Source organism: Octopus bimaculoides, chromosome 14 (assembly GCF_046866305.1).
Source record: "Octopus bimaculoides isolate indiv1 chromosome 14, ASM4686630v1, whole genome shotgun sequence".
Classification (NCBI taxonomy): domain Eukaryota; kingdom Metazoa; phylum Mollusca; class Cephalopoda; order Octopoda; family Octopodidae; genus Octopus; species Octopus bimaculoides.
The window spans coordinates 23441603-23513691 of NC_142941.1; the positions used below are offsets into that span (position 1 = coordinate 23441603).

Sequence of the window (72089 nt, forward strand, 5' to 3'; positions counted from 1 at the left end):
CATGGTTGTTCGTACGCATGCGTCATACAGTCTGCCTTTTACTCTGAGTGAGAGTCCCTTTGTTGCCAGCAGGGGTAAGAGCTCTCTAAACTTTGCCCAGGCTATTCTTATACTAGCAGCTAAACTTTCAGCGCACCCACCCCCACTACTAACTTGGTCGCCCAGATAGCGGAAGCTATCGACTACCTCTAGTTTTTCACCCTGGAATGAGATAGAAGTTGTTTCCTGTTTGTTTGCAGTCTTTATTGCACCTAAACATCTGCCACATACAAAAACTAACTTGCTAGTTAACCTGCCTTTGATGTTGCTGCACCTCTTATGTGTCCATAGCTTGCACCGGGTACATCTTATAGAGTTACTACCTACTCCTTTTCTACATACTGAGCAGGGCCATCTACCTGAAGGGGTTTGTGTTTTATCTACCTTCCTACTTATTAGGATTTTGGTTTTTGCTAGGTTGACTCTAAGGCCCTTCAATTCTAGACCTTGCTTCCACACCTGAAACTTCTCCTCTAGTTCTGATAGTGACTCCGCAATTAGGGCAAGGTCATCAGCATAGAGGAGCTCCCAGGGGCAACCTGTCTTGAACTCCTCTGTGATTGCCTGGAGGACTATGGTAAATAAGAGGGGGCTGAGGACGGAACCTTGGTGGACCCCTACCTCTACCCGGAATTCATTGCTGTACTCATTTCCAACCCTCACCTTACTGGCAGCATCTCTGTACATGGCTCGCACAGCTCTCACTAACCATTCTTCTATCCCAAGTTTCCTCATTGACCACCAGATAAGGGATCGGGGGACCCTGTCAAAGGCTTTCTCCATGTCAACGAAAGCCAGGTACAGAGGTTTATCCTTAGCTAGGTATTTCTCCTGCAACTGTCTCACTAGAAATAAGGCATCAGTAGTGCTTTTACCTGGCACGAACCCAAACTGCATCTCATCTAAATTGATTCGCTCCCTAATTAGTTGGGCTATGACCCTCTCTGTAACTTTCATAACCTGATCTAACAGCTTGATGCCTCTGTAATTATTTGTATCTAAAGCGTCACCTTTACCTTTGTAGCAGTTGACTATGATGCTGCTACACCAGTCATTGGGTATGACTCCTTCGTGTATCACCTGGTTCGTAATACGGGTGACTAGGCTATAGCCAACACTGCCAGATATTTTGAGCATCTCTGCAGTGATTCCTGATGGGCCGGGGGCTTTCCCGGTCTTCATACTCTTAATTGCTTTATCTACCTTGGTACTATCAACTCGGATAGCTGGTCCCTCTATTGGGTCGACATACGGCAGGCTCTCTTTCTCCCATTCATTCTCTTTATTAAGCAATCTATCGTAGTGGCATCTCCAGACCTCTTTCTTTGCATCCTCATTTAATGCAAGCGTACCATCATCCATGCGAACACATTTCTCTCCTACAACATCACTATTCTCTTTCCTACACTGTCTTGCAACACGAAATACCTCGAGTCTTTGGTCCTCACGGCGCAGAACATTGGCAAATCTTTCCTTATCTGCTTCCCCTCTGGCTAAATAAACCTGTCGCCTAGCCTCCCTTCTGGCACATTCGTACAATTCCCTGCTACCACCGTTCTTCCAGTCCTTCCAAGCCTGTTTCTTTTGTCTAATAGCCCTGTCTACCTCCTTGTTCCACCACCACGTTACTCTGGGTCGGGAGGGGACCTTACACCACCCACAGATCTGGTCGGTGGCTTTCAACAGGTTGTCCCGCAGAAATCTCCAATTGTCTTCCATGTTGTATGATGCTATATCCCCTTCTATTTCGTTAAATGCTTCAAGTAACTTGTCTCTAAGTCTCTGTCCGTTTGCAGGGTCTTTAAGCTTCCACACCCTTCTCCTCCAAGCCTGTCTAATTCTGGGCACCCATTTTGCCTTGATCCCAAAGTCGCTAACTACTAATCTATGTTGTGGGGTACATTCTTCGCCAGGGTAGGTTTTGGCATTTATAAGCCGCCCTCTTTCCCTATTTCTGGTGAGGATGTAGTCGATTTGGCTAGAGTGTCTGCCGGAGCGGTAGGTGACTAGGTGACTGGCAGGTTTCCTGAAGTTGGTATTGCAGACCATAAGATCGGTTGCATCACAGAACTCCAGCAGTCTGGTTCCCTCCTCATTGTGGGAACCAAAGCCATAGCCTCCATGTATGCCATGGAAGCCTCCAGCACGACGTCCGACATGACCGTTGAAGTCTCCAGCCACAAAGAGAAGGTCCCTGTCACTCGTCGACGAGGTAGTTTGCAAGAGGGTGTCATAGAATTGGTCTTTCAGACCATCTGGTAGCCCCGGTTGAGGTGCATAGGCTGAGATGACAGTAGCTAATCTATGATGAAGCACTAGTCTGATCTTAAGTACTCTGTCACTTACTCTAACGACCTCGATTACCTTATCCACCCATTTCTCTGCTAGAAGTATTCCTACGCCCCCGACCCCGTCAGTGTTCCCTGCCCAGAAAATCTTGTACCTGTGTTCTTTGCCTGTGAGGAACCTCGCAGAACCTCCTCTCCATCTTACTTCCTGGATGCAGCACATATCTATGCGTCTCCGTTCAAGCATCTCAACAATTTCACCAGATCTACCTTTCAGCGTGCCGACGTTGAGAGTGCCAATCCTAACAGTATGGGTGTTGGGGGTGTGGGCCTGTAGCCTGGGAAGGGGAAAAGCAGTGTCGTGTACCTGAAAAGAAAACTTGCAATTGGAAGAATTCATAAGCAAAACAGTACCTACAACCTGCAAACATTTCTCAAACTTAATGCGCTACCCAAAGGTAGGGGAGAGGATGGCCAAGGCCACTAGATGGGTTCCGGGTGACAGCCGAGGTTGACAGGATGACAGAGGAATGAACTTCCGGTGGAGGGGGTGGGAGGGCGGGTTACCGTCAGCGAGTAGAGAGGGCTCTTAATTGTAGATTTTAAATATTTGAGAGACAACAATGCATAAATCGTAATTTTTAAAAGAGCAATGAATTCTAGGTGAATAGAATATAACGTAGCATGAATTTAGGAAGCTTAGAAAATGAATAAGTATGAATTTAAGACAACAACTGAATTCAATTGAATTTCATGGAGAGAAACAAGATAAATAATAGAGGGCAAACTAAAGCGCGAAGGTATGAGATGTTTGAGGCCGTAAATAAATAAAAATCTCTATCTTATCTGCATCTTGGAGATTTCGTCGTAGTATGTCAGCGAGATAATTTAGAATGGATTTCTCATTTATATATAACCAGAACCTGAAGACCTTAAGGAAAAACTACGAGAGAGAGAGAGAGAGAGAGAGAGAGGATGGAGGGGTAGACAGAGGCATGGCGGGAGAAAAGATCATCATCATCATATATATATATATATATATATATATATATATATATATATATATAAAGAGAGAGAGAGAGGGGGGACCAGCCAAGCAGCACATCACGCTGTAATTCTTGGCCTGAGAAATCAACACTTAAAAGCCATAATTTTAAGGAGCGATAAGAATTTTTGAATAAAGGAAAATGGGTAGGGGTGGGTAGGTACCGACAGCGAGTAGATAGGGCTCTTAATTGTAGATTTTAAATATTTGAGAGACAACAATGCATAAATCGTAATTTTTAAAAGAGCAATGAATTCTAGGTGAATAGAATATAACGTAGCATGAATTTAGGAAGCTTAGAAAATGAATAAGTATGAATTTAAGACAACAACTGAATTCAATTGAATTTCATGGAGAGAAACAAGATAAATAATAGAGGGCAAACTAAAGCGCGAAGGTATGAGATGTTTGAGGCCGTAAATAAATAAAAATCTCTATCTTATCTGCATCTTGGAGATTTCGTCGTAGTATGTCAGCGAGATAATTTAGAATGGATTTCTCATTTATATATAGCCAGAACCTGAAGACCTTAAGGAAAAACTACGAGAGAGAGAGAGAGAGAGAGAGAGGATGGAGGGGTAGACAGAGGCATGGCGGGAGAAAAGATCATCATCATCATATATATATATATATATATATATATATATAAAGAGAGAGAGAGAGGGGGGACCAGTCAAGCAGCACATCACGCTGTAATTCTTGGGCTGAGAAATCAACACTTAAAAGCCATAATTTTAAGGAGCGATAAAAATTTTTGAATAAAGGAAAATGGGTAGGGGTGGGTAGGTACCGACAGCGAGTAGATAGGGCTCTTAATTGTAGATTTTAAATATTTGAGAGACAACAATGCATAAATCGTAAATATATATGTATACATATATATTACAGGTGCAGGAGTGGCTGTGTGATAAGAAGCTTGCTTCCCAACCATGTAGTTCCAGGTTCAGTCCCACTGTGTGGCACCTTGGGCAAGTCTCTTCTACCAGAGCTTCAGGCTAACCAAAACCTTGTGAGTGGATTTGGTAGGTAGATGGAAGCTGAAAGGATCCCATCATATATATATATATGTATATATCTCTATGTGTGTGTCTGTTTGTCTTCCCATCACCACTTGACGACTGGTGTCGGTGTGTTTACATCCCCATAACTTGGCAGTTAGCCAAAAGAGTCTAATAGAAAAAGTACCAGGCTTAAAAAATAAGTTCTGGGGACAATTGATTTGACTAAAAATTCAAGGTGGTGCCCCAGCATGGCTGCAGTCTTATGACTGAAACAGGCAAAAGATAAAAGATGTGTGTGTGTGTGTGTGTGTGTGTGTGTGTGTGTGTGTGTGTGTGTGTGTTATAATTTAGAACAAACAGTAAAAGATTGTCATTATAGTTCTTGGAGTTTTGAATGGTGGAGCGAAGAGCTACGATACATTCTCGAGTGCTATAATGACAACCTTTTACTGTTTGTTCTAAATTATAACATATATAAATAATCCTTTGTATCATTCTTTTGTTGTTTCATTTTATTATTATTATAATATATATATAACTGAGGCCATCATTGTCTCTGCAGATAAAATGACTTGGCCTTCTTTGAAGCAGGTGATGTGGGGCGTTTCCACTGCATGGATTGTCTCTTTGTCTTTGGCTCAAAGTGATGAACCCAACACTCAACCTTGTTTAGAAAATGTTCAAGGAAACCAGCTGGATGTGCTCAAACAACATGAGATTTTCCTGTGATGTGGTCAGCTTGGTATGCTTTTGATCAGGTGTCAAAAGATGTGGTACCCACCGAGCATAAAACTTTCATCATGCCAAGTTCATTGTGCAGAATATTCTCAGCCCTCTCACTGGATATGTTAATAGCATTGGCTATTTGATTTATAGTCGATTGCCTGTCATCCATCACCATGTGGTGAACATGATCAATGTTTTCCTTGGTGGTGGCAGCTGCAGGACGTCCAGGCCTTGAGTCATCTTCAGCAATCTCTCTTCCTGTCCCAAATTCAGCTGCCCACTATTTCTCTGTTGTTAAAACTGGAGCATCATCTCCTAATGTAACAACCACATCAGCATGAATGTTGTTTGGAATTAAACCATTTTTCTGCAGGTACTAGATGACACCATGATGCTAAATTTTGTCCATTTCCAAGAGGAGTCACTGTTAGTTACTTTCAAAGTTTTCTTTGAACAGTCACATCTCAGCTTGGCTGGAAAGAAACAAATCAGTTATTAATTAGCAGTTATTAATGCCTGCAAGATTCCACAGCTCTAGTATCACTCCTTCATAGTCAGCCTATGAAATTTTCAGCCCACACTTGCATACTAATGTACATGCAAGTTCATATATGCAGTGATATTTATGTAAACCCATACATTTATACAAAAAAGAGGCCCATGTTCTACTTTGATTTAGTCATTACTATCTTTATATGTGTATATAAATGCTAACCGCTTTACAGTGCGTATTGGGTGCTTTTTTTATGTTACCAGCACTGAAGTTGCATGCAGCTTGCATGTCTATAAACTCCAAAAAGAGTGGCTTTATGCTGAGAGAAGTTAAGGTATGATAGAAGGGGCCAGAGCAGAACAGGTTTCTTGTTGTAGAGGAGTCACATGACTTTGGGGTGATTGAAGGGAGTGTAAGAGTAGGCAGCAATTCACTTTCATAGTCCTCTGAATATCTAGACCAGTGTCTCTCAACTTTTTTACTCTTGCGTAAACCTTAAAATAAATTACATGTCTCAAGGAACCCCTGCACAAAAAAAAAATTATATACCATATCTTTCTCATATTTTTTCATCGTAGTCCACATGGTAAATATTATATATATATATATATATATATATATATATATATATATATATTTATATATATATGGTTGTTATAGTTTTTTGATAACATAATAGGTTAGATAGGATGATGTCTATATTACAATATTACAATAACCAATAATATGTTGTGCAGGTATAGTAATATTACAATCATGAAATTAGCATTAGCTTATCTCACTCTTTCTCGCAGAAACCCTAGGAGCCTTTTGTGGAACCCTAAGGTTCTGGAGAACCCCAGTTGAGAAACGTTGATCTAGATATAAATGTGTATGTGTGCATATATACAGTAAATGTGTAGTGTGCATATACACAGTAAATGTGTGTGTGTGCATATATGCAGTAAATGTGTATATGCACATATACACAGTAAATGTGTGTGTGCATATGCACAGTAAATGTGTATGCACACATATATACAGTAAATTGTATGTGTGCATATACACACTAAATGTATGTATGTGCATATATACAGTAAATGTGTGTGTGTAAGTAAGTATGTATGTGTATAGTCAGTCAGCTAGATATATAGATAGATAGGTGTATGGGTGATATCCACCTACCCCAATACACTTCTGTTATGTAAATGTAGACATATATGTTGTGTGTGTGTGTGTGTGTTAATTTATGGATTGTGTGTCTATGAAGCTGTCTATATCTGCCTCTTTCATTCATTAAAAGTTTTGCTTAGTCAATTTACTCTTATCTATGATGAGTTATAACCCCTGTTAATATCAACTAGTTCTGCTTTCATGACTTTGATATACTAATCCGACAGATAATTTTATATCACCTTTTGCATGTGACCCCTTTAAACTCAAATCAGACTCTACATGTACCTGCCTTTCAAACTTCTGGACTGTAAATATCTATCACTAAACACCATTCTTCACCTCTTATAACACTTCTGATGAAGCAACATGTGCGAAAAAGATTAGATAAGTTAATTTTGCATATTCATTGTGTAATCAATTGTTACTGAAACATGTATAAGGATGTTATATGTAAATAGTTTCACACTATATTTTCCTGTCTTGTACTTTTTCTCTGTACTCTATAATCATTACAGCAAACAAATCTGTAATATGGAATTATTTATATAACATGATTTTTCTTCTTAGGCATCTATTTTTGAATGTAATGGAACATATGGAAAACCAACACAATGGCTGTATGTCATATTCTATCTGTCTGTCTACATATGTATGTGGATATGAAGCTAACCTTCATAGGTGGCTGATGCACAGGGGCATAAGCCTGAAGAGCATATGGAAAATAGATTTTCTCAATTGCCCATAAGGCTCATTAGAAGTAGTCAGTAGTTTGTTACATAGGTGACTTAATAAGCAATAGTGGGTGGTCTGAAAGCATAGTAGCTCAAGTAAGAATGGATTTGGAAAAGTTCAGTGAGTTACTATCTTTGTTAGTAATGAAGGGCCTTTCTCTCAGAGTGAGAGACAGATTGTTTGGAACTTGTGCACAAAGTGTGGTAGTTAACACATTAGCCTTGAATGCAGGAAATTTGCATAGAAGATTAGAAAGAAATGAAGTAAGAATGTTTCATTGAATGTGTAATGATAATGTGTATGAAAGACAGAGTACAAATGACCCAAGGTAAAACTATATATGGGAGGAATCAAATTTAGTAAGTCTTGTGCGTGGGAAATGAAAAGAGGTTCACCTACCTTCCTCTCTTGTCATCACCCGTCTAGTAGTAATCTCCCCAGTGATCCTGCCCTACCCTTGTCACCCAGTATAAGCAGTTGCTATCTAACCAACCCAGGAGCGAATTCCCTGAAGTCTGTTCACGATGCCTCTGGCAGGCAAGAAGAGGCTGACCCTTGTCTCTCTCCCCTCCACTTTCCCTCTTGCACTCCCTCTTCTGGGTCAGTCCCTTGAACATTGACCCTCTTCTTCTGGCTCATCCCCCACACGCACCCCTGGTTTCAAAGATCACTCCCTCACTTCACTCCATGTCAAAATCTACTACCTACCTGGGTGGGTGTCTTGCATGTTGTGATCTTCTTAAGCTGGGAACCTCATTCTCTTCTTCTTCTCCACAATCATCATCCAACGAAGTGACAATCCTATGAACATCTACGACATGATTGTTTGATGATGTCTCACCACGATCCCATTTCCACTTGGCCTCTATGCTGCTCTGAAACAGCAGTGCACTTTCCACCTGTCAAGCATCTCCTTCAGCATCTCTGAACGAAACAGTGTGCTGTTGTCCTTCAGCAATTTGTCCACAGGGCCCCACTCTAAGAATACCTCATTTAGAATCCATGCCATCTCGTCCACAGTGCCTGCCCTCAATTCCCTCCAAACGGCCTTCCAGCCTGGCTCACAGCCGACCATCGAGAGATACGTCTCCTGCTAGTAGTGTGTTACATCCACTGCTAGTTGTCTCCAGTTGTGCTCTACTGAAATGTTTCCCTGCTCATGCAAACCCAGAGCATGGTAGATGGATTGACCCCTATCGCAGTTCCCGACCACCTTTTGGATGCTCTGTCTGGTAACGCCAGCATCAATCCTCCAGGCAAGATATAGGGCCCTATCCATGCCCATATGATGCATGGCATGCAATCTCTTTAGTTTGGAATCATTTAACCGACACACCACAGCTACCCCTTGCTTCGATTCTTCCTGCTCCCCTAACTAGGACTTTTTCAACCTTGTTAGAACGTCTACCTTGTTTCTCTCAGAAGGCATAAAGACCACATTCAGCATCAGGCCAAACTTGCCAATCAACTCTCCTAGAACCCCTAGGCAGTGCTTCACTAACATTTTCGGAGCGCCTTTGGTTTGCACCCTCTTCTCGTTAGTGATCACCGATCCTATCTAGCCAAGCATGGTGGCCAAATCCGTCTGGATTTCAATGGAGCACAGCCCTCATTTCAAGGCCAGATTCACTCCCTTCAGCACTGTATCCAACCCAGCAACATTGATGTGGTTGTAGTTGTCTGCTTCTTGAAGCCAGGCCACATCTTCCACTTTGGCACCTCTGATTTCCAACACACCTTATCATGATGTTGCTAGCATCACACCATATGGTCCCGTTATCCGATTTGGGCACATAGCAGTTCCCTCTGACTGGGTCTTCTGCCCTCGTCCTCCATAGGATTTCCTGCATCATCGCCACTGTCCCCTCTCCCACCTTGTCACTCCAGTTCTCCCCATCTTCTAGTCTCCTTGTATAACTGCATGGCGTATGCCATCACCCCATGATCGATTAGTGATCTATTAATTTCCCACACATCAAGAACAGTTTTCTCCTGCTGACATTGGTACCCAGCTTGGGATCTCATTCCCCTACACAACACCAAAACACCTGTTCTGTTTCTCTGAAGCTTAAGCCCAAATGCAGCTCTTCCAGCCATTGGCTCCAGTGGCTTCGCAATCAGCCCGAATTTCTTAAGATGTCTCACAACCTCTGTGGCAGGCACTACAGAATCATCCACTAGGATGTCATCTATATAGGAATTAGTGGCCCTTCTTATCCTATCCACCTTTCCCAGGATGGACTTGAGCACTGTTGCCATGATCTTCGGTACAGAATTCAGTTCAAAACCCAGCCTTGTCAGATGATATGTCCAGCCGTTGTATCGCACCAGCTGGTACTGCCACAGTTTGTCACACACATGGAGCTGTAAATATGCCGACTTCAAGTTGACGATCATCACTGTCTTAGTTGACTGTCTTCATACATGCAGTGTCTCTTGCCAACTGTGTGGCACAATACATGGCCATTCATCACCTGAAAGTCCAGTACCGATCTGACTTTGCCCTTTGTTGGCTGCACCAGTGCCATTAGAGGTAGCACTCTGCTCACTACCTACTTCCATGGGATAAGGACACCTTCCTTAATCCACCTCTCTATCTCTTCTTCAAACTTGCTCCTGGCATGTCCTTTCAGGGTATGCTAGTAGAAGCTCATCCTGTTCTTCAGTGTTGGAGGCTCCTCTTTCCAGCACCACTCTATCATCCACCGCTGACCATCGAACGTTGCCCGAAAATCCTTGTCTTCAATGGTGTAGGCAGTGCAGCTCCTTGCGGAGCTCTGTTCCCACTCATATTCCTGACTCAGAGCACACAACGCCCCCATGGTACCAAATGAAATCACGTCTCCTCCAGTACTGACAAATCCAAGGCGGTCAAGCATGTCCATTACCACATCAATCCCATTTACCACTTGGCCGATCACAATCACCCACAGCCTAAGCATTGTGCCTCGCATCACTATCTCCATGTTGTTGCTATCCTTGCATTCAATTTTGCTGCTGTCGACCACCCGAACACTACTCATTCCCTTCTATTTCTTTGTCACCCTTGGGGTCACAAGAGTCATTGTGCAGCCCATGTCCACGAGGGCCTTGAACATGTTTCCTCCAACCACGATCTTAACTATAGGCAGTGACTTCACCAATGCCTCTACTCATTCGTGGGGGAAGTTTGAGAGGCAGTAACTTCCCCATGGCCTTTTTTTCAGGTGATATGCCCAGTCTATTTTTCAGATGATATGCCCAGTCTGTTTGCACTGGTAGTAAACCAGTCCAGGCTCTGCACAGTCCCTAGCACTTAAAACACTGGCCTATGAACAGCTGCTGTCGTTCTGCAGCAGGCCCCTTTTTGTCTTTCACTGGCTGTCATGGGCTTCTGCAGCCGCCATCACCCCTGCTTTCCGTCTGGTGTTTTGTTGCCACCTGGCAATTGTTGTAGTTGCACTGACATGTCATCAGGAAAGCCATTCATGAAGGCCAGTCATGCTACCTTCTCCAGTCCCTCTCCAGTGCGACTAGACAGCGCAACCAGCCTCCGTACTTCCTCAGCATATTCGTCAACCTGTTCCCCAGTCCATCTGACCATTCCCAGTTTAGCAAAAGCGGTGAACTCTCCCTCTGTGTAAGCTTCTCTTAAGTGCTGCTCAATCTTTGCTATGCTCAGTTATTCTTCTTCATCCACTTCGGGATACAATGCCAGCACACTCCCCTCCAAATACAGCACCATGAGGCTTGCTACATCTTGACCTTTCAAATCCAGACTACTACGTCTCCTTTGATCACTGCCAATCCTTATCTTCACTGCCATCATATATTAAGGGGACAATGGCATCTGTATACAATTGCCGAAATAGCTTGTCATGCATGGGAAATGAAAAGAGGTTCACCTACCTTCCTCTCTCGTCTTTGCCTGTCTAGTAGTAATCTCTCCAGCGATCCTGCCCTAACCTGTCACCCAGTATAAGCAGCTGTGAAAGAAGAAGACTAGATAGACAATGAATGAAGCAGCGAAAACTGACCTCATAATGCTACACCTCACAAAACAGATAAAAATGGGCTGCAACAAGTGGCAACAAGCAGAGCTGGAGAAAGCCAGCACTCTTGTGCCAGTATAGCAGGTAAATTTAAAAAAAAGGGATAGTGAGAATGACTGAGATGTACTTCTGCATCAATCCTCTGCCTCACCCACCTCAATGATACCCTGCTGCCTCTCTTTCTTTCATTAACTCTTTCCTCCTTGGTTTCTCCGTTGCCTTGACATCCTCTTGTCTCCCCTCTTTGGTCCCTTCTACCTCTCTTTTTTCCACTGACTCTCTCCTCTCAACTTCTCCAACCCCTTTTCACCTTCATCCCTTTTTAATGCCCATCTCCACCTCCTCCTCTAAACAGTTTCACTCCTATATGCTGGGATAGCACTAGATCATCCATTATTCAACTCACCCCATCATCCTTATCGTTCTCTCGTGTCAAAACTGAGGTATCTGAGTAAGACATAGTCTTCTGATGCAGCTAAGAGGCAAGTAACTGCAGAAAAAATTGACTTGGATCTTGTTGAACCATCCAATCCAAGTCAGCACAGAAAAATGGATATAAAATGATGATTATGATGCATGCACACATGCATGTGCACACACACATATGCATGCACATATGTATGCATGCATGTATGTATCATCACCATCATCATTTAATATCCATGTTCCATGCTGGCATGGGTTGGATGGTTTGATAGGATCCAATAGGTCCATGGACTATATCATGCTACAGTGTCTGCTTTGGCATGGTTTATATGGCTGGATGCCCTTTCTAATGCCAAGCACTTTACAGTGTGTACTGGGTGATTTTCTTGTACCATCTGCACTATTGAGGTTGCCATATATATAAAACGAATGAGGGAAACTGAAAATGGAATTTGTAAAAATCTTTATTCAATGCAATGATCATTTTGACCCATTCTGCATCTGTCCCTTGCAGATGGAATATTGTATAAGTAGTTGTGTTGCATCCACCAATGCAGAATGCATCTTGTTGGGTGTCTCATTTTGAATAAAATATTTTGTTAAATATACTCAGTTTTGCTTGGCATGTTGTGGCGACAACAACATGTGTTGTGTTGAATAAAGATTCTTGCAAGCTTAATTTTCTGTTTCCTTCATTCATTATAAACTCAACAAACACTGGAATTCCTGAAGTAGATCCAGTGACACATATCAAAACTGTGGATGATATCAGGTAGCCTAAACAGTGAAAGTGCTTTAATCGCCATACTACTAACCATAGACCCAAGGTTCAAATACTTACACACATACATGACTATAGACACAAGAAATTTGTTTTCCAGTCACATGATTCTGGGTTCAGTGCCATTGTGTGACATCTTCAATTAGCCCTAGGCCTTATGAGTAGATTTGGAAGACAGAAATTGAAAGAATCCTATTGTATTTGTATATATGAATGGGAGTATACATGTATGTTTGTGTCTCCTTGTCTTGATGTCTAGATGCCATGTGATAATTGTAGATAAGTATCACTGTCATACAAGCAGTGTCCTTAATTTCCAATATTCTGTGAAAACATACATGGCCATGGGAAAATGTTACCTACCTTGGAAACAGGTGAAGGTTGGCAACAGGAAGGACACCTGACTGTAGAAAATCTGCCTGTTACATATCAAACTATTTACAGACATGTGCTCGTGCAGTTTACACACTTGCACCCCACCATACTAGTGAACATTTCCCATTGCATTTCTCAGGCCCGGCAGTGTGGGAAGAAGTTTGCTTCCCAGCCACAGGGTTCTGACTTCAGTCCCACTGTGACACCTTGGGCAAGTACCTCAGAAAGAAGGTTGTTGATATATATATATATATATATATATATATATATATATATATATATATATATATATATATATATATGTATATATATATATATATAGAGAGAGAGAGAGAGCGAGATAGATATTCAAGTATGAATGAGAAGTAGCCCAAGGGATATAAAAAATATCAGACACATACACAAGGTATGTGTTTTGCCAGTTGATAGGCAGGCTGTTTATAAGCATAAGAGAATATATTCTCATCAATTCACCTGGTGTTAAAACACCTGAAAGTTATAAAAAAGTGAAATAACTCACATCAGGTGCTGTTTGTAGAAGAACAACCGTGTGAACTAAAGGAGAATTGTGACGTGTGGAAGACACAAAAACATGTAATATGACATAAGAGGGCTCACCTGTGAGATGCGAGGAAGTACCAGCAAGGACAGAGAGAGTGATGAGAGACAGACACAACCGTTAGATGTAAGAGATTTATGTATGAAAGTTTGTCCATTTTCAAGCGAAATCACTATTAGTTACTTTTGAAATCTTCTTTGAACAGTCAGATGTCAGTTTAGCAGGAAAGAAACAATACAGTTATTAATTTTTATTAATATGGTTGACTCATGAACCAAGATAGGAAGAAACTTCTATTTTTCAGTTTACTACAAAAAACAAAACAAAAACCTCTTTAGTGCCATGTGGCTTGTCATCAATATGTCAACTATTATATTGTTTGAAAGTGGAACATTTTTAATTATACTTGTACTTCTCCCACAATAATTATACACACTAACTTTATTTGATTTCCATTAGCAGTGCAATTTCCCTTTTCTGTGTAATAATTTCAGCAAACAAATAATTTACTTTAGAAGCCTTTTCATTGATATTGACTCTACTTACAAAAGCTCTACCCTGTTTACTTTAGATTCCAACAACCTTTAACATTAAACAGTGCTTTTATTTTTCATAAACTGTAATTTATCATGAACTCTTTTTTCAGTTTTGCTAGAACAGTTACTGCATTTGACAGTTGTTTGCCACTGACAAGGCACAATAGAATAGGACAGTGGATCACAGACCAAATAAAGCCCATCTATAAGTACCTGCCAATGTATAAACAGACAGTTTTGTGTTCATTTTTGCATTAGTACAATGGAATTTATCAATAGATTTTCTTTTGCTATTCTTCATCTCAATTCTCATTTTCAGAATTTTCTGGATGCACATAATTCAAAAACTTGCCACATATCTTTCAAAGAAATATAGAAGAGAAGATAAATAATACTTAAACCAATAAAACTGAAACAATGACAAACAGAATTAACCTTGGCGCTTTGGAGATGAGAGAGAGAGAAAGGGAGAGAGAGAGAGTGAGAGAGAGAGAGAGAGAGAGAGAGAGAGAGAGGAAAGAGAGAAAGGGAGAGAGAGAGGGAAAGAGGGTGAGAGAAAACAATAAGTAAAACCTTTTTCTACTGTAACAAAAATAGACACATTGCAAACTTTTCATAAACATAAATGTGCTCATTAACGAAATGATGAGTAAAACAAAATAATGTGAATAAATAGGGAACTGTAGCAGAATGCCAGAAAACAGACAAGGCTTATGAAAATAGGTCTGTATGGATATGCATTTATATGCATGTATGGTTAGTGGAAAAGGTTTAGTTGATGAGCTGAGGGTAGTTTAAACAAGATCAAATACTGGCACAAGCTGTATGAGCTCCACCTAGGGGTTTAATTTTGACACCATTTTATTAATTTTCAAATACTTCTAGATTGCTTTCTTATGATTGCGTGGGTGCAAATGGAAATCTTGTGTGTGTGTGTGTGTGTGTGTGTGTGTGTGTGTGTGTGTGTGTGTGTATAGATAGAAAAACTATTAGTTCTAAATCTCTGAATGACAGACATGCAGCAACAGTACTTTAGAGTAAAGTTTATATACCAACGTAAAGTTCTGATATATATATATATATATATACATATGCATGTGTGTACATAATGTACACTTAAAGATAGGCTTAGATAAACATACAACATGCAAGATACATCTCCAGAATGACCTGGAGCACATCATCAATGAAGTAACCTAGAGTCATCAGGTATTTTGGATGTTGCAACATCAGATACCCCTTGTTCAAGTAATCTAGCTTTGGCTGGATCAGTCTCAGCAGTAACTGTCCATAGTTTAGTCTTCTTAATCCAAAGCTGGTGGCTTTTTCTACAGCTTCACTTGCAGACTGAATGGCATTCATCATTGTCACTTCTGCAAAGCTCTAGCAGTAGAGGTCTTTGTAGAGTGAGCATTCTACAAAACATCTGCACACCACATCTAAAAAGGCTCATAATGTTTTCCAGTCTCTGTTCTGGCCCTTTGTTACTAGTTTGTGATACTTCTTATGTTTCATCTAGTCAGCCTTGTCAGTATACTCCTATAAGGGTATTAAGCTCCAGTATGATCATGTATTTTATTACTTCAGTGGTAATGATCATGTCTGACTGTGCTGTGGATACTTCATCTGTTTGCCAAAATAAACATGTTGGTACTTGTCAGAGACTGTACAGAGGAGGCCCACCTTTGTTCTTTGGTTGTAGATTTTGCTCCAGCTTTGACAAATCTAATTGCCTTCTTTGGGGTGTAGTGCTGTTTATTTGTGCTGATGGATGTGACTAATCTCTCAGCAATTGCATTGAGCACATGATCATGGCACCAATGATAGCAACCTTCTTGAGCAGCTACTGAGAAGATATTTGAAGGTTCCTCTTTCAGAGAAAAGTAGTCAAGATGGTGTTGCTCTTGCCCTAGGTACAAAGATTAACAAGACTTAGCAAGGAATCATAGACAGCCTAGACAAGGAACTGAGGATGAAGGAAGTCTGCCTATTATAATGTTTCACCAAATGAACTTGCAGCATTGCTGCACACTCTCACACTTTTGCCCTTGCTCCTTGATGCCTAAAGCCCATGATTCTACTCATTTGCTATTCCTCTACATCTACTCAGACTTTCTCCTGAATGAGACGTTGTCTCTCTTTGTCCTGGCTATTGCCAAGTTCAATCTGCCAGTTACCAAGATTTCTATCAGCTCCTTTTGTCTCTGCCATTTACACAACTTTCTCTGCTCTCTATTTCCACCATGTTCTTTCCCTGATTGCCTGTTGATGACACCTTATGATCCTTGGAGTCACAATATTGTAACACTCTCTTGTATGCATTACCTTGAATTCTTCAATGAGACTGTTGAATAGGAGCTATAAGTTGTTACTGGTTCCATATATAGTTACATAGCTGTGAAACCCCAGCTACTTGTAAAAGAATCCACTGAGCTTCCTTTTGTGGGATTCTATTGTTGTTAATGGAACTGTGTAGACCAGTTGAAGACCACAGAACTTGGGGTAGGGTAGAATGCTAGTAGTCCTTTAAAAGATTTATTTGCTAAAAATAAAACATTTATAATTCCAAAGCTTCCCTCCATCTCATACATATGCAAACTACTTAACTTTTCATAGAGATGGAATCTGCATGCAAACTAGACACTCCATGCCAGATTTACTTCTCTTTTAGTAATACTAATGAAAGGGCCTTGCATTAAATCCTCTTTACTCAGGAACATCTCATAACCAATGCTATTGCTGGGGTCTTGCAATTCCTGAGCGGTTTTTAAGGCAACTACATATCTATATCATTGCAAAATGGCACAGGCACGGTTGTGTGGTTAAGAATGGTTTTGATTCCATAGCACAGTACCTTGAGCAAGTGTCATCAACCAAAGCCTAGTGAGGAAAATTCAGTGAACGAAAATTTATGGAATCCCAGTGAAAGTACCTTCCTGTTTTTGGGTGATATGACCATATGGTCCGTGGGTACCTTTAGATGAGTAAATAGCTGAATTTGGGCCAGGTTACAGATCTATGGATAACTACCTTTTACTAAGCCTTAGAGACCTTAAAGAGTCATAAGTATTGCCATTTCTCTTTGGACTAAGCAATAAAAAAATTATTTTCAAAAAGCTAAGGTATGATGAAATACTTTTGCTTTGATCAGCTGGTGACACTTTACAAACGCAAGTGCAATCTATCCTGGAGCAATAATCCTATATTTATGGGGTAATGCTGCTGCTTATTGACATAATCATCCAAGACAACTTCCTCAAAAAAGTTATTCGATGATTGGCAAAGATTCACTTACCCAACAATCTGTTGCTTTTTGTTTTCTTACCCTTTTCCCCCAATTACAGCCATGTTTAGCCATTTTCATAGATTTGTAACCTTTTGTCAAAGCAAAGCTTAATGCTATTAAGGACAGGAACTTCATAGACTGCAGGATAAGATGCCTTGTAAGTGGCTGGGTCACTGTTGTTTTAGTCCTGTTGAAGTTGACTTTATCTCTCAATTTTTCTACAGTCGGATAATACAGTAATATGTAATATATCAATATGAGAACTGAGAAATCAGTATTTAATGTTACAGTAAAAGTTATATTAGCAATTTTGTTTCAAATTGGTAAATACTTGACTCTGTAAATTATAAACTTGGGTTTTATAACCTAAAATAATTTCCTACATACCCCAAAATTTCTTTTCTTATACTAGTAGTTTTAAACCAAAATAAGATGGAATGACATATAATTGCACAGTGTTTCATTCTCATTTCCCCCTCCACATTTTACATTATTTCCCTACAGCTATAGTTTTCAGATATGAATTAATTAAACTGAAAAGTAATTTTATATGCATTATACAATGCTGAGTTGAAGAAAATATACTTTTTAATCTTCATTAATAAGTTTTACCCAACATTAAATATACTTGTACCATAAGGGCTAGTTCGACTAACCTGCAAGAACATTGTGTTAATCAGAGATGAAGGGTGATGAGGATTAAAAGTATCATCAAAACCTACACTTTTATGACAAATTTTTCTGCTAAATATCACTTGCATTAGAGAAAAAGGAACAGGAATTCCAATATTTCTTACATGAATTTGGTCACGATTTTCGTGAACCATATTTCAAATGAGTAATGAATTTGGCAATATACAGACAAGTTTTTTTTAATTATTCAACTATACTTTTATTTTGAGTAAATTCGTGCTGATTATAACTACAGTCGATTGAAGTTAAAAAAAAAAAGATTTAATTTATCCAGAAACTGTTCATTATTCCTTAACACACGAAATTTTTCTTGCAGCATTAAACTTAATTCATTAAACTTATTCCAAGCAGCTGTTTTCGCTTAAACGTTCGCAATAAAATAACAACAACACACACATATATATGTAAAACTAAGTATTGAAGTATTTTTAACATTTGAAATTAAGGGACTGAAAAACAAACAAAACAAAAGAGGCGCAAAATATTGTTTATTTAAACAGCATAACGATTACCTGAGAACTTTATTTGTAATTGCAAACTAAACATTAAAAAAGAATAAAATAATATGTAATCATCAGAAGCGTAAGCACGTTCAGGAATTATAAATTCCTAATAAGATTTATGAACAAGTTGTGGAGCAAATAATTTTTTTTATCTCTCCTTTGTGTCTCATTTTGCAATTTTATAACAACAACCGGTGACACCGGTGTTAGTTATCACTCATATTTTTTACTGGTTAATTTCTCGTCTATATTTATATCGATAACGTATTTATATATATTCATTTTTAGTATTTTGTTAAGCTGAAATAGAAAAAGTAAAATAGTTCCATCAAAATGTTATGAAAATACTTCATGTTAAGTTGTAATTAAGCAATTAAATTAAATACAATGATTGTTTGAGTTACCTGCCCCTTGTTGATGTCTCCACGAAACTGGTGTCTTAGATCTTAGAATTACTGCTTCTATATTGTCATTTACCTTAATAAGGTAAGTAATTTTTACAATCGAAATAAATAATTTTGAAATATTTAATAAAATATACTGATAGAAACAAAAATATAACTTACATGAATAATTCCTGCACACTAAAACAGATGACATTTGTTTACTGGGTGGTTCATAATTCGTGTTATTCCTGTTCTATTAAGATGTTTCAGTCGACTATATCAAGCAAATTGGTTCATTAAATTATTTTTCAAGTATTTTTTGTGCAAAATAGTTTAAGAAACATCCGTTTACGCTATTATTATATTTATGAATTCTGGTATTCGTGATTGTTTGTTAATCAGTATATTAGAAGTCTATCTTTATATCGATGATTTTTACCTATAACCTATTAAATATTTGCCAATAGAAACTGACGGTGTGTTTGTTCACTAATGATGTTTATCTCATTGAAAACCCGATTTCTAGGATTGTAAATGCTATCAGTTCATTGAAAGCTGTTGTCTTTTTATTTTCAGAATTGATTTATTTTATATTTGTTTTTTTTTTACTTTCGGTAAATTAAGAAAAAAAATTTACTATTCCTATTTTTGCTCAATTTGCATAGACCTTTTACACTTATCAATAAACATTTAATTCACTAAGTCAAAATGTATTTATTGTTTACCTATTTTCCAAGGTAATTTTCATTTGTTGTAATCACGCCATGCATATACATACACCACGCATGCACATACACAGATATCCGTGAAAGATGAAGAAACATTAATTAAAATTACAATTTTGTCAATTAAACTTTTCGTCTGTTCATGCATGATTTTATATAAAACTTTTTCACGATTTTTGATGGTTGTGAAATTTGTTTTAAATCATCAATTTTCAATCGTTACCAGCTTATTACTGTTGTCAAAATAAAAGTCAATAAGTAATTCTTTCTTCGCTGCTGAAATAATTAGGTAATGGTGAGACTGCACGAGTCTTTTTTTTTTTTTTTGCCAGACCATATGGGAATACAAACGATATGAAAAGTGCATTACTCTTTTCCAACTCCTCTCTTTTTGTTGTTAAGTAACTTGTACCTAGAATATGTGTGCAATACGCTTACATTTGTATACACTTATAAATCATTCTTTATAGTTTATTATATTATTATTAAATATATTACAAATTAGAACACACTATAGAAAACGCATTTGTATTAAATTATATATTAGGATAACAACGTAGTCACGGAACTACAATAAAATTACGTTTTGATTCATTTAAAAACTAAGATACTTTAAATAAAAATAACAGTAGTAACGTAGTGAGTATAGATTTGTCAATGTGTAGTAGCTAACAGGTGAAAGCAGTTTATTGATCTAAAAGTAATGAGTTCAGCTCATGCTTCAAGTATTTCAATGTGTTCTAAAGAATTTGGTAAGAAATCTTAAGAAAACACAGTTACGAAACATTCTTTTAGTGTCTTATCTAGGAATAATTCCTGTAAATGTCCAGATATACAGAATATCTTGTCTTTATTAGCTCGATTAGATGTCACTAGATGAAAGCAAATTAAATATTAGCAGAATTGACTAATATTGCAAAATTGACAATATTCTGGGCATTTTTATCGTTGCTCCACGAGAATTGCCATATTTATAGCCACTCCCGACCTGTAGCAATGGGTTTCTTGAAGTAATTTTTGAGATATGTAGGGGCAAAAAGGGAGTTCTTGGGAAATGTTTTTATAAAGAAGATCTGTGTGTAATGTTTGTAAGTCATCATCATTATTGTCCCTGTTTTTCCATGCCTGCATGTGTTGTATGGATCCTCTCCTGTTTAGCAGTTCTCCATAGTCCCTTGTCATTTCCCTTGTGAAGCTCACACTCCTGAGATCAGCTGTCACAATCTCTTCCCATCCTTCTTTGGTCTTGATCTTTTTACTGGCTCTTTCCTCTTGGATTGCTTGGTACTTCTTTACCTAAATGTCATCCACTATATACATCACATCTCTGCACCAGCTAGTTTTCTGTTTTTCATATTGTCTCTTATACTCAGTTTTTCTTTCAGATGCTTTCTGAGAAGCAATTTCTACTGATGATTAGGTTAACTAGATAAGAAAAGCTTTGGAGTCTACTTGGCATTTGAAAGAATATGTTTCAAATGTGCTCTTAACTGTCATGAATAAAGTCTTCCCTCTCTGTCAACTTGCTTGTGATTCAACTGCACCTTGTACACCCATAGTTTACATTGGATAGACTAAATGGAATTTCTATCTACTTCTTTTCTGCATAACTTGCATGGTTACTTCTCAGATGGCAGTAGCTTTCAGTATTCTTTTCTGTAGCTGAAGAGGTTGATCAGAATGGTTTCTCATGCTGTGTGTTATCAGTCTGCATATTTGAAAGTAGTTGTCACATCTACTTAAATCAATTGTTAGTGTTAAGAATATGTAACACTTAATAATATTTGTTCCTACAATTCATAAGTAACTATTTAAATTTACTGAATTATTATCTTTGAATAAGAATTTCTAAAGACAGTGTGGGTGATTACAACATGACTTCTGATTTTTGTTTATCTGTTAGAGAGAGAAAGAGAAAAAGAGAAGCAGTGTTTATGATGGTTTTGACAGGAGCTGGTTAGTTGGAGAGCTTTCCAGACTGTGATTGTCTGTTGTGGCATAGTTTCTACAGCTGGACGCCCTTCCTAACAGAGTGTGCCGGGTGCTTTTTACATGCCACTGGCACAAGTGCATTTTATATGGTCCCAACACTTATAAAGGACAAGCCTGTATGGAGGGATGACAGTGATTTTACTTTGCTTAAGTTTTAATTAAAATTTTATTGCAAGTTTTATTTACTTGTTACTTGTGCTTCTTTCTGAAGTAACGTGCCCCACCTTGAGAAACACTACTTTTGAGATAAATGATTTGATAAAGTACTTAGTATGTGGTTTTAGGGTGTGGTTAAGATAATAGAAATGACAGAAGGAGCGGTGCATTTGGTGGGCTGTAAGTTTGGTTTGAAGTGTCTAAGTTGCATGAAGAATAAAGGGTTGTATATGAGTGTGTGGGGTTAAAATAACAAGTAAGTTATTAATGTACTGGAGGAAGAGGGTTGGAGCCATAACTGAACTATTAGAATTAGTAGAATGTGAGTTGGAGAGAGCTCCATGACCATATAGTGCAATAGTGCAGTCTGTCAAGAAAGTTCTGATCTATGAAAGACATGGATAGAGACCACAGGGAGGCTACTTTTCTTGCTAGACAAAACTAAAGGCTTTGCTGATATTGCTTTTAGTGAAACTTTTAAAGGCAAGAAAACACTGAGGAATGGTAGGGGTGCAAGCCACTAGTAAATCTGGCTTTACAGAAAGTGTACTGCTTACCACTGAAAAGAAAATGAGATTCATAGTGCTGAAGGAGTTGTTTTATGACTGATTTTATCATTGTGATATGTTGGAAGAGAGGGCAGCTAATTAGTTGTAGGCAAAGTCATAATTATTTAATTTCATGGGAATGATACACACTTCAGATATTTCATTAGAATTGGACAAATCCATGTAGGGGAAGAAAGATTGAAAATTGACAAGTCAAGAAGGTAGCTCTGGGAATGTATTTTGAGTGAAGTGAAAGCTAAACCAAATCAGTTGTGTTCATTTTGTTGAGGTTAAACATAACCCTATGTAAGTTCATCTTCCGTATGGAAGGTATTTAGTTGTGTATCTCTTCAAATAATTGCTTTTGAATCAATTTAATTCTTGGAATGCAATTCGGTATTCCAATCTGAGTATGCACTGTGAGTGTAGTGGAAATTAATAAGAAATTTATAAATATATACTAACTTATTTATGGGGAATGGTAACTGACACATTATTTATCATTTTCTATTAATATTATTACCATCACCATCATCCCCATTGTTTAATATTCTCTTTTCTATGCCTGCATGAGTTAGGTGGAATTTGTTGAGATGGATTTTCTATGACTGGATGCATTTCCTGTCACCAACCCTCACCAGTTTCCAAGTTAGGTAATTTTTTCCCCCCCACAGCCATGGAAGATTGGAAATGAAGGGCACAACTTGTATGTTGGTAACACATGTTTATAATAATCATGTGATGTCAAGGTAGGGAGACACCAACTCTCTCTCTCTATCTCTCTCTCTCACACACACACACACCATGGCAACCTGGACGAGAATCTTCTACTATATATGTCAAGCTTCTTCCACATTTCATCTTCAAAATCCTCTTACAAGGCTTTGGTCAGCTCAGTGCCATAGTAGAAGACACTTGCCTAAGGTACCATGCAATGGGACTGAACTCAGAACCAAGTGGTTGGGAAGAAAGCATCTTAAACCACACAGTCATTCCTGTGTCTATATAATATATATAAATTTATAATTCTTCATTAGGAAATGTTTTTATCTTTATTATGTAAAATAAGGCTTTTATCTGCAATGAGTTTCTAATACAATTCATAATTGAAACACAAAGCTTTTTCTTGCATAACATCATTTTTTTTTAGCAGAAGAATTATGTCTTTGAAGTTTTTATTTTATCAGTATCAATGTACTAAACTGTAGTTTCTTATTTTGCTTTTAATGAATGACACTTTATTTTACCTGCCTCAGTAAAACTTTCTGGAATCCCAATTTCTTTAGGAGCTTATGTAGTATCCAGATTTATATTTATATGGCAAAACCTGCTCAGCTGCTGAAATTTTAAAAAGTAAATTTTTGTTAATTTTCTAGGATGTGGCAATGACTTTAGATGACGAGCAATATTTACGTTTGTGATTAATTCCTAAAGATTACCACAACTGAAGTCATGCTAATTGGATGTGAGTTTTTACATTGTTTCTTCTTTTCCTTCATTTTGCTTGTTATGCATTTGCTTTTACTGAATGTTATTAGACACTATTCAAAATACAATTAGTGAACCAAATTAATTCAAGAGCTTTTTCCACCATCATCATAATCAATATCATTGTCATCAGAATGATCATCATATGTCTGCTTTCCATACTGGCATTGGTTGGACAGTTCAACAGGATCCAACAGTCTGGAGGGCCATATTATGTTCCAGTGTCATGATTTTGGCATGGCTTCTATTGCTAGATTCCCTTCTTAATGCCAACCACTTTACAGAGTGTAGTGAGTGCTTTTTTCATTGCACCTGCACTAGTGAGGTTGCCATCATCATCATCATCATCATCATCGTTTAACGTCCGCTTTCCATGCTAGCATGGGTTGGACGATTTGACTGAGGACTGGTGAAACCGGATGGCAACACCAGGCTCCAGTCTGACTTGGCAGAGTTTCTACAGCTGGATGCCCTTCCTAACGCCAACCACTCAGAGAGTGTAGTGGGTGCTTTTACGTGTCACCCGCACGAAAACGGCCACGCTCGAAATGGTGTCTTTTATGTGCCACCCGCACAAGCCAGTCCAGGGGCACTGGCAACGATCTCGCTCGAAAATCCTACAGGAGCCAGTCAGGCGGTACTGGCAATGGCCACGCTCAAAATGGTGCATCTCATGTGCCACCCGCACAAGAACCAGTCCAGGGGCACTGGCAACGATCTTACTTGGCTTGCCGGGTCTTCTCACGCACAGCCCATTTCCAAAGGTCTCGGTCCGTAGTCATCGCCTCGGTGAGGCCCAATGTACGAAGGTCTTGCCTCACCACCTCAGCCCAGGTCTTCCTGGGCCTACCTCTTCCACGGGTTCCCTCAACTGTTAGGGTGTGGCACTTTTTCACGCAGCTATCCTCCTCCATTCTCACCACATGTCCATACCAGCGCAATCGTCTCTCTTGCACGCCACAACTGATGCTTCTAATGTTCAGCTTTTCTCTCAAGATACTTACACTCTGACGGGTATTCACATTGACATTACACATCCAACGGAGCATACTGGCTTCATTCCTTGCGAGCTTACGTATGTCCTCAGCAGTTACAGCCCATGTTTCACTGCCATGTAGCATGGTTGTTCGTACGCATGCGTCATACAGTCTGCCTTTTACTCTGAGTGAGAGTCCCTTTGTCGCCAGCAGGGGTAAGAGCTCTCTAAACTTTGCCCAGGCTATTCTTATTCTAGCAGCTACACTTTCAGCGCACCCACCCCCACTACTAACTTGGTCGCCCAGATAGCGGAAGCTATCGACTACCTCTAGTTTTTCACCCTGGAATGAGATAGAAGTTGTTTCCTGTTTGTTTGCAGTCTTTATTGCACCTGAACATCTGCCACAAACAAAAACTAACTTGCTAGTTAACCTGCCTTTGATGTTGCTGCACCTCTTATGTGTCCATAGCTTGCACCGGGTACATCTTATAGAGTTACTACCTACTCCTTTTCTACATACTGAGCAGGGCCATCTTGATGTACCTCCTTTACAACAAGACCCCTGTTTCTGTCTCTCTGTCATGCTCTAACCTTTCATCATCTGACAGAAGATCACCTCTTCCAATGCCTCCTCCCCTCTCAAAGGTTCTTTGTTTTGCAAGGTACTTGTTGAGTCTGCCAGTGCTGGTGCCACATAAAAAGTATCCAGTCCACAGTGGTTGGTGTTTGGAAGAGCATCCAGCTGTAGAAACCATGCCAAAACTGACCTCATCTGTGCTTCACTCTGTGGGGAGGTTGGTGTTAGGAAGGGCATCCATGGAAGGTGAATGTGAAATGATGATGATGACTGAGTCTGAATATAGCAGAGAGGGAGGTGGCCTATTTTTTGGATTAAAATTTTTTTTGACTTTTAGTTTTATATTTAGTGATGAAATGGTTTTCATATTTACCATCTACAAGGCATTGATCTAGCAGAATTGTTAGCACATCAGACAAAAATGCTTAATGGCATTTCTTTTGTTTTTACACTCTGAGCTCGAATTCTGCTGAGATCGACTTTGATTTTTCATCCTTTTTGGGTTGATAAAATAAGTACCAGTTGATCACTGGGGTTGATGTAATCAATTAATTCCCCATCCTCCAAACTTGCTGGTTTTGTGTCAAAATTTGAAACCAATATTTACCATCTACATTGTTTTGATTTGTTTGATGCCTGATTGACTTCACATGTCTTATTTCTAGACTTGTACAAAGTAATGCATTTCTAAGTAACCCAGGAGATGATGGGTTCATTACTCTTAAATTAGAAACAAAGGTTTATTGGTTTCAGTAATTGGGCATCATCTTAAATGCTATTTGTTGTTCATATCAAAACCCCATAAAAATATGCATATTTCATGCTGGTGCATCAGCGTGCCAGTGTGGGCATTGTATACATGAACCATTGGAATCTCATTCTGGATGAGCAGTTTTCAATGCAATGTCTGTCAAAAAATCTGCAAGTCACCTGGAAGAATGAAGTGACACTTAAAAATTCATAATAGATGAGTGGAAAATGTAGCTACTGGTGAAATGAGATATTACTGCAGTATATGTGATCAGCTCTTCAAACACCTTTCAGGGTTCAAAAGTGATTTGTGATCTAACGCTGGGACAAGAAAAGGTCAAACTCTACAAGGAGCAAATAGACACCATACATATGTACGTACGTATATACATACATACATACTGATATATATATATATATATATATATATATATATATATATACACACACACACATATACATATATATACTCACACATATACATATACATACATGTATACATACATCATCATCATCATCGTTTAACGTCCATTTTCTATGCTGGCATGGGTGTAGTAGTGGGTGCTTTTTATGTGCCACCAGCACGGGAGCCAGTCAGGCAGCACTGGCATCGACTATGTTTGGATGGTGCTATTTATGTGCCACTGGCACAGGAGCCAGTCAGGGGACACTGGCATGAGGAGGCAGTCAGGCTGCATTGGCATCAACCCATGCATGAATAGTGCTTATTACGTGTCACCACCTCAAGTGCCAGTAAGGCAGCAGTGGCATCGGCCACAACTACAATTTCCATTTTGATTTCGATTTTACTTGACTTAATAGGTCTACTCAAGTGCAGCGTATCGCCCAATGATTCAAGAGTACTTTTAATGGGCTGGTTATGCTACACTGGTATCAGCCATGGCTGAGATCTTGCTTTACCTGCCGTGTCATTGGCGACGATTCTATTTCACTTGACTCGACAGGTCTTCTCAAGCACAGCGTATCACTGACGATTCAAGAGCACTTTTAAATGGGCTAGTTATGCGACACCGGTATCAGTCACGGCTGTGATAGCATTTTACTTGCTGGCTCTTCTCAATCACAGCATATCACCAAAGATTTCAATTTCTTGTCATTGCCTCTGTGAGACCCAACGTTCAAAGGTCATGCTTCACCACCTCATCCCATGTCTTCTTGGGTCTCCCTCTTCCACAGTTTCCCTCAACCACTAGGGTGTGACACTTATTCTCACAGCTCTCCTCATCCATACACAGCACATGACCATACCAGTGCAGTTGTCTCTCTTGCACACCACATCTGATGCTTCATTTCCAACATTTCTCTCAGGGCGCTTATACTCTGTTGGGTATGCACACTGACACTACGCATCCAGCAGATCATACTAGCTTCATTTCTTTCAAGCCTATGTATGTTCTCAACAGTCATGGCCCATGTCCACTGCTGTGTAGCATGGCTGTTTGCACACATGCATCATATAGTCTACCTTTCACTCTGAGGGAGAGGCTTTTTGTTTCCAACAGAGGATGGAGCTCTCTGAACTTTGCTCAGGCTTTTCTTATTCTAGTGGCAACACTCTCAGAGCAATCACCCCCACTACAAACTTGGTCACCCAGGTAGCGGAAGCTATCAACTACTTTTAGTTTCTCCCCCTGGCACGTGATGGAATCTGTTTTTTGTACATCTTTGGTGTTTATTGCCCCTGTGCATCTGCCACACACAAAACCTATCTGCCTGGTTAACCTTCCTTTGATATTGCTGCACTGCTTATGTGCCCATAGCTTACACTGGGTACATATTATGCAGTTTCTACCTACACCTTCTCTATAGATTGAGCAGGGCCATCTACCTGAAGAGATTTGTGATTTTCTGCCTTCCTATTTACTTGGACTTTGGTTTTTGCTATATTTACTCTAAAGCCCTTCGATTCTAGACCTTGCTTCCACATTTGAAATTTCATTTCTAGTTCTGGTAGTGACTCAGCTATTAGAACAGGGTCATCAGCATAGAGGAGCTCCCAGGGACAGCCTGTCTTGAATTTCTCTGTTATTGCTTGGAGGACTATGATGAATAAGAGGGGGCTGAGGACTGATCCTTGGTGAACCCTTACTTCTACCCAGAATTCTTCACTATACTCATTGCCAACCCTCACCTTACTGACAGCATCCTTGTGCAGGGATTGTACAGCTTTTACCAACCACTCATCTATCCTTAGTTTTTGCACTGACCACCACATAAAGGTCAGGGGGATCCTGTCAAAGGCCTTTTCCAAGTCAACAAAAACCAAGTACAGAGGTTTATCTTTAGCTAGGTATTTCTCCTACAGTTGCCTTACCAGAAATATAGTATCAGTAGTGCTTCTACCTGGCACAAAACCAAACTGCATCTCATCTGAGCAATGACTCTCCATGACCCTCATCACCTGATCCAGCAATTTGATACCCCTGTAGTTATTTCTATCTAAAGCATCACCTTTACTTTTGTAGCAGTTGACTATGGTGCTGCTACACCACTCATTAGGTATGACTCCTTTGTGAACTATTTGATTTACAATATGGGTAACTAGACCATAACCCACACCACCAGATATTTTAAACATCTGAGGGGTGATTCCTGATTGGCTGGGGACTTTCCCTGTCTTCTTATCCTTAATTGCTTTATCTACCAGGATACTTTCGATTTGGGTAGCTGGTCCCACAATTGGGTCAACATTTGGCAGGCTCTCTTCCTCCCATTCATTCTCCACATTCAGCATCTCCAAGCCTCTTTCTTTGCACAAATGCACTGTCATCCATGCAGACACATTTCTCTCCTATGACATCACAGTTTTCTCTCACATACTGTCTTGCAATCCGAAATACTTCAGTTCTTTGGTCCTCATGTTGCTGAACATTGGCAAACTTCTTCTTTTCTGCTTCTCCCTTGGCTAATATATACACCTAGCTTATATACACCTAGCTTATATACACCTAGCTTATATACACCTAGCTTATATATCTCCTAGCTTCCCTTCTGGCTATCTGATACAGTTCCCTGCTATCCCCATTCTTCCAGGTTTTCCAGGCCTGTTTCTTTGTTCTAATGGCCCTGTCTACAGTATTATTCCACCATCACCTTACCCTAGGTCTGGAAGGAACTTTGCACCAGCCACAGATTTGGTCTATGGCACTCAGTAGATTAAGTAAGTGGGCTGCTATCTGGTTGGGTTAGTCTAGGGAGAGATAGAGAGAGAAAGTGGGGGGGGGGGGCAAGATTGCAGGTATGATAGAGGAGACCACCAGTATGGGAAGGGATTTCTGGTGAGAGAAGCATGATTTCTTTATTGGTGGTGGGGGTGGGAATGGGCGGGCGCACTGCGAACAGGGAAGGATTATCTTAGAGATAGCATGAAAATATTTAGCCAACATGAAAACATAGGGAGAAAAAAGAAAACTAAGGCTTTTAGAGAGATTTCAATTTGAAAGTTATATGAAGAATTAAGCAGAAAAACTAATGCTGAGAGAGATTATGATTTGGAAGTTATATTGAAGTGTCAATTTAAATAATTAGTTTACGAAAGTACATTTTAGCAATAATGTGGGTTAGATGAATGAGTGAATGATGCGATCAAAAAAACAAGAGAATATCTTAGCTTAATTGTGCATATACTCTTTTTACTTGTTTCAGTCATTTGACTGCGGCCATGCTGGAGCACCACCTTTAGTCGAGCAAATCGACCCCAGGACTTATTCTTTGTAAGCCTAGTACTTATTCTATCGGTCTCTTTTGCCGAACCGCTAAGTTACGGAGACGTAAATACACCACCATCGGTTGTCAAGCGATGTTGGGGAGACAAACACAGACACACATACATATATATATATATATATATATATATATATATATATATATATATATATATATATCATCATCATCATCGTTTAACGTCCGCTTTCCATGCTAGCATGGGTTGGACGATTTGACTGAGGACTGGTGAAACCGGATGGCAACACCAGGCTCCAATCTAATTTGGCAGAGTTTCTACAGCTGGATGCCCTTCCTAACGCCAACCACTCAGAGAGTGTAGTGGGTGCTTTTACGTGTCACCCGCACGAAAACGGCCACGCTCGAAATGGTGTCTTTTATGTGCCACCCGCACAAGCCAGTCCAGGGGCACTGGCAACGATCTCACTCGAAAATCCTACGGGAGCCAGTCAGGCGGTACTGGCAACGGCCACGCTCAAAATGGTGCATCTCATGTGCCACCCGCACAAGAGCCAGTCCAGGGGCACTGGCAATGATCTTACTTAGCTTGCCGGGTCTTCTCACGCACAGCACATTTCCAAAGGTCTCGGTCAGTAGTCATTGCCTCGGTGAGGCCCAATGTACGAAGGTCTTGCCTCACCACTTCAACCCAGGTCTTCCTCGGCCTACCTCTTCCACGGGTTCCCTCAACTGTTAGGGTGTGGCACTTTTTCACGCAGCTATCCTCATCCATTCTCACCACATGTCCATACCAGCGCAATCGTCTCTCTTGCACACCACAACTGATGCTTCTAATGTTCAGCTTTTCTCTCAAGATACTTACACTCTGACGGGTATTCACATTGACATTACACATCCAACGGAGCATACTGGCTTCATTCCTTGCGAGCTTATGTATGTCCTCAGCAGTTACAGCCCATGTTTCACTGCCATGTAGCATGGCTGTTCGTACGCATGCGTCATACAGTCTGCCTTTTACTCTGAGTGAGAGTCCCTTTGTCGCCAGCAGGGGTAAGAGCTCTCTAAACTTTGCCCCGGCTATTCTTATTCTAGCAGCTACACTTTCAGCGCACCCACCCCCCACTACTAACTTGGTCGCCCAGATAGCGGAAGCTATCGACTACCTCTAGTTTTTCACCCTGGAATGAGATAGAAGTTGTTTTCTGTTTGTTTACAGTCTTTATTGCACCTGAACATCTGCCACATACAAAAACTAACTTGCTAGTTAACCTGCCTTTGATGTTGCTGCACCTCTTATGTGTCCATAGCTTGCACCGGGTACATCTTATAGAGTTACTACCTACTCCTTTTCTACATACTGAGCAGGGCCATCTACCTGAAGGGGTTTGTGTTTTATCTACCTTCCTACTTATTAGGATTTTGGTTTTAGCTGGGTTGACTCTAAGGCCCTTCAATTCTAGACCTTGCTTCCACACCTGAAACTTCTCCTCTAGTTCTGATAGTGACTCCGCAATTAGGGCAAGGTCATCAGCATAGAGGAGCTCCCAGGGGCAACCTGTCTTGAACTCCTCTGTGATTGCCTGGAGGACTATGATAAATAAGAGGGGGCTGAGGACGGAACCTTGGTGGACCCCTACCTCTACCCGGAATTCATTGCTGTACATATATACATATATATATATATATATATATATATATATATATATATATATATATATATATATACATATATATATATACATATATATATATACATATATATATATATATACATATATATATACATATATATATATATATATACATAGGTCTAGAATTGAAGGGCCTTAGAGTCAACCTAGCTAAAACCAAAATCCTAATAAGTAGGAAGGTAGATAAAACACAAACCCCTTCAGGTAGATGGCCCTGCTCAGTATGTAGAAAAGGAGTAGGTAGTAACTCTATAAGATGTACCCGGTGCAAGCTATGGACACATAAGAGGTGCAGCAACATCAAAGGCAGGTTAACTAGCAAGTTAGTTTTTGTTTGTGGCAGATGTTCAGGTGCAATAAAGACTGCAAACAAACAGGAAACAACTTCTATCTCATTCCAGGGTGAAAAACTAGAGGTAGTCGATAGCTTCCGCTATCTGGGCGACCAAGTTAGTAGTGGGGGTGGGTGCGCTGAAAGTGTAGCTGCTAGAATAAGAATAGCCTGGGCAAAGTTTAGAGAGCTCTTACCCCTGCTGGCGACAAAGGGACTCTCACTCAGAGTAAAAGGCAGACTGTATGACGCATGCGTACGAACAACCATGCTACATGGCAGTGAAACATGGGCTGTAACTGCTGAGGACATACGTAAGCTCGCAAGGAATGAAGCCAGTATGCTCCGTTGGATGTGTAATGTCAATGTGAATACCCGTCAGAGTGTAAGTATCTTGAGAGAAAAGCTGAACATTAGAAGCATCAGTTGTGGCGTGCAAGAGAGACGATTGCGCTGGTATGGACATGTGGTGAGAATGGAGGAGGATAGCTGCGTGAAAAAGTGCCACACCCTAACAGTTGAGGGAACCCGTGGAAGAGGTAGGCCCAGGAAGACCTGGGCTGAGGTGGTGAGGCAAGACCTTCGTACATTGGGCCTCACCGAGGCGATGACTACGGACCGAGACCTTTGGAAATGGGCTGTGCGTGAGAAGACCCGGCAAGCCAAGTAAGATCGTTGCCAGTGCCCCTGGACTGGTTCTTGTGCGGGTGGCACATGAGATGCACCATTTTGAGCGTGGCCGTTGCCAGTACCGCCTGACTGGCTCCTGTAGGATTTTCGAGCGAGATCGTTGCCAGTGCCCCTGGACTGGCTTGTGCGGGTGGCACATAAAAGACACCATTTCGAGCGTGGCCGTTTTCGTGCAGGTGACACGTAAAAGCACCCACTACACTCTCTGAGTGGTTGGCGTTAGGAAGGGCATCCAGCTGTAGAAACTCTGCCAAATCAGACTGGAGCCTGGTGTTGCCATCCGGTTTCACCAGTCCTCAGTCAAATCGTCCAACCCATGCTAGCATGGAAAGCGGACGTTAAACGATGATGATGATGATATATATATATACATATATATATATATATACATATATATACATATATATATATATATACATATATATATATATATATATACATATATATACATATATATATATGTATATATATATATATATATATATACATATATATATATATATATATATATATACATATATATATACATATATATATACATATATATATATATATATATATATATATATATATATATATACATATATATATACATATATATATATATATATATATATATATATATATATATATATATATATATATATATATATATATATATATATATATATATATGGCGTTAGGAAGGGCATCCAGCTGTAGAAACTCTGCCAAATCAGACTGGAGCCTGGTGTTGCCATCCGGTTTCACCAGTCCTCAGTCAAATCGTCCAACCCATGCTAGCATGGAAAGCGGACGTTAAACGATGATGATGATATATATATATATATATATATATATATATATATACATATATATATATATCCGTCTACCAAATCCACTCACAAGGCTTTGGTTGGCCAGAGGCTATAGTAGAAGACACTTGCCCAAGGTGCCACGTAATGGGAATGAACCTGATACCATGTGGTTTGCAAGCAAGCTACTTACCAGACAGCCACTCCTTTTATGTATATATAAAAACACACTCACAAAACTTCTGAAGTCATTCAGTAGTTCAATTATATATATATATATAAACACTCACACAGAAAGCTACTGAAGCCATTCAGTGGTTCTATTCTCTAAACTCTAAACATACTTTTAAATTTATCGAGGTTGACATTGACCAATACTACTCTAGCATATACCCTATTCTTCCAAACAAAGCTCTAATTTTCACCAGAAAACACTTGAACCTATCTCACGATGATATTGGTATCATCTTAGCAGCCTGCTGACCTATCATACTATTCAATGGAAAATCCTGGGCCTGTAAGGATACACCCAACTTTTTTGACATCCCCATGGGACCCAGTGACTCTGCCCAAGTTACAGACCTTGTAGGCTGTTACCTAGTTAACGGTCTTTAAGAACAATTCCCTAACATCTCCGGTGGTCTATACAGAGATGATGTTCTATTTGCAATCCAGAATTTTAGCAATTAGAAAATTGAACAGACTAGAAAAAGATAAAAAATTTTTTTTTTTTAAATGGCCTTAGCATTTCCTTCTGTAACAACTTTAAAACTGCCAGTTTCTTAGATGTCACCCTGGACTTACAAAACCAAACCTTCTAACCATACCACAAACATGATGAGAACCTCAACTACGTCAACTTTTCCTCCAACCACCCAACTTCCATCATAAAATATATCGTAGATAGTGTTTCCTCTCTATCTGTCAATAAGAAAATATTTGGCCAATATGCAGAATATTATAATACCTTTGGAAATGTGCTGTGCGTGAGAAGACCCGGCAAGCCAAGTAAGATCGTTGCCAGTGCCCCTGGACTGGTTCTTGTGCGGGTGGCACATGAGATGCACCATTTTGAGCGTGGCCGTTGCCAGTACCGCCTGACTGGCTCCCGTAGGATTTTCGAGCGAGATCGTTGCCAGTGCCCCTGGACTGGCTTGTGCGGGTGGCACATAAAAGACACCATTTCGAGCGTGGCCGTTTTCGTGCGGGTGACACGTAAAAGCACCCACTACACTCTCTGAGTGGTTGGCATTAGGAAGGGCATCCAGCTGTAGAAACTCTGCCAAATTAGATTGGAGCCTGGTGTTGCCATCCGGTTTCACCAGTCCTCAGTCAAATCGTCCAACCCATGCTAGCATGGAAAGCGGACGTTAAACGATGATGATGATGATGATGATGATGACCGGCAATATGCTGGTTATAAAAATTCAATCGAATATATCCCTATGTGGTATATTTTTCCCTCCACTAAACCCAAAACCCAAAACAGTTCTGCCCCAACCTCAAATAGAGCACAAAATATCTGCCATATCCCACTACCCCACTATCCATCCAAATCTCTATCCATCCAAATCTCCCACCAGGTAATCCCTAATTCTAGATATGTAGCAACCCACTGAAATCGACACCAGTGTGCACCTCCAAAGCCCTATCCTCACCCCAATAATCCCACCAATCGGAATAAACAAACAAGAACCTGCAACATTATCTGGTTCCATCTCCTTTTTTTCCTTAATGTTTGGTGGTGTTAAAAGTGGTATATATATATATATATATATATGTATATGTAGATATATGCAGTCATCACGTTTGGTTAAAATGGCTTATTGATGTTGTTTCTCTTTTTTTCTCTGATGAGAAGATTGCATTGTTTTACATGATTTTATTCCCTCTGGAATAATACCAATGCTTTCTTCAAAACATATGTCAGAAGTATAAAGATTTGAATAACACCTGTGTTTAACTCCATTTCTTTATTTATATGTCATATTTTTTCCATGTTATTGTACACATTAAAAAAATACACATACATTTATATGTATATATATAAATGTTTATTTATATATATATATATATATATATATATATATATATAATATATGCTGAGACTCCCTTCGGTCATGACAGACCATGGGATTGCACCTAGAAAGTTACCCTCCCAGGCACAAGTCCAGGCAAAAGTCCAGGCAAGGTTGTTTATGGAAGACCAGCAGTTGCCCATGCATACTAGCCTCCCCTCTCCACGCCACCAGTGTTATCCAAGGGAAAAGCAAAGGGACCGCAACTCATTTCTACAGCTGGATGAACTGGAGTAACATAAAATAAAGTGTCTTGCTCAAGAACACAACACGCAGTCCGGTCTGGGATTCGAACTCACAACCTCACGATCGTAGCTCAACGCTCTAACCACTGAGCCATGCACCTTCGCATATATATGTATATATAATATATATATATATGTGTGTGTATATATATATATATATATATATATATATATATATATATATATATATGTACAAATTTAGTAAATGGAGTAAAACGCATATGTTAAATGAATTCTTTTATTTCCAACATATGTTTCGAAGATTACAAATTGTACCTTCCAAAGGAATAGGTGATGTTGATAAGGATGTAATCTTCTCTTCAGGGAAATACATAGGAACCAGCTTAACCGTAAGACATTTTAACCGAATATGAGAACTGTAGTAAGAGAAGGTTGGTACGTAACTTATTTGAAAAAAAACATTGGCGGTTGGAACGCTACAAGACAGTACGTTGGGCAAGAAGGGAAGGAAAAAAGGGAATTTAGAGTTTAGAGTTGGGAGATAATAAGATGATTTAAATCCGATAAAGATTGGAGAAGAATGTTTTATGTATAATGGGACTGCAAAGGGGAGTTAATCTTGTATTTATACAAGCAGTGTTGACATAAATGTATATAATCATATATATATATATATATATATATATATATATATATATATATATATATATATATATATATACATACACCCATACATACATGTGCATACACATATATATACTCACATATATATACACATACACAATTTTATACATATACATAAATGTGTACACACATGCATATATACACAAGCATGCATACACATATACACACACACACACATGTATACACATGGACACATACACGCATATATACACACACATTTGTACGCATATACACACGGTAGGCATGTGGTGATTGATATTAAAGCAGTGCTATATGTATAGGAAAATGATGCTTATATTAATTAGTAAGATATTAAATGATTGACAATTAATAAAGGTAATTGGTGGTCTATTAATCTACAGAGATAGATTATGTTGTTAAGTTAGATGGAAATGAGAGGGGCAAGAAGAAGGGGTTAAAGGAGTAAAAATTACTTGTAAAAACTAAGTTAATATTATTACCAAAGTTTACTTCGATAATCACGTTCAATATCTGTTGGTGCAATGGTTTTCCAAGAGATAAAATAGCATTTTATATTGTTCAGTAATTTATACGCCATAGAGCAGAGAGAAGAGAATATTTATGTTTTGGATTCATCTTATGATGATTACAGGTAGTAGATTGGTTTCGTAACATCAATGATAAACATAACACCAAATTTATCCAGTTTGATATATCTAATTTCTATTCTTCAATTAACTCCATTATATTAAATAAAGCACTTTGGTTTGCTCACAATAAGGCGGGTCTTTCTAGAGAAGAGATTGGTGTTGTTTTAGCCGCCAGAAAATCTATAATTAAATTTAATAATAAACTAGGGACACGTAAGGACACTCCAGATGGTTTTGACGTCCCTATGGGAAGCTCCGACTCAGCACAAATAGCTGACTTGGTCTGCACATATATTCTATATGAATTGGCATACCAATTCCCAACCATTAAGGGTGGTCTATACCGGGATGACTGTTTACTTTATCTAAATAATACCACAAACCAAAAAATATAAAAAATTAAAAATAGACTAGTCAGATTTTTCAGTAGAATGGGCTTTAATATAACCTTTGAAGATGAAACATCCATAGCCAATTTCCTAGATGTCACTCTAGACCTACACACAAAAACCTTCTTCTCTTACCACAAACCCTCCACTAACTTTAAGTATATTGGCCAGTTTAGTAATCATCCCAAATCGGAAACAAGAAATTTAGTTAGGAACATCTCACTTAGATTATCAAACCTATCCACAAATGAAAATATTTTCAATAAGGAAGCTGACTTTTACAACTCTGCCTTATTAAAAGCAGGGTATAAAGAAAAAGTTAGTTACATTAATTCTACTTACGAAATTGATACCTGTAATGATATAGATATTAAAATTGATAGCAACGATAAATACAATAATCATTCTCATCATAAACCTATTGACGATAACAAACAATCAAACGTTTCTTTACATTATAGGGGAGTTTAAACCCTTTTTCAATAATAATAATAATAGATTGAAGTTCTTTAGAAATAATAATAACACACATACTAAACCTAAATCTGATAAAAATATCTGGCTGATAATTCCATTTGGAAAACAAATTAAATCAAATCTGGTTTCCCAGATCCGAAATGCTGTTAATAAGAATTTTCCAAGACATTCTTACTATTACCCAGTCATAAACACGCACAAGGTTAGATTTGGATTCTCAAACACTAAAAACATCTCGCAAATAATATCCGCACACAATATAAGACTATTAAATTCACAAGAAAGTACCGATAGCAATAACATTAATTCAGACAATACAAACCATTACTATCATAACAATAATAATACTAATAATAAACCAAGGAACAATAATTATAATATGAAATATAGTAATAATAATTACAACAACAACATCATTATTTCGGAAGTTAATAGCAAAAGAATTAGTTTTTTAAGTGATAATGCCAAACTCAAAAACACTATATATCAATGCCAGATCAGCACTCCTACAAATGTGTCTTTTTACATTGGATCATCCCCTTCACCAATATCCACTAGAATTTCTAACCATTATTCTTCCTTTAAAGATAGAAATAAACGCAATACCACGAGCCTTAGCAAATTAATTTGGGAACTTAAAGAGAACAGCATAAAATTTAAATTAGACTGGCTAATTCTATCCACATCTATACCATATGACAAAGGTAAGAAATTCTGCCCATTATGCAATACGGAACTGTTCTTCATTTTATTCTCGAAGAATAAACTGGTGAACACGTTCATCGAAAACTCATACAGATGTAAACACTGGCAGCAACATGTATTTTTTTCCTTCAGGTAAAAAAATGCTTATTTATATAACGTTGACAACTCAACTTGTAACATATTAGTTCCTCAAATAATTCAAGAGACACATGTTAATTATACCTTTATATGTAAAAAAATATGGTAGACTTATCTCGCTTGATATATGTTATCTAAACACTCTTAATTTTTGAACCCAAATTAGAACACCAATAACATCTATAAACATATACTCAAACATTACTTTCAGTTCAACTTAACATAAACATTACTTCCTACGATGTTCAATATGTTGTGCTCAATTAACCTTATTCACTTGATTTCATAGTTCTTTCGTACATCCATATCATTCATTTACTACTTTCACTTTATTCAGCAAAAACAGGAGTTATTTATCCTGTTCCAAGTTATATTAGTGGCATTATTCTACGTCTACGAATTCCATTTGTCCTCTTAAACTTCCTTAGACACATCTAAGATTCTGAAAACAATCCTAGTTCATTGTAAGATGAATCCAAAACATATAAATATTCTCTTCTCTCTGCTCTATGGCGTATAAATTACTGAACAATATAACATTCTATTTCATCTCTTGGAAAACCCTTGCACTAACAGATATCGAACGTGATTATCGAAGTAAACTTTGGAAATAATATTAACTTAGTCTTTACAAGTAATTTTTACTCCTTCACCCCCTTCTTCTTGCCTCTTTCATTTCCATCTAACTTAACAACATAATCTATCTCTGTAGATTAATAGACCACCAATTACCTTTATTAATTGTCAATCATTTAATATCTTATTAATATCTTATTAATTAATATAAGCATCATTTTCCTATACATATAGCACTGCTTTAATATCAGTCACCACACGACTACCGTGTGTATATGCGTATTAGTTTAACGCTCGGGAATAGAGAAAGTCTTTGACGTTTCGAGCCTACGCTCTTCAACTGAAAGGAACACAGAAAGAAACAAGGAGAAAAGAAATATAAATGTAGTGGTCAGCGATCTACCATGGCGAATATATATGTGTATGTATATATATGTGTATGTATATATATGTGTATGTATATATATGTGTATGTATATATATGTATTTAAACTTCCCTGTACGGTTCATGCTTTGGACTGCCACTAATACTATTATTTATAACTAATAGTAATATTTTTATGTTAATAGATTATTCACTTAGTTCATTTCGGAAGGTACCTTGGAGCTTCGCACAGACAAGCAAGCATGGTTGAGGTGAATGTTTTTAAATTTGGCTTTTTTTAACTGATGAGTGGATAAGTGCTTCTCAGTACACGACCAGAAATCGATATTAGGTTATCTGCCATTCCTTTTGTATATGAGTCTACCTTCTAGAAGGAAGTTCTCATGAGAACTAGGGGTGCTTCATTTCCATTGGTTCACATGCAAGTCAACCCATAGCTGAGACCCTAACTGGTGATACTACTCTGGATCAGAGTAGGCTTGGGAACAATCGTGGATAAAGTTCTGCACTTCTCAAAACCCAGGAACTCCCAAACTAGATCCTCACTACCAAACACACACATGCATGCATACACACACATGCATGCATACACACACATGCATGCATACACACACACTCACATTGCCACCCCCACATTTACACTCCATTTTTAAATTTAGATTTTCCATGCCATCATAGGTTGGAGGAGGTTCATTAAGACCATATTCTTCAACCAGGTGCCATTCCTGTTGTCAACCCTGGCCTGTTTTTCAACTGAGATATTTTGACTCGGCTAATCTTCACACATTGAAACAGATGAATTGATGGGAGACATAAACATAATGTTACTATTATTCACAAGGTGTCGATGCAGAGACACAAGAAAAACAGTCAGATACACAAACACACTTCTGTATAGTTTCTGTCTGCCAATTTCACATCAAGACATAGGTTAGATTGGAGCTTATCCAAGGGGCAGTGGGTTGGAACTCAAATCCATGTGATTACAAAGCAAAGTTACACTACACTCATATATGTATAAACATACATGTATATCTATCCATCCGTATGTATATATATATATATATATATATATATAGCATCATCATCATTGTTTAATGTCCATTTTCCATGCTAACATGGGTTGGACGGTTCGACCGGGGTCTGGGAAGCCAGGGGGCTGCACCAGGCTCCAGTCTGACCTGGCAGTGTTTCTACAGCTGGATTCCCTTCCTAACGCAAACTACTCCGTGAGTGTAGTGGGTGCATTTTACGTGCCACCGGCACAGGGACAAGGGGAGGCTGGCAATGGCCACGATCGGTTGGTGCTTTTTATGTGCCACTGGCACGGAAGCCGGTCAAGGCAGCTCTGGCATCGGCCACGTTCGGATGCTGCTTTTTACATGCCACCGGCATGGGTATCACAACTATAATTTCCATTTGATTTTTATTTTGATGTTGATGTACTTGACTCAAGGTCTCCTCAAGCACAGAAGGTCGCCCTATGATCCAAGGTACTTGAATGGGCTGGGGCTGGTTATGTGAAGCTGGTGTAGGATACGCCGTGAACTCATTTTATTTGTCAGGTGTCCGCAGTCACAGCTTATCTCCAGTAATATATATATATATATATATATATATACACCAGCCCATTTATGAATATCCCTCATTCATTGGACAATGAACTTTGCTTGCAAAGACCTATTGAGGCAAGTGTAAACAAATCAAAATCGCTGACGTGGCCGATGACAGTACCGCTTGATTGGCACTCGTGCCAGTGGAACGTTAAAAGCACATCCAAGTGTGATCATTATCAGGTCCATGGATTGGCTCCCATGCCGGTGACATTTGAAAAGCACCATTCAAATGTCATTGTTCCCAATGTCGCTTTACTGGCACATGTGCTGGTGGCATGTGAAAAACAACATTCGAGTGTGGTCGTTGTCAGTGCCGCTGGACTGGCTCCTGTGCAGGTAGCACATAAAAACACCTTTTGAGCATGGTCATTGCCAGAACCACTTGACTGGCCCTCGTGTTGGTGGCACGTAAAAGCACCCACTACACTCTTAGAGTGGTTGGCATTAAGAAGGGCATCCAGCTGTAGAAACTTTGCCAGATCAGATTGAGCCTGGTGCAGCCTCTGGCTCACTAGTCCTCAGTCAAACTGTCCAACCCATGCCAGCATGGAAAGTGGACGTTAAACGATGATGATGATGATGATATACACACACATATACATAGTTGAAATTTACAGAAAAACAAAAGACAAAGACAAGTGTATGAACAACAAGCAGGTCTATCAGTTTGATGCTCAGGAAAGTGAGATCCTAGGCTCTTCAACAGAAAGGAATAAGTGAAAATAAATGGAGAGAGAATAAAAAAACTTGTGGATTTAGCAGTCAAGCATGGCGACTATGTATATATATATATATATATATATATATAAACAAAATTAAGGGATCAGCAAACAGGTTGCTTCACCACATACCGAAGTTCAGAAATAGCAGCTAAAAATGCTGAAACTCCAACAGATAGCAGTTACCCGCAACTCACATAGGCAAAACAAGAAGAAAAATAATGAACTAAACTAGCCATAGTTAATCATAGACATGTTTCTGGTTTAGAAGGAAAAACTCTTCATTACCTCATCGGTATGATATTCCTGTTGTAAATTCGACGATACTGGCAAATGTGCATGCATGATCTAGCGCCATCATTGCAGTCTACACATTTTGAAAGTATCTCCAAATCTACATAGGCGAGCCAGCCCATCATCTTCCCTCACGGATTACCATGTGCGTCGCAGGCGGTACCGCAGAAAATCTGTGGTTTACTATCCGGGAGTGAATAATTAATTATTACATTTAAAAGGGTAAAGGATTATCAATTATCAATTTATTAATTATCAATTTATTAATAAATTAATAATTAATAATTTTTACCAAGCTATCTGTTGGAGTTTCAGCATTTTTAGCTGCTATTTCTGAACTTCGGTATGTGATGAAGCAACCTGTTTGCTGATCCCTTAATTTTGTTTATAAATGTATAAGAACTTTTAAATAAGTTCCACACCGATAATGGTGTTTACATACCAAAAGGGCTTGGTAAAAATTATTAATTATTAATTTATTAATAAATTGATAATCCTTTACCCTTTTAATTGTAATAATATATATATATATATATATATATATATATATATATATTGTCTAATCAATAAGTATCCGGACTGCTGCCATAGTAATGAAGCTAAAGCACGAAGAGTGAAGCTGCATGGCACAGATTGACCTTGAACTCTGCTGTGCATGCACTCTAAGTTTTAACGTTCTAGCTCATTTTTGTTGTTTACAGCAGTGCTTGAAAGGAAGGTGTGTAGCATGTGATCATCACATTGACCATGAGAAAGAAATTTGAGCAGAGAATCTGCATCAAATTTTGCCAAAAGCTTGGTGATATTTGCTCAGAGGCCTACGTAAAGTTTTCAAAAACTTTTCATCATTCTCACCACAAGCAAGGAGATCTTGTGCAACTGAAACCCGAGTGTCTTTTTGGTCAGCTGAAAGCAGTTTTGGCACAAACTTGGCAGACATGCATTTCATACCGAAATCTTCAGTGATAAGGGACTGAACTGAACTAATTTGTACATCCTCTGATAACTCATGCATGGTGATTTGATGATTCCCCCTCACAGCTGTACGCACATCTGTGATGTTTTCCTCTGTTCTGCTGGTTGATGGTCTCCCAAAATGTTTGTCAATATTGACATTTTTTCGGCCATTTTGGAAACGTCTGAACCACTGATACTCTTGTGTGTGGCTCATACATTCCTCTCCATACACTTTCTGCAACCTTGCATAGGCCTCTGAGCAGGTGTCACCATGACAACTGTCTCTGTCATGGTCAATGCAACAATCACATGCTACATACCTTCCTTCCAAGCACTGGTGTAAACAGTGGAAGTAAGCTAGAATGTTAAAACTTAGTGCGCATGCACAGCAGAGTTCAAAGTCAATCTTTTCCAAGCGGCTTCACTCTGTGTGCCTTGGCTTCTTTTCTATGGGAACAGTCTGGATGCTTACTGATCAGACCTTGTATATATATATATATATAAAGACACTCACACACACACACACACACACACCACTGGTTGTCAAGAGGTGATGGCGGAGGGGGGGGGGGGACAAACAGACAGACACACACACACGCATACACACACACATATATATATATATATATATATATATATATATATATGATGGGGTTCTTTCAGTTTCCGTCTAGCAAATCCACAAGGCTTTGGTTGGCCTGAAGCTATAGTAGGAGACACCCAAAGTACCTCACAGTGGGACTGAACCTGGAACCTTGTGGTTGGGAAGCAACCTTCTTACCACACAGCCACTCCTGTGCCTCTAATATATGTATGTGTACATATATATATGAGGGGGTACCTAAAAGAAAGTGGAATTTTGCAATATTATTTTATTCACTTAGTTTTACATGTTTACACTTTTATTGCCTTCAAAATATTCTCCATTTGAAGCGATGCATCGGTTCAGATGCATTTTCTACTGTTTGAATCAGTGCTGGAACTCTTGGAAAGTGATGCCTTTTAAGGCCTCTATCGTTTTTTCTTCACCTCTTCCACATCTGCAAATTCTGTAGCATCGGCTTTCATTACCAGTGATGACCTTTGAAAAAAGGTTCAGATCAATTTCCAAATGTTCTTTCAGTTCATGACATACATTCAATTGTGACTGCTTTTGATCTTCCATGAGCAAGCGAGGCACAAATTTTGCAACTCTTTTCATTTGCAATTCCTCACTGAAAATTCGTTGGCAGGAACGCCAGGACACACCAGTCATATCAACAAGTTCGTCAGTTGTTCGGTGATGATCCTCCAAGATTAATTCATGAATTTTCATGACGTTTTCATTTGTTTGGGAGGTCAACAGTTGCCCTGAACGAGGTTGGTCTTCAAGCGACAAATGACCATTCCTAAAGCATAAAAACCACTCGTAAACTTGTGTTTTGCTCATGGCAATATCCTTGTAAGCTGTTAGATGCATGACAACTGTTTTGGCTGCTGTTTTTCCTGGCAGAAAACAGAATTTCATCGAAGCATGCTGGTCCTTTGTTTCAGCCATTGCAAAATCGATGAACAGGGGAGAAGCACTGCAAAGTTAAGACACACCTCATGGCAGTAAGACCTCACCTGATGCCGCCAGTCGGCATACTGATGCCTGAGGATCACATCAAGCTTGAACTACGATGGGCTTGTCCCACAAGAAATGTTTTGGGTTACTTTTGGATACCCTCTCGTATATATATATATATATATATATATATATATATATATATGTGTGTGTGTGTGTATATATGTGTTTTTATATCATTAATAAATTCGTAGAACATTTATTTGCTCAAGATAATTGAGCACTCAACATAAGTTCAGTTATATATTCTTTTAGAATATTACTTATAAAAGTTATATATATATATAGATATATATGGGAGAATATACAAATAATAACAACAGACGAGGACAGGTGGGGTAAATAACAAAAGTATATATTAGTATGACGCTCGGGAATACGGAAAGTCTTTGACGTTTAGAGCTACGCTCTTCAACAGAAAGAATACGGAGACAAGGAGAAAAACACGGAGAAAAAAAATTGAATAGTGTTCAGTCAACGGTCAATCATAATAATGGCCGATCATAACAATGGCTGACCGGAAGTTAGAAATTCTTATTTCAGGAGAGCTAAGAAAGGGGGAGATAACAAACGGTGATCGGGAACGAGGGGCTGTGTGTGGGAGGTAGAATGCTGGTGATCTTGACGTATGTAGTGTGAAAATGGGGAAGGGAGAAAGGGAGAAAGTAGTTGGTCAGTTGTAGTGTGTGCGTGGTGTGATGCGAGGGTATTGGTGTGGTGTGCGTGGTGTGATGCGAGGGTATTGGTGTGGTGTGATGTGAGGGTGTTGGGAGGTGGGGAAGGCATGGGTGGAGTGTGGGTTATATATATATACAGTAAATTCAAATTACGGCAAACGTAAATAAACAAATGAAGTTTGCTTTTAGAAGTGTTGAGATGTCTTAGAAAGTTAAAGAAGTGATTTTAAATTCTCAATCGCAGAATAATGCTAATAATATAGCCTGAACAGGATAAACTACCCCTATTTTGCATAGAAAAGTGTAGGTGGCTAGCTGTGGATTCGAACTCACATCCCCGTGATTACGCTTCACAATGCTTTGACCGATTAAGCTAAACTACCCACTACAAATTCCTCTGCAAATTTAAGATATATAAATCTCGCTTTATGAGACGCTCTCATATGTTAAATTCAAATTACGACAAACGTAAATAAACAAACGAAGTTTGTTTTTAGAAGTGTTGAAATGTCTTAGAAAGTTATAGGTATCATCATCATCACATATATATATATATATATATATATATATATATATATATATATATATATATATATATATATATATATATATATATATATATATATATATCATCATCATCATCGTTTAACATCCGCTGTCCCAGCTGGTATGGGTTGGATGGTTTGACTGAGGACTAGCAAGGCAAGAGGTTGCACCAGGCTCCAGTCTGATCTGGTAAGGTTTCTACAGCTGGATGCCCTTCCTGTATCCAACCACTTGAAGAGTGTAGTGGGTACTTTTTACGTGCCCCAGGCACGGTGGGGGGGGGGGCAGTCTGGCAACAGGACCCATCAGGCGACACTGGCACGGGACCCATCAGGTGACACTGGCATTGACCACGGTTGTATGGTGCTTTTTATGTGCTACCGGCATGGATGCCAGTCAGGCGGTACTGGCATCGGCCATGACAATGATTTCACTTGACTCAACAGGTCTTCTAGAGCACAGCGTATTGCCCAATGATTGAATGGGCCAGTTATGTGACACTGGCATAGGCCATGGTTATGGTCTCACTTGGCTTGCTGGGTCTTCATAAGCACAGCATATCTCCAAAGATCTCAGTCGTTTGTCATTGCTTCAATGAGGCCCAACGTTTGAAGGTTGTGCTTCACCACCTTGTCCAAGCCTTCCTGGGTCTACCTTTTCCACTGGTCCCCTCTACTGTTAGGGTGTGACACTTCTTCACACAGCTGTCCTCATCTATACGTAACACATGACCATGCCAATGTAGTCGTCTCTCTCGCACACCAGCAGAGGTAGGAGCTCTCTGAACTTTGTCCAGGCTATTCTTATTCTAGCAGCTACCCTCTTAGAGTATCCACCCCCACTACTGACTTGGTCACCTAGGTAGCGGAAGTTCTCAACTACTTCTAGTTTTCCCACTGGCATGTGATGGAAGCTGTTTTCTGCACATTTTCAGTCTTTATTGCCCTTGTGCATCTACCACACACAAAAACTATATATATATATATATATATATATATATATATATATATATAATAGGGACAAAATCGAAAATTACAGGTAAAAACTCAATTAAAATCATTTTATAAAAAATAAAAATTAAATTGAGCTTTACAGATGAGTTCATGAAACTTGGTTCTTTTCCCTAAAACTATATATATATATATATATATATATATATATATGCGCTTTGTGAGTGGATTTGATAAACAGAAACTGAAAGAAGCCTGCCGTTTGTCCCCCCACCCACCATTGCTTGACAAGCAATGTTGGTGTGTTTATGTCCCTGTGACTTCACGGTTTGGCAAAAGAGACTGATAGAATAAGTACTAGACTTACAAAGAATAAATCCTGGTGTTGATTTCTTTGACTAAAAGTGGTGCTCCAGCATGGTCGCAGTCAAATGCCGAAAACAAGTAAAAGAAAAGAATAAAAGTATATATATATATATATATATATATATATCTACACACACACACACACACATTTATGTTTAAAACTGAGGTAATATTATGTTTAATGATGTAAAAGAACAGATAGATACATGCAATTAGTGCTCAAGTCGACCTGCTGCCTAATTTCCAACTTGAACTGCGACTTATAAAGCATGTGTTTTTATAGCTGCCTAAATGAAGATTGGCTACAGACAGTGTTCCAGTTGAGCAGGTACATGATAATAGAAATAAATTTATAAACTGGCAAATCACTGGTATGAGGTTAGTTAATGACATAAACATTGATATAACATGAAGCTAGACTTGATCGATTCACTGTTGATTGCTTGCAGTGAAATGCACCGTCTGTGCTTCTATTCTTGAAACAGCTGGAAAAGACTACTTGTCGTCCAGTTTTGGGTCCTACTTACAATAACCAGCTTTACCTAATATCAAAAATTTTCTGTCTGTTGACACAATTGGGATTCCACTATACCTCTTGTGCTCTTACAGTTTACATTGTCTACACAATTTATTCCTACCTACACCTTTTTGCAAATTGAATACAAGTATTTTCCAGATGGCAGTAAAGTTTTCTGTATGGTTTGTTGTTAACTAAAACTTTTTCTTTGCTAGGTTTATATTTAGATATCTTGATTCTCAGCACTGCTTTTATGTTGTCAGCTTTTCCACTAATTGTTTGCCTGACTCAGCTATGAGAACTATTTTGTCAGAATACAAGGTTCCCATGGACAGTTTAATCTTGAACCACTGTTACAGTCTGGCAAACTGTAATAAACAACAGGGGTTGAAAATTGAACCCTTTTGGATCCTTACTAACATTTCTGAATATGTTGCTAACTCTCATCTTGTTCACATTACCCATTTACATGGCTTGCACAACTCTCAAGCTATTCATCTACACCTAGCTTTGTTAACATACACTCAACTATGGAGAGTGGCCTTTCTCAGGTTCACATGCTCAGTATAGTGGTTCTCTCTTTGCAAAGAATGTTTATAGTTGTCTCTCTAAGAAGAGGGTATCAGTGGATTCCTCTCCTGGCACAAACTTAAACTGCTTCTCATTTAAGCTAATTCTCTTTTTAATTAGCTCTACTGTAACCCTTTCTCTGCTATTTTCATAATTTAGTTTATCAGTTTAATGCTTTCTTCTCCCTAAGGCATCTAGCAGTTGGCAATGATATTACCACACCAGTTATTGGAGATGACATTTCCTTGTCATATTTGATTGAGTGTTCAAGTAACTAGTGCACATTCTACTTTGCCTGATGTTTTCAGCATCTCAGTGAGTATCTCTCATGGTCCAACTACTTTCTTTGCCTTCATATTCTTGATGGAAGTTTTCACCTGATTGCTGTGTAGTTGTTTGTCAGCTGGTCTTTCTTGGAGTAGTCCCCGTCTCTCCTATGCAGTTTCTTCATTCAACAACCTCTCTCTTAGCTCCTGTTTTGCATTAGCCTCACTAATTCTTTTAACTATCCTTGTTAGTATATCAGACATAAGTTACTGAAAGAAAATTTGTGTATTTGATGGCAAAAAAATGTCAAATTATGTAAGAGGAAGGAGCCTGTGAAATTGGAAGATGGAAGAAGACTTAGAAGGAAGTGAAGGATTTTGATATTAGAATGTTTTATTTCACAAAAGATATGATGTAGGGACAATAACAATTAAAGAGATGTTGTATTCAAACTGTTTCACTCCAGTCCATGTCAGCATGGAAAGCTGGTCACAGAAATGATAATAATGAAAAGTAGCTTATAACTAAAATGATTTTATTACTTTTCCATAATTAAATTACTACTTTAATCTAATTAAAATTTAGTATAAATGTGTTTGATTTTTAAAAAATCTTTGATGCAAAGATTATCTTTAAAATCTGTAAATTCACATTGTTTTAAATTATTCTTGTAGCTTCAAGAGTTTGATGATATGATTGTTTATTTTTAGAATGACATTGTAGGCTAGGTGTGAGAGCCCAGATCTAGTCCATTTGAACATAAAACAGGTACAATATTTTGCTTGGATATGGCTGGTTTAAATGCTAAATTCATCATTTTATTATTTTTTCTCTGGTTTCATTCATTGGACTGTTTGTGGATGCTGGGGTTTTGCCATCAGGAGTTTAAACAAGCATACCAAATAATACTTATTTCACTGATCTCTGTTTGTCAAACTATAAGTTACATAAACATAAACCCAGTTTTTAGGCCAGTGTAAACTTGAACAGATGACACACATGCACACGCTATTTTTCAGATGTTAAGGTGTGATATGAGGGAAATTTGGTTGCTCTTTCTAGTAGTTTGATCGACCACTTTGGCTTGTTATCAACAAGAGTGAAGTTTCTGTTAACCATATTCTCATATTTTTTGCAGTGAAATATTCACTTTACTTTAAATTCAAATTACGATGAAAGTAAACAAAGTCTGCTTTAGAAGCGTTGAGATGTATTGAAAGATAAGGAAATAATTTTATTCTCAAACGCAGGATAATGCTAATAATATCGCACGAACAGGATAAACTACCAATATTTTGCAGAAAAATGTGTCGGTGAGCCAACGCATTTTTCTGCAAAATATGGATAATTTATCCTGTTCATGCGATATTATTAGCATTATCCTGCGTTTGAGAATAAAATCATTTTCTTATTCACTTTACTATTTCAATGACTTCTCCAAATGATGGTCTTTGCTAAAGATTCACTCTTTGTGCACTAACACAATTAATTATTCCATTCTAAATACCACTAAAGGAACCACTGCATGGATATTTACTGTGCCAGCAATTACAGCAAAACTTTTCTTAAATCACACCATACCATCTTAAAAAAGAATACATTGAATTAATGTCCACCTAAAAAAACGGAACGTTGATGACCAGATGACTTTCCTCAGTTTACAACAATAACGTTCCTTTCTATATTTCCTTAACCCTTTAACATTTAAACCAGCCAAATCAGGATTAAATAGTTTACCTGTTCTATGTTCAAATTGGCTAGATTTGGCCTTTCACACCTATCCTACAATGTCATTCTAAAAATGAATAATCATTAAAATCTTGAAGCTACGAGATAATGCGTGATTAATTCAAAACAGTGTGAATAAATATTATATTTGATGGAGTAACCCGAATGCTAATTGGTTAATAATATTGAGTTCTAAATTTCCATGGAAATTATTGATATATAAGAACTTTTCAAGTAACTTAAATTAGTGGATAGAGTAAAAATGTTTTTTATAGCACCTTGATAAAACATAGATATGGGAACAAACCAAAGAAGGAGCCTCTACATAGTTGTTCAATCTGCTACAAGTAGTTGCCAAGTATCCCTCAGATTACACTTTATCATTTTATATCTTGACACTATCTGACAGAGACCTTTACACTCCTAAAATTGTGATGGGCTTGGCTAAAATGGAAGTCTCATAAATATTTGTTTACATTAAAATTGTTATTTTTAGGTCAATAAGAGCATTGAAAGTAAGGTCAGGATTAAATAATATTAAGAAAAATCTGAGTTTTGAAAGTGGAATTAGCAGAAATTATGTAAATGAGCCTGCTTTCATTGTTAGGAACTAAAATAAAAGTTTTACATTCAGAAGAAAAGGTTGTCAGTTAATATAATCAAAAATACATGTTTGATATTTGATATTTGTGACATAGGTGTGAATGAAAACTGTAACCAAACTCAATGATGTGCAGTCTGTACTTACCTCCCTTTACATTCTGACTTCAAATTCTCCTGAACTCAAATTTGCCTTCCACCCTTTTAGAGTCGTCCATACTAACATTGATTAAATTTCTCCAAATTTGTGACTTTTACCAGAGTTAAATATAAAGTATATAAGATTGTCATGTAGTAATAAATTTAGCTCATTATGTAACTAAAGAATGGTAAACTCTCAGTACTTCTGTGTATCTGACGTAACAAGTGGCAACTTACATTAATGTCTGGAGAATGTTAAACTTTAGTTGTATGAGGTCTATATAAAATGCTATGGCAATAAAATAAAGGCAATAATTTAAAATTCAGTGTTGTTGATAGCTAAATTAATTATTGTATAAAGACTGCAGGAGAGAGACAGTAATGTATACTCTACAGAAAAGGAAATTAAAAATGCCTAATCAATGATTACTGTTTTAAATTATTATTTATTTGTTTTAATACAATATTTTCATAAATGTTTGTGTAATTTTAAAATCAAGTGTATATTTAAATATAAAGCAATATTAATTGATATTTCTTTCTATTTTTCACAGGTTTCTTTTCTTTGTTCTTCAACTTTGGAACCGAAGATGTTAGAAGAGACTAATGATTGCAATTGATTTTACAAACAATTATAAGTTGGAGTTTCCAAATTTTCTATAGTGTTTTTTCACTGTTTAATGATGGATTATAACATTATTTTTAATACCCATTTGACCTCATGTCAGAGAACAATATAACATTGTTCTACCATTTTGTTATGTCAAATGATGAGATTTTGAAACAACTTATTTAAATAATGAAGTATTTTAATAACTGTTGATGAAAACATTCTCTTTATCTTTAATCACTTTGGCTGTTTTGCCAGATAAGAGAAGTATCAATTTTTTATGAACAATCATTTTTCTTTTTCAATCTTTTTCCTCAGTAGTGCACAAACATGACTGTCTGACCAGTTTCTTTCGAAATAGGATTTTATATTTATATCTTTGTAAAAGTAAACCTACTTGTTATTTTATTAGGCAACTTGCATTTTGTTGCCTTGCTAACTGTTTTGAAACCAATGTTATGCACTAAAAAGAGGAGGCTCACTTTTCAATTTAGATAATGTACTATATTAAGTATTTAAAATTTTTAACTTTAAGGATATTTTATTGACCTCATATTGTATATAGATATATATATATATACATATATATATGTGTGTGCGTATGTATATCAAAATACATTTGGAAGTCTTAATCAACACACAAAATGTATGCATTTCAACCACTATATGCAATGGGGAATCCTCAGTTCAATTTTACCCCTCCTACATCTGCAACTCCAGGGTTACCAACAATGCCGCCAAATGGCCAGCATCTCCATACCAACCATCTGCATCATCATTCAATGAAACGCTCATCTGGAATGAGCAACTGTTGTGGCAGCAGTAGTAGTAGCAGTGGTGGACCGAATCCTTCAACTTTGCATAATCAGACTTCTGATCAACCAACAATATCTTCACCACCTCCCTCATCTTCAGCAGCATCACCACCCTTAAAAACTAGTACTCCATCAACCAGCGCTATTTCATCACCAACAACTACAACCACTTCATCAGTGGAACAAAGAAGTGGGACAGGAATTACTAGTCATTCCCATTCACATCCCTATAACACTACCACTGGTAGTGGCACCAGTGGTGGTGGTAGCAGTACTACTAAACCTTACAAATGTCAAGTATGCCGGAAGGGTTTTGCACGGAGGTCAACGTTCAACAGTCATGAGCGAACAAGGGATTCAGAAAAACACTTTAACTGTGCATATTGTTCAAAAGCGTTTCCAAAACGAGATCGTTTGCGATCACATGAACTCACACATACGGGCATCCGCCCTTTTGCCTGTCCAGATTGTCCACGTGCTTTCAGCCAGAGGACTTCGCTTGACAACCATCGTCGTACACATACTGGAGAGAAACCTTTTATCTGTTTCTATTGTTCAAAGGCGTTTGCCCAGCGGGCTAACTTAGACAATCACAAGAGGATCCATACTGGTGAACGTCCGTTTTGTTGTTTTTTTTGTGGCAAATGCTTCTCTCAGCGTGCAACCTTAATGAATCATGAACGAACCCATTTTACAAATAAATTTAATAACCATCAGAGTAATGGTATCATTGCTAATAACAACAATGAGGATAATGCCAGTGAAAATGGCAACAATGGAAGTAACAGTAGTACTCCTGCAATGCCATTCTTTCCTGGTCCAGACATGGTTGTGTTTCCTCCGAGGCCTGGACTCACAATGAACAACAGCAATATTTCACCTGAACAATGTGCTACATCACCATCATCACAGCATCGAGTTCAGTCAGCAGGTTCTACCTCAACAAAACCATCAGCAGATCCATCATCATCACCATCGTCATCGGCAACTCCAAATAATTCATCTCATCTAGGCTCTGGTAAGGCCTCTTTTGGCAGTTTCTCTTCTCATCATCTTAACAATGAGCAGAGATCTAGATCTGACAACCACAACAATGATCGGTCTTCTTCATCATCAACACCAACTGGAACTTCTGGTGGTTCAACTGTACCATTTAGTTTTAACTCTAACGCTATGTTCTCACGACGTATGAATATGAACCACTTGGGTCCTAATCATGTCATTGGCAACAATATTGTAGATCCTATTGAACAGCGTATTCATGCACGCAGTCTAAAAACATTTGATTGCTCAATATGCAGCAAAGCTTTCTCTCAGAAAGCAAGTCTTGACAATCATCTGCGCACCCACACAGGTGTTAAGCCATTTACCTGTAGCTTCTGTTGTAAAGCTTTCACTCAAAGAGCCAGCTTGGATAACCATCGCCGTATACATACTGGTGAGAAGCCATTTAACTGTGACATCTGTCAGCGTGCATTTTCTCAGCGAGCAACCCTAAAAAATCATGAAAAGACTCACACAGGTTCATCATCACGAGCATTTTCTAATCGTAGCAGTATTGGTGGTAGTGACACTGAAGGTGGTGGAAGCAGCAGTGGTGGACGAAGTGGACGAAATCGAGGAGGAAGTGGGAGTGGCAGTGGGGGGAGCACGAGTACCCCAACGGAAACATTTTCTACAGGAAGTAGGCATCATTTATCAAGGAATGAATCTAAGGCTAATGGTAGTAGCAGTTCTGCTGGCAATGCTACTTCTACTAGTGGAGGTGGTAGTAGTGGCAGTGGTAACAGCAGTGGCCGTGCTGGTAGTGGCAGTAGTAGTAATAATACTGGTAGTAGTAACAATAATAATAATAGTAATGCAGGTAGTGGAAATAGTAGCAATCATCATTCAAGTAGTGACCATACTGGCAGTGCTGCGGTCAGCAGTTCTGGCCATGGACACCACCAACAACAACATCATCATTCAAGCCACCAACCACCACCATTGGAAAGTAATACAACCAGTAATAATAGCAACAGCAACAACACTAACCCACACCATCAGCAGCAACATCCTCACCATCATCAACCACAGCACCATAGTAACAGCCACCAACATCCTAGCCATCATCATCACCACCATCATCAACACCAACAAGCCCCTCCACCACAACCACATCCACCACCACCTCCACAACAGCATCATCACCATCACCCACACAGTAGCCATCACCATCATCGAGATTCACAGCCCCTTACCCTCAAGCAACAATCATCAAGTATTATTTCAAAGTGGGTGTCATCGACTTGCCTACAGCAGCGCGGAAGCAGCAATGGTATTGATAGTAATTTTGGTTGGCCATCAACACCACTTGCTCCAAGGTGGAGCACAGGCTGGGCTGATGCAGCTAATACAAATCCTTGCGGAGTACTTCACAACAAACAACGGGATTTAAGCTAAGAGAATTTGAATTAAACTGTATGTACTGCCATACAAAGCAAAACACTCTCTCTCTCTCTCTCTCTCTCTCTCTCTCTCTCTCTCTCTCTCACATACACCACAGATACACCTGTTAGTGTGTAAATATGAAAAAGTATGTGTGTGTGTATGTGTGTGTATAAGTGTGTATACAGAAATATACATATGTAGTATATTATATTTAATTAATTCTATGCTAAAACTAAATTGTCTACTAATCGTTTTTTAAAAACTAAAATAGCCAAGTACTTTTAATGTATTTAAAGAGGTGTATATGCATACAGTGAATTAAAAAAAATAGTTAAGACCATCCAACACTTGTATGATGCTGTGCATTCATCATTACTATTCACTCGTGGTAAACTTCACATATATCATTCAAACATTCTTGTACATATACAAATAATAACATATGTGTGTATATATTTATAATAGTATAGACATTTTTATGTACACACATACATTTAGAAGAATAATGTAAGTTTGTATATGTATATACACCAAAATATCAATATAAATATGTACTCATATTTGTATGTGATAGTGTGTGCTTGCTTTCACAATGCATTGATACACGCGTGCATGCACACACACACACACAAAAATATAGTCATGGAATCACACACATTACAAAATTTCAATCATGTTTTACACTGACAAATATTTCGCTTATACATTTGAACATATATATGTAAAACTCATAGAGTTTGAAATGTTTGAAATAAAAAAATAAAAAAACCTTCATGATAAACACACATACAAGCACACTAACGTATCCACCCACACAATAAAAATGTGATTTTAATTTCAACCAGATTCATTGCTTGATTTTCCTTCCTATTGTGCTTCTATACCTATGTATGATTTCATTGTAATGTATATGTATATACTTAAATGAATATGTAAAATCATGGTTTATAAATAAATTGTTGATGTATATAAAAGTATGTAATAATGTATTTGTGTTCACATTATAATCATCTGCATATGTGATGTCTCTTTGTATGGTGAGTGCTTATACAAGTCCATATATGTGTGTGCTTTTGTGTGAATGGTATCATCATCATCATCATCATCATCATTTAATGTCCCTTGTCCATGGGTTGGACGGTTTGACCATGGTTGGCAAGCTGGACTCTAGTCTGATTTGGCATGGTTTCTACGACTGGATGCCTTTTCTAATGCAACCTCTCCAAAAGTAAAATGGGTGCTTTTTATGTGCCATAAGCATGGGTACCATTTGCATGACACTAGTGTCTGCCATGACTATGATTTCACTTGGTTTGATGGGTCTTCTTCTTTAGCACGGAATAATGCCATAGGTCTTGGTCATTTGTCAATTGTATATGTGTTTATATTTGTATCCATCCATCTCTTTCTCTTTCTATCTATCTATCTATCTATCTATCTATCTATCTATCTATCTATCTATCTATCTAAAAAAAGTTTAGACTCCAGGTGAATATGGTACTTAAGTTTAGGCACCAGAATTAAGTATGGTATTATCCATACAAATTCAAAATAAGGTGATTAAAATCACAATAAGCAAAGTTAATGCAGTACGATCGTTTCATGCGACTCCATTTATTTAAGCAATGTGAACATTAGATCAAATGTAAAATGCAGAGCAATCCTCAGCTGCAGAAAGATATAGAAATTTACTGAAATTACATTTCAACAGAAGGACATATTTTTATAACTACATTTAAACTCTCCAAGTAGAAAGGAAGAATCCAAAAAAACATTTTGACTTAGTCAGACCATACAGGCTACAGTAATGTTCATATTGCTTAAATAAATGGAGTCGTATGAAATGATCGTACTGCATTAACTTTGGATATCCTTGTTGCTTATTTTGATATCTATCTATCTATCTCTCTATCTATCCAGCTATATATAATTATATATATGACATATGTCATGTGTTTGTATCTTGTTATTATTGTTATTATTATATTGTATAACAATATACAAATATTGTTATATTTGTATGTTGTTATTATTGTAAACAAACAAGTAAATTGACAAAATACAATGTCTGCAAGTTGATGACTACCACCTATTCCCCTCCATTTTCTTATTGCTATATTTATATATATATATATATATATATAGATATTAATATTTCTAAGTCTCTCTAAAGGAGATATATATATATATGTATATATATATATATATATATATATATATATATATATATATATATATATATATATATATATATCTGGCTTCCATGCCGGTGGCACGTAAAAAGCACCATTTGAGCGTGATCGTTACTAGCATCGCCTTACTGGCACTTGTGCCAGTCGCATGTGAACAAAACATTCAAGCGAGGTCGTTGCCAGCACCACTACACTGACTCCTGTACAGGTGGCATGTAAAAACACCATTTGAGCGTGGCTGTTGCCAGTACCGCCAGACTGGCTCTCATGCTGGTGGCATGTAAAAGCACCCACTAGACTCTCGGAGTGGGTGATATAGCCAGATATATATATATATATATATATATATATATATATATATATATATATATATATATCATCATCGTTTAACGCCCGCCTTCCATGCTAGCATGGGTTGGACGATTTGATTAAGGACTGGTGAACCAGATGGCTGCACCAGGCTCCAATCTGATTTGGCAGAGTTTCTACAGCTGGATGCCCTTCTTTACGTCAACCACTCCAAGAGTGTAGTGGGTGCTTTTACGTGCCACTGGCACGAGGGTCAGTCAGGCGGTACTGGCAACGGCCATGCTCAAAATGGCGTTTTTTACATGCCACCTGCACAGGAGCCAGTCCAGCGGCACTGGCAACAACCTCGCTCGAATGTTTTTTCATGTGCCATTGGCACAAGTGCCAGTAGGGCGATGCTGGTAACTATCATGCTCAAATGGTGCTATTTATGTGTCAGTGGAACGGAAACCAGACCGCTGCTCTTGCAATGATCACACTTGGACAGTACTCTTAGCATTCCACTGGCATTGAATTTGGTCAGTCATCATATATATATTTATATATATGTATTTATATATATATGTATTTATATATATATAAATATTTATATATATATATGTATATATATATATATATATATATATATATATATATGTTTCATCATCATCATCATTGTTTAACGTCCGCTTTCCATGCTAGCATGGGTTGGACAATTTGACTGAAGACTGGCGAACCAAATGGCTACACCAGGCTCCAATCTAATCTGGCAGAGTTTCTACTGTTGGATGCCCTTCCTAATGCCAACCACTCGAAGAGTGTAGTGAGTGCTTTTACGTGCCACCAGCATGAGAGCCAGTCTGGCGGTACTGGCAACAGCCACGCTCAAATGGTGTTTTTACGTGCCACCTGCACAGGAGTCAGTGTAGCGATGCAACGACCTCGCTTGAATGTTTCGTTCACATGCCACTGGCACAAGTGCCAGTAAGGCGATGCTAGTAACGATCATGCTCAAATGGTGCTTTTTACGTGCCATCGGCATGGAAGCCAGACCGCTGCTCTGGCAGTGATCCTGCTCGGATGGTGCGGTTAGTGCTCCACTGACATGGGTGCCAGTCATTGAATTTGGTTCTGTTATGATTTCACTTGCCCCAACAGGTCTTCGCAAGCAGAATTTAGTGTCCAATGAAGGATGGTTGGCATATGTGCCAGTCGTTGAATTTGGTTTGATTTCGATTTCAATTTTGATTTCACTTGCCTCAACAGGGCTTAGCAAGCAGGGATTTGTGTCCAAAGAAGGAAAGGTATGCATAAGTGGGCTAGCTACACCCCTGGTAAAGGTCACGGGTAATGGTTTCACTTGGCTTGCCGGGTCTTCTCACACACAGCATATTTCGAAAGGTCTTGGTCACTAGTCATTACCTTGGTGAGGCCTAATGTTTGAAGGTAATGCTTCACCACCTCATCCCAGGTCTTCCTGGGTCTACCTCTTCCACAGGTACCATCAACCGCTTGGCTGTGGCACTTTTTCACACAGCTATCCTCATCTATTCTCGCCAAATGACCATACCGGTGCAATCGTCTCTCTTGCACACCACAACTGATGCTTCTTAGGTCCAACTTTTCTCTCAAGGTACTAACACTCTGTCGAGTATGCACACTGACATTACACATCCATCGGAGCATACTGGCTTCGTTCTTTGTGAGCTTACGCATGTCTTCAGCAGTCACAGCCCATGTTTCACTGCCATGTAGCATGGCTGTTCGTACACATGCGTCATACAGTCTGCCTTTTACTCTGAGTGATAGGCCCTTTGTCACCAACAGAGGTAAGAGCTCTCTGAACTTTGCCCAGGCTATTCTTATTCTAGCAGCTACAGTTTCAGCGCACCGTCCCCCACTACTGACTCGGTCACCTAGGTAAAGGAAGCTATCAACTACTTCTAGTTTTTCTCCCTGGAATGTGGTAGAAGTTGTTTTTTTTCAATGTTTATTGCTCCTGAGCATCTACCACATACAAAAACTATCTTGCTAATTAGCCTTCCTTTGATATTGCTGCACCTCTTAGGTGTCCATAGCTTACACTGGGTAGGGCCATCTACCTGAAGGGGTTTGTGGTTTGTCTACCTTTCTACTTATTAGGACTTTAGTTTTAGCTAGGTTGACTCTAAGGCCCTTCGATTGTAATCCTTGCTTCCACACCTGAAACTTCTCTAGTTCTGATAGTGACTCAGCAATTAAAGCAAGGTCATCAGCATAGAGGAGCTCCCAGGGGCATCCTGTCTTGAATTCCTGTGTTATTGCCTGGAGGACTATGATAAATAGGAGGAGGCTGAGGACTGAACCTTGGTGGACCCCTACTTCTACCTGGAATTCTTCACTGTACTCATTGCCAACCCTCACCCTACTAACGGCGTCCCTGTACATGGCTCGCACAGCTCTCAAAGGCTTTCTCCATGTCAACAAAAGCCAGGTACAATGTTTTATCTTTGTCTAGGTATTTCTCCTGCAGCTGTCTTACCAGAAATATAGCATCAGTGGTGCTTTTCCCTGGCATGAACCCAAACTGCATCTCATCTAAACTGACTCTCTCCCTAATTAGTTGGGCTATGACCCTCTCTGTGACCTTCATTACCTGTAATGTTATATATATATAAGAGATGGCAGCGACATCCGAAAATTGGAGCTTTATCATGGCTATTGACGAATTGTCACATTATTTACAGTTAAATTCCTCTATTTACATAATATCGGGGTCAACCAAAGCCTTGTGAGTGGATTTGGTAGACGGAAACTGAAAGACCATCGTATATATATATATATAAATATATATATACATATATATATATATATATATATATATATATATATATATATATATATATATATGTATGTGTGTATATGTTTGTGTGTCCGTGTTTTTTTCCCCAACATCTCTTGACAACCGACGGTGGTGCGTTTACGTCCCCGTAACATTAGCAGTTTGGCAAAAGAGACCGATAGAATAAGTACTAGGCTTACAAAGAATAAGTTATGGGGTCGATTTGCTCGACTAAATGTGGTGCTCCAGCATGGCCACAATCAAATAATTGAAACAAGTAAAAGAGTATATATATATTTGATATATATATATATATATATATATATATATATATATATATATATATATATATATTTATTTATATATATTGATATATATATATATATATATATATATATATATATATATATTGATATATACTCTTTTTTTTTCCACTTCTTTCAGTCATTTGACTGTGGCCATGTTGGAGCGCCACCTTTAGTCGACCAAATCGACCCCAGGACTTATTCTTTGAAAGCCTAGTACTTATTCTATCGGTTTCTTTTGCCGAACCGCTAAGTTATGGGGACACAAACACACCAGCATCGGTTGTCAAGCGATGTTGGGGGGACAAACACAGACATATACACACACACATACATATATATATATATATATATTTATATATATATATATATATATACATATATACGACGGTCTTCTTTCAGTTTCCGTCTACCAAATCCACTCACAAGGCTTTGGTCGGCCCGAGGCTATAGTAGAAGACACTTGTCCAAGGTGCTTCCTCTTCACCAAAACTTAGAGTTACACCCCCCCCCCCTTTACTAACACCGCCGGTGCTAAAAGTAAAAGACACACGCCTGTGATTCTAAAAACAACCACGTGCGAAATGCGATTAATCAAGAGTGGAACTACGAGCTTGAACAGCACCCACCCTACCTCTCCTTTGCAGCAAGACTATTAACACAACTTCAACTAAAATGTAAGACTAACTTTACCTAACCCTATTCTTATACCACTATATGCTTTACTATATCCACTAACTGTTTCTCCCGCATCTCTCACACCATGAACTTTAACATACTTCTCAACATTCTGAAGAGATCTGCCAAACCATTTGGCACATTGAAACGTACGTAAATGACTCATTATATAATCTCCACATAATTAAATCAATGGCTAACTAGCCCAATTGACTTGCTTCTTCTTGTGTTTGTTTCTCCATTCTCCACTTAATTATAATTATAAACTGCGGTTTAAACAATAAATTACCTGCCTCTGGATACCTTCTAATGAAGACGGTACCCACACAAGTAATTTCCAGGAGTGCCTTCGGATTTAAATATCCCCTGGCTGCTTAAATACTTCAGACTACCCCTGAAATATTGAAGCAATCCTATCATTTACCTATATATATATATATATATATATATATATATATATATATATATATATATATATATATATATATATATATATATATATATATATTTATATAAATTTATTTAAATATATCTATATATATATTTATTTATATATATTTATTTATACATATTTATATATATATTTATTTATATATATTTATATACATATGTATATTTATATATATATATGTACACATATATATATTTATTTATTTATGTATATATATTTATATACATGTTTATATATGTATATATATATATATATATATATATTTATTTATTTACATATATATATATATATATATATATATATATATATATATTTATATAAATTTATTTAAATATATCTATATATATATTTATTTATATATATTTATTTATACATATTTATATATATATTTATTTATATATATTTATATACATATGTATATTTATATATATATATGTACACATATATATATTTATTTATTTATGTATATATATTTATATACATGTTTATATATGTATATATATATATATATATATATATATTTATTTATTTACATATATTTATATATATATATATATATATATATATATATATATATATATGGTTCTTTTGCCAGTGAAGTACGATGAGGCATATGACACTTTTTCTTAAGACTTTTTTATTCATCATTGTCAATGGTCTATTATCTTACCATCTTGTTTTACTTACTTCTTCAAGATACCTAGGTGTATAAAAAATCACAATCAATAACTTTGGCGTGGTCTCTGTATTGTTATATATTTTAATAACAGCTTGACTCAGCTCTTTATGACTTCAAGTTTTGTCGGTGCATAGGATTGACTCATCTTGAGATTTATATGCCCTGTGTGTCTACAGAACTTAGAGCTGAGTTATTAGTATGTTATTAATATGTATATATTAAGGTGATGAGCTTGCAGAATTATTAGCATGCTGGGCAAAATGCTTAGTAGCATCTTGTCTGTCTTTATATTCTGAGTTCAAATTCTGCCAAGGTCGACTTTGCCTTTCATCCTGATGGTGTTGATGAGATGAGTAGCTGGGGTTGATGTAATCGACTTATCCCTCCCTGAAAGTGCTGACCCTGTGGCAAAATTTGAAATCAATCAATATGTACGTGTATATATAAATATGTGTATGTTTGCGTGTGTATAGGCACAGGTGTGGGTATGTGGTTAAGAGGCTTGCTTCACAACCATGTGGTCTCAGGTTCAGTCTTACTGCACAGCACTTTGAGCAAGTGTCTTCGACTATAACTCTGGACTGACCAAATCTTTTTTAGTGGATTTGGTAGAGAGAAACCGAAAGAAGCCTATCAGGTGTGTGTGTGTGTGTGTGTGTGTGTGTGTGTGTGTGTAACCTTGTCTTGACATTGTATGATGGTTGTAAATGAGCATCATCATCATTACCATACAAACAATGATGTTCATTTCCAGTTTTCCATGGAAGACATGTCCATCCATAGGAAATAGATAAGGGTTAGTGACAGGATGGGCAGGTATAGAGAATATGCTGCACCAAATTCTGTCTCACCCTGCAAGCATGGAAAAGTGGACATGAAATGATGATGATGATTGTATATATATATATATTTATATATATATATATATATACACACACACACACACACATATATATATATATATACATATTCTGTTATTCTTTTAATTGTTTCTGTCATTTGACTGCAGCCATGCTGGAGCACTGCCTTAAAGCATTTTAGTTGAAGAAATTGACCCCTAGACTTATTCTTTGTAAGCTTAGTACTTATTCTACTGGTCTCTTTTGCTGAACCACTAAGTTATGGGAGCATAAACACATCAGTATTGGTTGGCAAGTGATGGCGGGGTGGGGTGGGCAAACACAGACACGCTCACATACATACATACATACATACATGCACGCACACACAATGGGCTTCTTTCAGTTTCCGTTTACGAAATCCACTCACAAGGCTTTGGTTGGCTCAATGCTATAGTAGAAGACACTTGCCTAAGGTGCCATACAGTGGAACTGAACCCAGAACTATGTGGTTAGGAAGCAAGCTTCTTACCGCACAGTCATAACTGTGCTTATATATATATATATATATATATATATAAAATCATATATATATATATATATATATATATATATATATATAAAATCATATATATATATATATATATATATATATATATATATATATATATATATATATATATATATATAAAATCATATATATATATATATATGTATATATATATATATATATATATATATATATATATATAATCATATATATATATATCATGGTCAGATGATAAGGAAGAAAAGGCAAAACAGATTGAAGAATAAGATAAAGTGCTTAGAGATAATAATATGATAAAATGAAGAAAACTGACCATTTCTGTACTTATCAACTGTTTCTTTGAAGGATCTAAATTACCCACCACCTTTCACAACAAAACAACTGGCTCCATTCTACACTCAAATCAGCCTCTATATAAAGTTAATTTATGACCTTCTAGCTTTACCTCCCTTTTTGAAACAATTAGAAAAATAAGTTTGTAGGTAAATTCTTCCCTGTATACCTAAATATTACTGGACGACAAAGATTTTTCAACTGGGGTAAAAGCATGTGGTTTAGACTAAATTGAGGATGCTGATTCCGAATCTACACTCAGAATTGTTCTAGCACGTCAGGATTTTGGGTTATATGCATGTGCAAGATTATAACTATACTTTTAGCTCGATATAGGCTGTATTATAAAATTTGCTAAAATGAAAACAGTCTTAATTCAAAATTAAAGAATTAACAGCAATAAAACAAACAATGAGAAAGTTCGTTATTTAGTTCAGCAATAGATGGCGCTGACGTATTGTCTACAGTGCTACGCACGTCAGTTTGTTCTTGGTAACTCTCAGTGTCATTTGTGCTGCCGTCACATGTGGTATATGTGTCTCTCGCTATGTGTGATTACTGTTTTAACTGTGTTCATTGTGTTAGATCATGAATAGGAGAGGCTGTGTGAATCACACAGAGAATTTTTGTTATATCTGTGGAAAATTTGCTCCATGTGACCAGCAGAAGAACATTGCCACCAAATTAAAAATTGCCTATAAATACTATTTTGAGTGTTAAGTTGGGGACCAAGGCAAGAAGTGGGCACTTCATAAATGCTGCACCGTCTGTTACTCAGGGCTTACAGAGTGGCTGAATGGAAAACAGAAGGGAATATCTTTTGCATTACCAATGGTATGGCGTGAGCCAGCCAATCATGTCTCTCATTGTTACTTTTGCATGACTAATATTAGTGGTTTCTCAAAGAAGACCAAAACAAAAATTGTGTATGCAGATTGTAAGTCGGCTCTAAAAATGGTCCCGCAGTTCCCCTCTCACATGCTTCTCTTGAAAATCTTGACACATCACACAATGAACCCTCTGACTGTCCTATTGACGAAGAGTACATAGTTGATTCTAAGAAAAATAAGCCAGGCTAGTTTAATCAAGAAGATTTGAATGACTTAGTAAGAGACCCAGCATTGTCAAAAGAGAGGGCAGAAGTTTTGTGATCCAAACTACAACAACAGAATCTCCTACAGCAAGGAAGGGAAATTTCCATTTTCTGTTCTTGCCATAAAGGCTTATCTGTCTTTTTCAAGCAAGAAAATAATGCTTGTTTCTCTACTGATGTTAATGCACTCATGCAAAAACTAGGACACGTGCATGTGGCTAACGAATGGAGATTGTTTATAGACTCGAGTAAGGTTAGCCTCACATAATGGTAATGAAAAACCTTCCATTCCTGTGGGTCATGTCGGTATGGAAGAAACTTATGAATCGATGGAACTCATTCTGAAAGGAGTTAATTACTCAGTTCATAAGTGGAATATTTGTGGTGATTTAAAGGTGTTTTTCCCCCTCCTAGGATTGCAGCTGGGATACACCAAAAATATGTGCTTCTTGTGTGTTTGGAACAACCACAATGACAGCAATCATTACACTGTAAAAGACTGGCCTAAAAGAGATGAGTGCATAGTTGGTCGGTACAATGTGCAGCATGTGCCACTAGTAGACCCGCAAAAGATCTTCCTTCCACCCCTTCATGTCAAACTCAGCCTCATGGAAAACTTCGTAAAAGCAATGACACATGATGGTTGTGGCTTCCAGTACCTAAAAGTAAAATTTGGTGCAGAGAAATGTGACGCAAAACTTAAAGCAGACATTTTCATTGTACCGGAGATCAGAGAATTGATATCTTATAGCAAATTCAGAGTTAAACTGAATCCAATTGAGCTGACAGCATGGGATTCATTTGTATTAGTTGTACAGAACTTTCTTGAAAATCATAGAGCTGAAAACTATGCTGATTTAATAAACAACATGCTAACAGCATATGAAAGAATGCGATGCTGAATGTCCCTTAAAATGCACTTCTTGCGTTCTCATCTTGATTTTTTTCCAACGAATTTTGGTGCCCTTAATAATGAGCATGGTGAGAGGTTCCACCAGGACATATCTGAGATGGAAATGAAGTATCAAGGCCAGTTCAATCTACACATGATGGGTGCAATGGGAGACCAGCATGACGCATTAGTGCAAGAGCAAGCGTCTCGAACATTTCTAAGCTGAGCATGTCAAAAATAAAGTGAATATTCCTGTAACATAAATATACTATGTACTATTATATTATAATACTATTTGCTTTGAGCATAAATTTACTATATACAGTACTAATATACTATTATAATAATTATTTACCTTGATCTTAACTATTCCTGATTCTCATATAGTATTAATATATAATTATGCACATAACTCAAAATCCTGACATGCTACAGCAATTCTGAGTTCAGATTTGTAATCAACGTACTCGATTTTGTTTAGTACAGCACCATTTGTCTGGGTAGCAGACAATAAATCTTTTTCTGTTGCCCAGTGTATTCATTCATATATCCACACACAAGATCACAAGATAGTGTATATAGTTTTATATATTTACACATGTATACTCATATATGCACACATATACACTTCCTACATACATTCTTACTATGTTTGCTCTTTATGTCATCAATATATGTTGAGTTGAAAGTGGAAGTCTAATCCACATACAAGGTAGTACATATGTTTATATATATATATTATCTGTAATGTATAATATTAAATATCCATCACGGCTGACTTTCCCAACTGGTTTTGCGTAAAGAATACAATGGAGTGTCAGATAACAATCTGGTTATATAACTTTACGCTCATCAAAGTTAGCTGATATGGAAGGGAATATGGCGACTGTTCTCCATTGTTGGAGGTGGATTACACACACATATATATATATATATATATATATATATATATGTATATGTATATATATATATATATATATATATATAAAAATATATATATATATGTATATATATATACATATACACACGTATCTATTTATATATGAGCATATATATACTTCTTACATACATTCTTACTATTATAGAACCAGGAATAAAGACTATATAATAAATTAAAATGAAATCTACATACATATATTTATACATGCACAAATATATACTTCTTACATACATACTTGCTATTTTTAAACAAATAAATACAATATAATAATAATAATAATAATAATAATAATAATAATAATAATAATAATAATAATAATAATATAATAACAACAATAATAATAATAATAAATCAAAGTAAACTAGAAAAATACATGTACATATCTATTTGCATATGTACACATATACACTTCTCACATACATTCTTACTGTTTTTGAAAGTAAAAATATATAATACAATATGATAAAGTTAAATAAAATAAAGTATACAAGCATATGAGTTAAATAAAATATACCTACATATATCTATTTATATATGCACACATATACACTTCTAACACATTCTTACTAATTTTATTATACATATCAAATCCACCTTCTGGTTATTTAAGAAATTATTATTATTATTATCATTATTTTATATATATATATATATATATCAATTTGAATACACAACACACTCAAGGTAGTATACATACATATATATATATATATATATATATATATATATATATATATATAGTTTAAAGATCCAATAGAGGTAGAATCAACAAAAAAAGTGCTCCATCCAGTGAGAGATAAATATCAATTTAATTACACAACCAAAAGAGCTACTAATAGTTCCATACTTTTATGATGCATGAACAGGCATATTTATAAAATAAGCCACGTATCTTAAAAGCAAATCTTTCAGGCTCTGTTTATGCATTATATATATTTCTAAAAACAAGGACACTGGACAATAGTAAAATAAGAAAAAATGTGGAAAAAACATGAAGGAGGTTGATGCCAAAAAGAAATTAGAAATAAATTTTTGTTCTCCCTGATTGCAGAGAGCTCATTAAATACAACTGGTATAGAACAAAATAACAGAAAATATGTCAAAATCTGTGAGACAGCAAGTCAGTCTGTAGTGGGTGGTGCCCTCCAATTTGATAAAAGAAACCTGTCCATGTGTCTACACCTGAAATAATGCATAAATAGAGCCTGAAAGATAGTTTTAAGGTACATGTTCAAGTATCTTAATAGCATGAAACTATTAGTAACTTTTCCGGTTGTGTATTCAAATTGATATATACATATATATATATATATATATAATAATAATTTCTTAAGTAACCAGATGGATTTGATATTAATTTTTATTTTGTACAACAGTCATTTCGACCCATCCTGCTAATGTCCCTTATGGGTGGGACTCCATTCAATATGTTGTGTTACATCCATTTCACAATCTGGTCTTATCAGGTGCATCCATACATAAAGAGACACAACTTTATGTCTGGATGTACCTGATGAGACCCAGACTGTAAAATGGATGTAACACAACATGTTGAACAGAGGACATTAGCAGGATGAGTTGAAATGACCATTGTACAAAATAAAGATTAATACTGAATCTGTCTTCTGGTTACTTAAAAACTTATTATTATTATCTCAACTTACACTGCAGAGTTCCTGAAGTAGATCCAATGGTAATATACCCTGACTGTGAATGTCACTAGGTAGCCCAAACTGCCAGTGATCTACCAAACACTTCAGCACACTAATCGACATATACCCATCAGTCCAAAATTATATATATATATATATATATATATATATATATATATATATATATATATATATATATATATATATATATATATATTATTTTGTTTAAAAGAGTTCCAACTCTGTCTGTTTTTTATGTTAGCCCAGCGTTGCCTTAGAAATTTAATTGATTTTAGTAATACTTGAAACTGACGTCATTGTGTTCTTCTCGTACTGATGCATAAATAACTTACATATAAAACGGGTGAATGTTGCAGAAAAATATATATTTGGAATTAAAATTTATCTTTTCCTGAATTTTTTAACATATTTCACTTTCGTAAATCATCATTCCTCTTTTGAAAGTTGAAGAAATTCCCAGATGATAGATGACTGCATTATGTGTGGTCACCTTTCAGCCAAACTGAAGCATACTTACACTGCCCAATTTGATCCTGCTTGACAAATCAATGACTTTGAAATCACCCCTTTGAATACTACATCCATCTGCCATGCAGTAATGATGAGACTATGAAATTCAGTTGTTCTGCATAGTTAGACACCAAAAATTGTAATCTTTACCTAATTTCTCGTACTTATCATGTAAAACATCTGTACGAATGTGGTTTGAGAACTGTCATTTCAGAGACCAACGTAATGTAAAGACAGGTTAAACATTTATGAATTAATTTGAAAAAAGCTAATGAAAGATATACAGAAACTTACATTGATAAAGTCGACAGCAGTTGGTAATACTCACTGGCGCCATACCTCATTGTAGACAATGTTTTTTGTTTTTCCATTTAGAGTGTACGCGAAATGACTGTCCTTGCTCCCCACTCTTGAACATCCCACGTAGAGTTGGCCATGTGAAAAACATGATTCCTCCAAGTGTAGTCCTGTAATTGAAAGCATCTGCCCCTGTGATTTATTGATCGACATTGCAAAACTGGTGCGAATGGGAAACTGAAGTCGTCTAAATGTAAAGGGGATATCAGCATCGGACGGAGTAAGTGGAATTCTGGGAATAAAAACATCTCCTGTTCCATACCCTGATATAATGGTTGCTTCAAGGACATTTTGCATGGCTTTCTTTATCACAAGATGTGTACCATTGCAGAGTGTTGTTGGGTTTAGATTCCTAAGAAGCATAACAGGAGTTCCAACTTTCAGCCGAAGTTTATGAGGTGGCATTTCCGGAGGTTCAAGTGAATTCAGGAATTCGATAGGGTAGTTTACCACTTGGTCAGGGTTGGGAAAAGAATCCATAGATTTGTAGACATATAGACTACCAGGAATGACTTGCAGCAGCTGGTCATTTATTGCATTGACCAAAGTGTTTTTGGGGGCTAAAATAGCTCTTTCGCATAACCACTTAATGTCGCGATAGTTTTCCTGTAGCCTAGGGAAGACTTTTGTTGTGAGCTCTTCTACTGTACTGACAGGTGTACAAGTGGAGCATATTAAAATTTGTCCATCTGCATCGAGCATTAGTTTTCCATCTCCAAGTGATAAAACATTTGAAGTGAATTGCGCTGCTTGCTGGTCATTATGCAGTTTCGCTCACATATTCGTCGTGAGAGTGAGTGTTGTTACATGTTGCCATAACAAAGATGATTTGAGGCATGCACTGACTTCGTCAGCCCTGGTCCCTTTGGGAATAACAGGAAGTGTCTGACGAAAGTTGCCAGAAAGAAGAAGCGTTATACCTCCCATAGGAGTTGGGCAATCCCTGATGTCTTGGAGTGTAGTGTTGAGGGCTTCTAGAGCTCATCTGTGGGCCATAGGGCATTCATCCCACACGATGAGTTGGCACTTCTGCAAAAGCATGCCTTTTTCAGACGTTTTGGTGATGTTGCAGGAGGGGCTTTCAGATTTTGCTAAGTGTAAGGGCAGCTTAAAGGCAGAATGAGCAGTCCTGCCGCCAGATAGGAGAGTTGCAGCAATACCGGAGGATGCCACTGCCAATGCAATGACTTTATTCAGCCTCACCTTTGAAAGAAGAAGCTTAATAAGGAAAGTTTTTCCTGTGCCTGCAGGTGCATCTAGGAAAAAAATCCCGCCTTTCTGGTTCTGAACATTTCCGAAAACTGTGTTTATAATTTGCTGCTGTTCTGATAGGAGCTTCGGCTCATTTTCGTCTATGAATTGGGTAATAGTGTCTGCATTGTAGGACATTTCACGAATGAGCTCGGTTGACGTAAAATTCGATTCATCACGAAGAGTTGCGGGCAGTGCAAAGTGGTTCCACCCAATAAAGCAATCTTGTTTTCTATATCAATCAAAGTGCAGTTGTAGATGTGATCATTGGCAGAATTAATTTCGGGAACTCGCCTTTTTTGAAGTTGGTAATAATCTTCAGCAAGCTTATTTCTATACCTAAGCCACAGAGAGACCGGGTCTGATACCTCACAAATATGCAAAATAATGGCAAAGAGGGCTCTGAGACTTTTAGGAGAGCGCGAATTGGCAGCTTCAGCAAGAGTTGCATCCCACTTTGAATCATCCTCGAGCAGGCCATGTCTTAGGCATGCCTCCCTGAAGGTGGAACAGATCTCGCCGTTCATGAAGGAGCAAGCGAAGGTAAAAGCACTCCTGTTGACTTGGGTGAACGGTATATACCCTGCCGAGGCAAGTTTCAAGCTTCACAGTGGGGAAGCCATCAACCTGCCTGCCTATCCTCTGTCGCTGCCATGTATTGTTGCTCCAAGTGTAATATGATGGTACTTGATGGTAGAGCAATGTTTCAGCAAATGTATCTACGTTACAGAGCTTGAAAAAGGCAGTTAGGGTAGTGTCTTTAGGGTATTCGACAACAGTTGCAGCAGTTGAAGGCGTGAAGTAAATGAGTTGACCATTCTCAAGGTGGGTTGTGAGCTGTTGAATAGGCAGATGCCTTTGATGAAAAGGAAAACCAAAAATTCTCCAGAATGCTTCATTGCTGCTTATGTATCTGCCGACTTGGTATTGTGCTACCTCGTCTCGGTTACCATCTTGCTGCAGAGAGAACGTAACCGCATCTGTCCCTTTATTTATATATTTTCAGATGTATTTGATAGACTTGATTGAACTGCAAAACTCTACGTTGATATGAGCATTAAACACTTTGGACAGAAGCGGGAAAAATGGCACGATCTA

At 37.7% G+C, this 72089-nt stretch overlaps 2 protein-coding genes and 1 long non-coding RNA gene across 7 annotated transcripts; 1 reads left to right on the forward strand and 2 right to left on the reverse strand.

The window, feature by feature from the left end:
- Positions 1-18638: 18638 nt before the first annotated feature.
- Positions 18639-21104, reverse strand: LOC128249377 (uncharacterized). The gene is made up of 2 exons (XR_008265479.2): positions 19236-21104; positions 18639-18969 (listed from the first exon to the last, which is right to left on the reverse strand). It is a non-coding gene; the product is annotated as an uncharacterized LOC128249377 (long non-coding RNA).
- Positions 19076-56121, forward strand: LOC106884028 (uncharacterized). Of its 5 annotated transcripts, XM_089362543.1 has the most exons (5): positions 19076-19155; positions 23151-23225; positions 23853-23941; positions 48739-48863; positions 51839-56121. In XM_089362543.1, exon 5 carries the CDS (start codon positions 52539-52541, stop codon positions 55149-55151), a length of 2613 nt encoding a protein of 870 aa, XP_089218669.1. In that variant the 5' UTR covers positions 19076-19155; positions 23151-23225; positions 23853-23941; positions 48739-48863; positions 51839-52538; the 3' UTR covers positions 55152-56121. The 5 variants fall into 5 exon arrangements, with proteins under 5 accessions (XP_089218669.1, XP_089218668.1, XP_014790693.1 ...); XM_089362542.1 differs by lacking the exon at positions 48739-48863; XM_014935207.3 differs by lacking the exon at positions 23151-23225.
- A 13586-nt stretch (positions 56122-69707) lies between these two features.
- On the reverse strand, positions 69708-70442 carry LOC149132646 (ATP-dependent DNA helicase PIF1-like). The gene has a single exon (XM_089363321.1). The coding sequence runs from the start codon at positions 70440-70442 to the stop codon at positions 69708-69710; it is 735 nt and encodes a 244-aa protein (XP_089219447.1).
- Positions 70443-72089: the final 1647 nt, after the last annotated feature.

Excerpts from the sequence above, each read along its gene's own strand:
- LOC149132646 (XM_089363321.1), bottom strand. The coding sequence starts at position 70,442 with ATGCTCGATGCAGATGGACAAATTTTAATATGCTCCACTTGTACACCT.
- LOC106884028 (XM_089362543.1), top strand. The coding sequence starts at position 52,539 with ATGTATGCATTTCAACCACTATATGCAATGGGGAATCCTCAGTTCAAT.